Genomic DNA, 72,089 nt, shown 5'->3' with positions numbered 1-72,089 from the left:
CTCAGGACAGCATCTTTCTCAGTTTTGAGGGATAACTGCAATGTTGCCTTGTCTGGGCTGTCACCTAGATCCAACATATCCAGAACTTGACTCAAAGTGAATCTAAAAGAAAGAACAGAGTAGAAAGTTAGGTAAAACTAGAACTATGAATGTGTATCAGTATGTGTATACCAAGATGCACTGTGTTATCCCTCCGGTCACTATTGTTGCCGTCAACATGTTTACACATTCTATGACCACACTGAACAAAGTTGAGTAATTGCAAATGCATATATCAAAACTAGACACCTTAAAGATGATGTGTACCAAAAATCTTTGTCCTAACATTAGTTTACTAACCTTTTGTTTGGGAGCTTTGATGCAGCCATCCTCTTCTCATGGTGCAACCAGGAAGTAAACAGATCTGGTCATGTGACAATTTACACTAAACATGTGACACTGCACATCATTCATTGAGACCATTTATTGTTTCAATATTTGCTGGACATGCATTGATAGATCATTCAGTAACATTTTTAGAGCCTTATAACTGAAGACGTTTTTTACGGTCCCTATTGTGACTGATGGGATTAAATAGGTTAATGGTTAGTGGATTGCCACTTTAAAATAACATATAATTCTAGCAGTTCTAAATGTGGGTAAATCATTTTATAGATGATTTGGGAGTTCACTCAAAGCTTAGACATACTTATAGGCAGTGGTGGAAAAAGTACCCAATTGTCATACTTGAGTAAAAGTAAAGAAATCTACCTGAATAGAAATTGGCTTAAGTAAAAGTGAAAGTAATGCAGTAAAATCCTACTTGAGTAAAAGTCTACAAGTATTTGGTTTTAAATATACTTAAGTATTAAAGTAAATGTAATTGCTCGAATATATTTAAGTATCAAAAGTATACATAATATCAAATTCCTTATATTAAGCAAAACAGACGGCACCATTTTCTTGTTTTTTTAATTTACTGATAGCAAGGGCACGCGCCAACACTCGGACATCATTTACAAGCAAAGCAAGTGTTTAGTGAGTCCATTAGATCAGAGGAAGTAGAGATGACCAGGGATGTTCTCTTGAAAAGTGTGTGAACTAGACCACTAGACCAAAGTACATCATTGTCTTTAGGAATGTAGTGAAGTAAAAATAGTCAAAAATAATAAACAGTAAAGTACAGATACCCCCAAAAAATGACTTTAGTACTTTCAAGTATTTTTACTTAATTATTTTACACCCCTGCTTATAGGCAGTACTAGGTACTCATCACTACATACATGAGAGAAGGTTCAACACTGTTAAACATGTTCAGTCAATGAACGGTGTGTATGAAGACCTAAACATTCAACGTTGTGAGAGGATACCTCCTCCACTGCTTCAACAACCAAAGATTTTACAGTTACCATTTCACACCAGAGCATTTTACCATACTTGGACTATCACAGAGAAGTGGTAAATGTGTTGATATAATCTGGTAAGGGGTAAAATGTTAGGAATGATGATTGAATAATGTCCTGCATGGAAATTTGGCCAGGGCACCAGGGTTAGAAAGGTGGGTCAAGACACATCATGAAAACCAACCTCTACTGTTCCTGCGACAGGGCACCAACGCATCACACCCAAAAGTGAGAAAATAACTATTGCTCAACTGTGCAACTATTGAAAATAAGGTTATCCATAAAGGTTAATATTATAAGCATTTGTAAGTGCATTTATAAATGGTTAATAGCTGGATATTGGCTCACTATTTGGCAAACACTGGCAAGTTCTTGCACTATTTTGACCAATGCGATATAACCATTTATAAATGGTTTACAATGCATTTACAAATGATTAAATAATCATTATTAATGTAATTATAACCCCTTTATCAATACTTTACAAAAGTAACCTTATTGCAAAGTTTTACCCTTTTTTGTTATCAATCCATGACTATTGTTCCCTTCAATCACTTGAGCTGCAGTATCTTTGTAAGAAGTGTTGCATAGCAAAATAATCTCTTCAGGCAAGTCCATTTCTGTCATTGTCTGCCTCAACCATGGGAACATCTGGGTACTCATCTTCAAATCTTCAATGTGAGGATCTGGGCAGCCATGCTGTTTGAGGTCATTGACCTGGGCAGCCATGCTGTTTGAGGTCATTGACCTGGGCAGCCATGCTGTTTGAGGTAATTGATCTGGGCAGCCATGTTGTTTGAGGTCATTGATCTGGGCAGCCATGCTGTTTGAGGTCATTGACCTGGGCAGCCATGCTGTTTGAGGTCATTGACCTGGGCAGCCATGCTGTTTGAGGTCATTGATCTGGGCAGCCATGCTGTTTGAGGTCATTGACCTGGGCAGCCATGCTGTTTGAGGTCATTGATCTGGGCAGCCATGCTGTTTGAGGTCATTGATCTGGGCAGCCATGCTGTTTGAGGTCATTGATCTGGGCAGCCATGCTGTTTGAGGTCATTGATCTGGGCAGCCATGCTGTTTGAGGTCATTGATCTGGGCAGCCATGCTGTTTGAGGTCATTGTGAAGCACTACTGTTACAATTATTGCAATGCAGCATCTTCTTGGTTGAAAGCGCAATGTGTTTCTGAGACACTGGAAACGACTCTTCCATAAACCAAACATGCACTCCACTACACCTCTGGTGCGGATATGAGCTTGGTTGTACCGTTGTTGCGCAAGTCCTATTGCATGAAGATGGGGGGGGGGGGTAAACAGGAAGTTGGTCTGTGCATACCCACTGTCACCAGGTAAAATATTCCACTATGTTGTCCCCCTTGAATCTGAGCAGACAAAGAGGAGTTTTTGAAAAAATCCTTGAGTCTTGAGATGCATCTTTCCAACCTGCAACAATGTTAGAGTCTTGGAGAACTGAAAATTGGGAGTGCACTAACTTTGTACATTTATTGAAAGCCCTTTTTTAAGATTCCTATACTCCTTAGCATCTGCTGTACAGGGAGACTCAATGGGAATATGACATCCATCTATACAGCCAATGACTCCAGGGAAGCTCCCATATTTATAGAACTTGACCTTGTAGTTGGCTTGGGCAGCAGCATCAAGGAACTTGATGTACACTGAACACAAACATAAAACGCAACATGTAAAGCATTAAAAGATCCCAAAAATATTCCAGATGCACAAAAAGCTTATTTCTCTCAATTTTTTGGGGCACAAATTTGTTTAAATCCCTGTAAGTGGGAATTTCTCCTTTGCCAAGATAATCCACCCACAGGTGTGGAATATTAAGAAGCGAATTAAACAGCATGATCATTATACAGGTCCACCTAGTGCTGTGGGCAATAAAAGGCCACTAAAATATGCAGATTTATCACACAACACAATGCCGCAGATGTCTCAAGTTGAGGGAGCGTACATTCCTGCCGACTGCAGGAATGTCCACCAGAGCTGTTGCCAGAGAATTGAAAGTTCATTTCTATACCTTAAGCCACCTCCAACATTGTTTTAGAGAATTTGGCCATACTTTCAATTGGCCTCACAACAGCAGACCAGGTACAGTGCAGTTGGAAAGTATTCAGACCTCTTACATTTCAGCCATATTCTAAAATTAAATATTTTTTTCCCCCTCATCAATCTACACACAATACTCCATAATTACAAAGCAAAAACAGGTTTTTATAAAAAAAATTAAAAATTAATTAAACAAAAACTGAAATAATACATTTACATAACTATTCGGACCCTTTACTCAGTACTTTGTTGAAGCAACTTTGGCAGCGATTACAGCCTCGAGTCTTCTTGGCTATGACGCTACAAACACCTGTATTTGGGGAGTTTCTCCCCTTCTTCTCTGCAGATCCTCTCAAGTTCTGTCAGGTTGGATGTGGAGCATTGCTGCACAGCTATTTTCAGGTCTCGCCAGAGATGTTCGATCGGGTTCAAGTCCGGGCTCTGGCAGGGCCACTAAAGGACATTCAGAGACCTGTCCCAAAGCCACTCCTGCATTGTCCTTGCTGCATGCTTATGCTTTGATCACACCGACAGCGTCATTGCGCAAAATAATACGCAGCATCATCTGGATATGTGTGCAACAAAAGTTCAATGTTCACCTTCTGCTCCCATTTCTGTCAAGTCGTCTACTCATACAGTTTGATGTATAGGTTCTATAAATCCAACGTTCTATAAATCCAATGTATGCACCACACCGAACACACTGCAACTGCCTCAGCAACGCAATGCTGCAAGGAAAACACAGGGTTCCATTGGAAATGAATGTAATTCTGGTGTTTCAAAATGCAATGGCGCAGTCGGTGTGATAGAAGCGTCAGGGTTGTTGTCCTGTTGGAAGGTGAAACTTCTCCCCAGTCGGAGGTCCAGAGCGCTCTGGATCTCGCTGTACTCTGCTCTGTACATCTTTGCCTCGATCCAGACAAGTCTCAGAGTCTTTAGGTGCCTTTTGGCAAACTCATAGTCGCTACTGTCTGGCCACTCTACCATACAGGCCTGATTGGTGGAGTTCTGCAGAGATGGTTGTCCTTCTGGAAGGTTCTCCCATCTCCACAGAGGAACTGTAGAGCTCTGTCAGAGTGACCATGGGGTTCTTGGTCACCGCCCTGACCAAGGCCCTTCTCCCCCGATTGCTCAGTTTTGCCTGGGCGCCCAGCTCTACAGTCGTGGCCAAAGGTTTTGAGAATGACACAAATATACATTTTCACAAAGTCTGCTGCCTCAGTTAGTATGATGGCAATTTGCATTTTTCCAGAATGTTACGAAGAGTGATCAGATGAATTGCAAAGTCCCTCTTTGCCATGCAAATGAACTGAATCCCCCAAAAACATTTCCACTGCATTTCAGCCCTGCCATAAAAGGACCAGCTGACATCATGTCAGAAATTCTCATTAACACAGGTGTGAGTGATGACGAGTTCAGCAGACTTTGTGAAAGCAGACTTTGTGAAAATTAATATTTGTGTCATTCTCAAAACTTTTGGCCACGACTGTAGAAAGTCTTGGTGGTTCCAAACTTCTTCCATTTAAGAATGATGAGGCCACTGTGTTCTCGGGGACCTTCAATGCTGCAGAAATGTTTTGCTTTCCTTCCCCAGATCTGTGCCTCGACACAATTCTGTCTCGGCGCTCTACGGACAATTCCTTCGACCTCATGGCTTGGTTTTTGCTCTGACATGCACTGTCAAGTGTGGGACCTTATATAGACAGGTGTGTGCCTTTCCAAATCATGCCCAATCAATTGAATTTACCACAGGTGGACTCCAATCAAGTTGTAGGAACATCTCAAGGATGATCAATGGAAACAGGATGCACCTGAGCTCAGTTTCAAGTATCATAGCAAAGGGTCTGAATATTTATGTAAATAAGGTGTTTGTTTTTAAATTTACAAACATTTCCAAAAACATGTTTTCATTTTGTCATTATGGGGTAGTGTGTAGATTGCAGAGGAAATTGTTAATACATTTCATCAATTTTAGAATAAGGATTTAACATAACATGTGGAAAATGTCATGGGGTCTGAATATTTTCCGGTCGCTGTGTCTGCAGACATCACGTTTCTGTATGAAAATGCACTGCCCCATGTCACAACGATCTGTTCACAATTCCTGGAAGCTGAAAACGTCCGTTTTTTTTCCATGGCCTGTATACTCAGACATGTTACCCGTTGAGCATGTTTGGGACGCTCAGGATTGACTTGTACGACAGCATGTTCCAGTCAATACCCAGCAACTTCGTCGTGTGGGACATTACAGAGCCTGATCTACTCTATGTGAAGGTGGTGTTGCGCTGCATGAGCCAAACCGTAGACGCACCGGAAGATCAGAAAACCAGTCACGCCCCTACCTTAAGGTATCTGTGACCAACAGACCCATATCTGTATTACCAGTCAATTGACTGATGTCCTTATATGGACTGTAACTCAGTAAAATCCTTGAAATGGCACTTTTTTTTGTTCAGTATAACTCTCAGTACACATACAGCATTGCAGACTATTAGGCAATCGGCTCAAACACAAATTTCCTGTTTCACTAAGGTTCCAGATGCCAAAAACCTCAAGGTGATCAGTACATGTAGGGAAGGGCCATCCGCTAAGAGTCAGATGAAAGCCTTGGCTCGAGAAAAACAATTGTCAGCTCCATTTTCTTCGTAGTCACAGAAATTGATTTAATTTTTTAAAAAATCTGTGGGTTGCTCCTGTCTGGTCTTGGTGGTTCTCTTTGGTCATCATTGAAATAGTCCAGGTTATCAATTTGTCTAAGGTCAACATCCATTAATCTAGTTAAACCTGTCTTTGGCCAGGTTTTATTTAAAACGTCACTAGATTATCATCCTCCTGGAAATAACTTTAAAATGTAGACTAGGGCAAATCCAAGAAAATTTTAAACCTTGTCTGAGAATTTCCATTTCAGTAAAAAAAATAAAAGTTCAATTTAGTCTAGGATTAATCTGTGTCCATGAAACCTCCCCTTGGAGCCTAGTGCCAAATGGACGCCAAGTATTTTCACAGGCAGTTAACAGTAGGATGTTTTACAACTTTATTTGGTCATTTATGTTCCATTTTCATTCTCACATTGCCTAAGAATATCCAAGACGGGTTAAGGACTTCACAGCTCAAGATCATAACCTGAACTGTAAACTACAGTAGCAGCCATTTTATGCCACTATGCCCATACTCATCATATTGGTGTGATAACTACACGCTTTGAAGAGGAAATGGCACCAGTCAAATTCATGGTCAGCTTTGGTCCTTAATTCAGTACGCCAATACCGGATCTCCCCTTGGAACCATAGAGGGGGACCTGAAACTGTTTAACTTCAGAAACGACAATCTATATGCAGCAAACATTCTTTAATTGATTGGAGAGGCAAAATACACAGAAAACAAATGCAGTGCATTTAGTGCTGTAGTATAAACCACAAAATACTCTCCACCCATATAGAAACATCACTCCATCTAGCGATCTTGATAAAACAGGCGCAAAGTAAATAGATTCATCTGGTAAAGCTGGAAGGTGGTGGGGGAGGGGGGCATGCAAAATTGATGTTCCAAAACTGGTCGGTGGAGGCTTGTTTTGTTTCTAGATGGCGTCGATGTCAAGGTCGTCCTCTTCCTCAGCGGGCTTCTCTGGTGTCACAGTCTCCACTTTCAGCTCGCGGGCAGAGGACGAGTAGACCACCTGGGAAAGCGAAGTGGGGGGGGGAGGGGTTGAGGGAAATGTTAATTGGGTGTTAATCGAGACACTCTGGCACAACTCATTTCTCACCAGGATGCACAATAAACAAAACGGTTAGATAGAAATGTATTGAGTAGAAAAGACAAGTGCTCTGCCATGCAGAGTTGGGCATCATGTCAGCTCTACACCCATCTGAATAGATCCATGGACAGGGATCATTTGCATTTCAGTGCCGTAACACCAAACCTACGTCTTTGTGAATGACCGTCTTCAGGTAAATCAGCTGTAGCAATAAGTCATTACCTCCACGTTATCATCTTCCTCCTCATCCGCGCCGCTGCCCTCGCTCTCCTCTTCTGCCTCCTTAAGCCACTTGACGAAGGGTGCAGCCTTGGCGTGGATCTCTTTGGCCAGCTCTTTGGACACATACTTCTTGGACACCTGAGACACACAGGATTGATGTGTTAAGAGGTAGCATGTGAGATGACTTGTAAATCTCAGGTTCTAGTGTAGATTACCGGCTTTAAAAATATTGGTTTAATATGTAAAATATCTTGGATGAGGCGTGTCTAACAAAATACATTCTCTCAAATGACACCGACCTAGATGAATAACAAAATGTTCCATCCTATTATCTCAGTTAGCCCTGATGGTCATCCTAGTTACCTTCTCAGCCCAGGCCAGGATGACATCCTCCTCAAGCAGGTCGGCGTCGTACAGGTCTTTGAGGACGATGGGCACGCGGGGCAGAAGCTGGGTCTGGTGAAGCTTCACCAGACACTCAAAGCCCCCCAGGAGGTACTTCTGGGCCTTCTTGTTGTTGTGGGTAAACTAGACACCAGAGAGGAGATTGAGCAAAAATCTATTGCCACAATAATTTTGTTGAGGTTATGCCAAACAATTAGTGTGACAGAACTGACCAGTTTGAGTTACGGCACAGAGCTAAGAGATGAAGGAGCCAGAACAGACACAGTAAAGCGAAGTGGGACTCACTCTGAGGAAGTGTCGTTTGTACTTCTTGATCTGGTCACGGATGTTCTCGTCCATCAGCAGCTCTGTCAGGATCAGCGGGGCCGTGTCCTTCACGTCCAGACGCTCCGCCTCCGCCAGGATCTCTTTATCCGAGGAGTCGACGGCACCATCTTCCTTCTTTTGCTGTGGAGGGAGTGACAAGAGGTGAGAGCCACCCAGAGACGTCTCACACAAACAGTTACTTCATCTCTTTTATTTCATTCTTATACAACTGATAAGAGTCAAATGTATTTTTAAATCAACAGAGACCTGTCCAAAGGCAGTAACAATGGTGCATTTGCACTCTGCTTAGTGCATGTTTATTTCCCAGACAAAACAGCCATAATACCTAGGATGTAGCAAACAGTCTGGGATGAGAATAGTCTCGAGTTTATAGGCGGAACACAAGACTTGGATGAGCGAGGCACCCCGTCACCTCCGTAACACTCCTAAGGTCACTACTGTGACCGCAGTAAATAGAATTGGTACGACACGAGCAGAGGCAAATCTGAACTAAAGCCGTGGGGGGTTGTTTCCATGCAAGGCCCGGGGTCTTCAAATATGCAAGCGAGCAATAAGCAAGGCAGAGCGTGTTGAGTTGACAGGGCCCAGGTAAAACAGAAATGGGGTCGTTTCTGGACAGGGTCCTCCTGAGTCTGACCTTGACAAAGTTGTAGAAGAGGTTGACCCTCTCTTCCAGGGGTTTCTCCAGGTCCTCGCTGAGGGTCAGGTTCTTAGCATGCGCGCTGATCTCCTCCATCCGGCGCTGCTGGGCCTCCTCTGTCGTCTCTTCCCCCCAGTCCTGGTCATCATCGTCACCGTCCTACAGCAAATCCATCACATTTAATTTAAACAGTGCTTTTGAAAATAAGACAGTCAGCGCTACACAGTGGAAACTATTCCCATGAGGCTGAACGCTACAGAGAAACAAGAAGATAATGGAGACAGGTTGCATTTAATTCCAGAAAGCTGTCCATTCAATACCCTTCATGGATTGAAGACAACTAGATAAGAAAAAGCTCTACCTAGAGCCTAGAAAACAGCTCTACCTAGACCCTAGGACCCTGCTTTCACCTATCCAGTTCTATCAGAAGTGTGAAGGATGATACTGAAACTTCTCCAGGTCAAGGTAGATCAAGCACCCCTCAGGTTTCTGCCGATGCTTTGAGGTCTGGCTGGCCACTGAGGCAATGAAGTGCTGGTACTCACCACAGCATCAGGGGCGTCTATGTCATTGTGGTTGGAGGCTTCTCCATCACTGGAGCCGTTCTCCTTGTCCTTCTTCTTGCTCTTCTTCTCCTTCTTCTTGACAGACCCAGTGTCCTCTATTTGCAGAGCGAGAGAGAGAGAGAGAACGGCGGTAAGTCAGGACAGACAACGTATAATTTCTCGATGCCTTGTGTTTCTGACATTTACCCGACTGGAGAATGGTTCTTCAGTGTAATAAATTCAACAAACATACAGCTTTGGATGACTTGAGACAGTGCCAAGAAGTGCTGTGAGAACAGGTGCCACAGCACACACTGCCCTCTGAGGATACTGCAATGCTCACTGCTGTTCATCTTTGACTCATGACAATGACTCATGTTTAAAAAAAAAAAAGGTGCATTGCGTAAGATTTCAGCAGCAAAATACCACCCAACATGACTCATCTAGTGCCTTAAGTTTCTTGTGACCCATCAGACAAACTAATCCTGTGCCTAGTAGCAAAGCAATAGCCGTGTTCACATGTGGTTTAAAAATGAAGGACATAGCATATCTGGCATTGTTTTTAAACCAAGCCCACATTGAACAAGCCTCAGCCTGAACAACCCTGTACAGTACATTCTGAAATTTCCAGATTTTCAAAGAACAAATTAAATGAATGGAATTTCCAGAATGGCAATGCTGGGAAAGTATGCATGTCTGACAAAGCAGTGTTCCTGAAAGCGCTAAATAAGAATGAATATTTCTCCAAAGAGTCGTAGCTTCCGTCAGAAAGCATTGGAACACGTCTGGCTCACCTGGTGGGTTCCTGAGGATGAACGTGCAGAGCTTGTGTCGCGTGTCCAGCATACCCCTGTAGCCGCAGGCCTTGCAGGAGTTCCCGATGGTTTGTTTCTTGGCGTTGATGTGCTGAAGGACAGAGAAAGAATTCAATCTTCAGTATGGTCTTATTAGTACTCAAGAATCATATCCTAAGCGGTAGCCAAAGCAACAATTGGCTTTTTTTCCCTTCTTCTCGTAGCTAATCTTGTTAAGTTGGGTAGCAAAAAATATGCAGATGTGTGCATAACGTATGTAGGATGGCCATTTTGAGAAGCTAATTGTGTTCTTGCTGTTAACACCTTTATGACCCAATATTCTGTTTAATATCATCCCTGAAAAAGAATGGTGCTCAAGTACCATTGCTCTATGGGCCAGCTGCACAGACCTAGATCAAGCATGGCCTGGGACTTGATAATTGAGCAGACAGCTAACGGCATTGTTCTAGACAGTGTAATACAGTATGATGTCTCGGTCGGCAAACACTGTCCTCTACTATAGTGCTTGAGGGCAAGGCCTACTGTAGAAAACCAATGAATAATGCAAGTGGTTCGTTCCTGTTCTTAGAATAGACTGCATTCACTTCATTCCAAAGGGACGCGACCAGTCTGTGACAGGCGTATGAATAAGCCCAGTGTGGCCAGGAAAGATGTGCACGGATCCTGTGTCAGTTCATGATTGGTTTAGGGGGATGGAGACTTCGCTAGTAACATTATTCTCCACATCTGAACCTAATCGAGCATCTGATGCAAGATTTTAGTTCTCGGTTTTCGAGATGAATCAAAGTTCATCTGACCTATTCTATACATTGGGAATGTTTCAGGCCCTGATGAACAAGCACCTTGCCGCCTCCACAGATACGCAAGGTGTCAGCAGGCCCCAGACTGACTGCAGCATCCTGAGCCCCACGGAGAGATCATGCGACACCTCCAGGAAGTGCCTGGATCGCTGCAGTGCAGGGGACGGAAAAACACAACGCCACGTCGGGGAAACACTGATTTTTTTATCAAATTAGGGTCGTCCATTGACCAGTATAGCTTGTCTATCTAATTCTGTGCTAATCCTCTGTGAGGACAACTTTAAACATATTATAGGAGATATGCATCTATCAAACAGCAATACCCCTCATGCAAGGTTTAGAACCTGACAATTCAGTATCAATACATTGGATTTCTAGTCAGCTCTGACATAATAACCCCTGCCAACTAAACAGTGTCAGCCAGCCACAGTTAACCGCTGAAAGCTGTGGAATGAGTCACTGTGCACATTCCATCCGGTCATCTGTAACAGCACTGGAGTTCTCTCGGGAAAGCATCCGTGCATCGACTCGTGATGCAGGCCCTGCCTAGACATGCCCCACTGCAGAACAGAACCCCCATGGCTGCGCAGACCGGTGACAGTGCTGACCTAATTACAATAGAAACCTGTCCTGTCAGCGAAAACACAACACAGAGGGGTGTGGTGGGACCATCGAGTTCCCCCCTCCCTGCCTGTTGGGACAAGACAACAGAGGGGTGTGGTGGAACCATTGAGTTCCCCCCCTCCCTCCCGGTTGGGACAAGACAACACAGAGGGGTGTGGTGGGACCATCGAGTTCCCCCCTCCCTCCCTGTTGGGACAAGACAACAGAGGGGTGTGGTGGGACCATTGAGTTCCCCCCCTCCCTCCCGGTTGGGACAAGACAACACAGAGGGGTGTGGTGGGACCATCAAGTTCCCCCCCCCCCTCCCTGTTGGGACAAGACAACACAGAGGGGTGTGGTGGGACCATCGAGTTCCCCCCTCCCTCCCTGTTGGGACAACACAACACAGAGGGGTGTGGTGGGACCATTGAGTTCCCCCCTCCCTCCCTGTTGGAACAACACAACACAGAGGATACCAAGTCCAGCAGAAAGGGCTGTTTGGATAACGAAAAAAAAAAGCAAATACCAAAAAGGAAGCCCCAGCATGTCACACTGCACCTGCAAAACAGTGGATTTGGTATCTAAAAGGAAGGGAGCCCGGTCAGTCCTGGTTGGATCTAGGAAAAGAGTACGGCCAAAAGCTAAAATGGCGTGATAGTGCAGTGCGTGCCCCCCCCCCCCCCCTTAATTCATTCAATAGCAGAGGGCGGGTCAGTTTCAATGAGTTCTTTTCCAGGATCTGACAAATGCGAGGAAAATCTTTCCAGACTATTTACCAGGTCAGTTTCAGGATTGTCACATTCGGGACACAGCACAAACTTGCGGATGAATCCGTCCAGCATGTCCTGCAGCTTGTTCGCTTCGTGCGACCCATTGACGATGAAGCGGTCGTTCTTGGCGTCAAACTGGGTCTGGGCACCCAACTCACAACCAAAGAACTTGGTGGGATCTGGATAAGGAGAACAATAAATAAAATGTCTCGTCCAAATATGATCAGATTAAAGCTTTTACCTTCCTCATTAGGTTGGAGAGCTTGCCTTATTGTATTTTGTGCTGACGTTCATAGCCTCACTCTTTCCAACAGATGAAAGGGGTTCCAACATATTGCCATGTCAAAATGAGTCCACATCCCACAACATCAGTTGTGTAGATCGGCCACATCCCATTTAACTTCCAGATTTGCTGTGCTCATCTTTCCATTAATTTTGTGTTGATGCATAGGCCTATAGCCCAATCTACCACACAGCATATTGTGGGACCTGGACTCATCTTGATGTCAAGACTACATCCAAAAAAATTCCAATAAACTTTAAATGTGGAGTGCGATGTCCCCTTTTAACCTATCGTTAGATGACTGGGCACAATGTAGGGAACAGAGAGAGGCATTTACAAGTACTAAAAACTATTCCAAACTATTCACAACCTTGTAAAATAGATGTCAATCTAGTCGGTCAGACCATTGCCCAAAAAAGGGTGTGTTCAGCAGGACAATGTTGTGGAACATTCAGATAGAAAATGGCCTGTTATAAATAAACATGGCATTTCTACCTGCAAAGTTGGACAACATTTGGCTACTGAAGGTGTCCCTTGGAACGGAGGTGGTGGGGGGGTATACTTACAGGTGGGAGGCCTATTCAAAGACTTGGCAACGTCAGTCATGTTGACTATAACAGTCTTTATTCCATTCCCCTTGCCTTCCACCTGGAGGATGAGACATGAGAAACAACATTAGTTGAAGACATTTTTTATTTGACCTTTATTTAACTAGGCAAGTCAGTTAAGAACAAATTCTTATTTTTAATGATGGCCTAGGAACAGTGGGTTAACTGCCTTGTTCAGGGGCAGAACGACAGATTTCTACCTTATCAGCTCAGGGATTTGAAGTCGCAACTTTTCGGTTACTAGATCCAACGCTCTAACCACTAGGCTACCTGCCGCCCCTTCCAACTGGATCACATTCTGACAGCGTAAAATCCCTTTGAACGTGCACCACCAATCAAGATGCTCCTCACGTGTGAGGAGACATTTACGTAACATTTTGTAAACCATTTTGTAACCTTTTTATTTAACTAAGCAAGTCAGTTAAGAACAAATTCTTATTAACAATGACAGCCTACACTGGCCAAACCCAGACGACGCTGGGCCAATTAAGCGTCGCCCTATGGGACTCCCAATCATGGCCGAATGTGATGCAGCCTGAAATGCTGTCTTTCAGAGGAAATCTCCTTCTGTGTCTTAAGAACAAGTTAACCTGCAGTTAAGCTATGTGTGGCCTTATTCTCTTGCCTCGAGCACTGAAATGGATTGGTTAGGTTTCTATCATATTGATTTCCTTTATTTTATTGCGGGAAACATGGGAATGAAGCTTTGACTATTGGGACATCCCTAGGACACTGGACTAGTTGTGCTCTGGTCACTGACCAAACCCTCATGGGAACAACTAAATTGTTCCAAGGAAGACATTTCCCCTAACCACAGGTCTAGAATCAGATCCTGACCTCCAAACCATTAGGGATGACAGTGACTCCGGTCAACTATGACCCTGTACTCACCTTGGCGATTATACGGGGCATCTTGTATCGGTAAAACTGATCCAACACGCTGCGGTTGACGTTGACGGACATGATGGCTGGCCGCAGGCTTTATCAGTATGATAGAAAGATCTTGGACTGCAAATTTTTGGTATCCTCTGTCTGGCGAAGATGGGATGACATAAACGACTGGAAGAGGGTTCGGGCTCGGACATGAAAAAGGTCTTGCCAATGAGGCTGCAAGCTCCGCGCTTGTAGGTTAAGTTCACCCCACACAGGTTCCAACAGCTGCGCAACAGCTCTGAGAAGGGGGGGGGGGGGGGGGGGACATCACAGCAAAGAATGAATGTTAGTATAAATGTACTATCTTGTGAGACCGGTACAAGACATGATTCCCTATTGGCGTCCCACCCTTGCCCCAAGGTCACTTATCTGTGGTGAACACCTGCCAAAAGGCGTACCCTCAACTATGTTCTTGCGCGATATTCCAAATGACTATTGCGAGAATAATTGTATATATATATATGAGCGTTTAGGTCCGCTTGTTTCCATGTCTTTTTGGTCTCGTCTCCTTTGCGCCTTCCCATTTACACCAGAGATCTGTATATAATGACGAGATGCTCATGTCTCCGCCCTAACAATTGGGAGTTATTGTCCCAAAGACAAGCGACAATAGAAATACATTGGGGATTATTTAGGACAGACTTCAGCGAGTGAAACCTCATGCATCGCATCTTCTTCCACACACAAACTCAAAATAAAAAGATATCACTTCCACCTCACTATTTGCATGAGGTTTGGTCCAACAGACAAAAATATTAAGATTGGTCAAAATGGACACATTTTACTGTAAAAGAGAAGTTAACCTTCCTTCTAACAATACTCTTATTGTGTCTCAACTCTTCAATTAGCACACAGAGCAGACACTACAAAAATGAACATTGATTCTGGAAAATGCTCAGTTTGTCACACCTGGCATTGCAGTACCACATACTACTAGCTAGCTGTCTAGTCAGTGATTTATAAAAGATGTCCAACAAGCATTAAAAAAAAACAAGGAACTGGCACATTCTTATTCTGAGAAAGGTAGGCCACTTGATTTCAACATCTGAACAAAGTGAAGAGGCTGTTCAAACAGTTGGATACAGAAGGGTGTGTTTACAACAATTCCACAGTTCTTCCTTGTTAGCTAGCTAATAGATCCAACTTGGTTAAACTTGAAATATAAAAGATTAGCTGGCTACTTGCTAGCATGTAGGCTTGTGCTGAGAGTGTTTGAGACCTGTGCTCATTTTATATAAATGCACAATACAAGAAGTTATTCATTAGTTCTGGTTAAATTAACAAAATAGGCATTTTAATACAGACTTGAATGCCAGATCTGTTTTTTTGACATCAGTTTACACTTTGGATAAAATTATTAAATTAATGAGTCTTGTGGAAGGCTTATATTTATCCTTGGTATAATTTCACAAGCCCTGAATTCATTAGATTATTGCTGACTGTTTGTAATGAAGTTTAATAGTAGAACGTTTATTTAGAGAAATAAACACATTGTGAATCGCCCTGAAGAGTGAAAAAAAAAAAAGAGTAGATCTTTAGGCCATATCGCCCGTCGTAGGTTATATCCCATAATTTAGGATAGTACTGAAGTACCCATTACTTCTTTTTTTTTTACGTGAGAAGTACGAATATAGCTTATTTTTCGAATCTTCTTCCAAAAAAAACACAATGTACAAGTTAATTTGGAAAGGAATAACTGGCCTACAAACAGTAGTATCATGTGGTTAGCTATGCCATTGTAGCTTGCCAACACTAACTATAGGAAAATGCACACATATCTATTACTCAAACATATGGCATATGAATCATATAACGTACGTGCACTACAGTGAGTTGGTACCACTATTGGTACGAAAATATAAAATTGCCAATATAGCTAACATTATCACTATTAAATCATGGCACATGTAATAGGCAAGAATGGGGTTTGAGAAGCAAACCAGGCCTCGGTTGAGCAATGTGCTGCAGAGTGCGTCATTCAGAGGAACAGTACGCGAGGGGAGGAAGACGCCATCTTGGTCCACCTACGAGGCGCATTCACCGTAAGAACATGCTGTAAATAAATGCAGCACGAAATGCCACCCAGTAATTAAAGTATAATTGAGTTTAAAATACCTTTCCCATCCGTCGCTCCTGTCGTCCGGGTACTCACCGTTTTCGCAAAACAAAGACATAAACACACCGCTGGTCGCCCAGAGACGCAATAAAGTGTTGTGTGGATGAGCAGTAAGGTTAGGGTTGTGGAGAACAAGCGGCACTGCAACAGTGCCGAAAGAGCAGTCCGACCTTACGGTGGAGGGTACTAGAGCCCGCAGAGAAAACTCGAGACGCCCAAAAATGGGGTATCTGGAATAAACCAAAAAGGGACACTCAAATCAGTACAAAATGACAGGTGTCAGCTTATAGTAATAACTAGTTAACATTAGCCAATGACTATAACATATGGAAGCCACAGAAACGTTAACTAACCTAGTTATAGTTGGCCATTTTTTTTTTTTTTATACAAGTTGATTTGCTCTGTTACCCTTGAATATTTGCTGAATAATTAACATAAAATATATATATTTTTTAAAGGTCATCTAGCTTAGTCATCATTGCGCTTCAAACTTGCTTCGACTCACCTCCAGAACGTTCTCAGTCGGTTCTTGCAACGCCACTGTAATGTAGCTGTCAATCTACACCAGCTCCGTCACTACTTACGCCCATTTTGTACGACGTCACTTAAAATGGCAACTTCTTACTCGTTTATTTGGGTGCCAATCATTGTTGGCTGAGACGCAATCTCACGAGCTCGCGACAGTAAAATGGATGGGGGAAAAAATATGAATGAAAAATGAGGACACTTGTTCAATTGGATGAGATCCCTACATTTTGAGGACAGGTTCATTTATATTATGCGGTGGCTTTTCTGTCTCCAGGAAATATCAGTTAATATCAGTTATCAGTTCTTATTAAGTGTAAAATGTGGATTCCAACAGGCTTTACATATAATGTCAGGTGTCCTTTACCTTAAAAACATCGAAATATGCACACTGAAAAGGAATTTTATGCATTTTAAACACTTTTTTGTCACTGGATGTAGGCGTTTTCGCCATGTCCCCAGGTGTTATCAACTTCCACAAGAAATATACAATCAAATAATCAAAGTTAAAAAAATATTTTTTAATTGTTTTTAGTCCTATTTAAAGTATATTTCATAAATAAAGTTTTTTTTCCTCATCATTATTGTGTTTATTATTTTTATTTAAGATTTTCTGTGTGTCCCTGATATCCCTTTCCACCCTGTTGGCTTGTTGTAATTCTCCATGTAAGAAAACAACCCCTTGTGGCAATGACAGCACATTCAGGAAGTGTCATAATGTCTTTGGTGGGAAAGCTATGGTGCAAAGCTAAATACAAATGAACTCTCAGTTGTATCTATTTGTCATGTTGTTAGTCTGTATGTCCCACTCATAAATGTCCATCCTGTTAGGCAAAAAAAAATAAAAAATCTAGATGTTAAAATATGTTTGATAGAGAAGTTAAAATCCTGTTCAAGTGTTCACTGTTTTACTAGGTCAGTCTTGCTCACTCACAGAGCTATGGCTAATTTATGCTCAAAATGTCCACCCTGTTAGGTTCCACCCTGTTAGGGTTATGCACCTAACAAATTGGAAAATGCACCAAAAATGTGTTTATAGTGCCTGAGCTCGACCAATTATGTTTTTCTGAAAATCAAGCATGTCATTTTTCTGATAGTCTTTTTTTTAGTATTCTATCATTCATTCCTACAGAAATAATTTGGTAGAGAACTAGCCCTGATGCACTTAAGAGTTTTTACACTGTTTTTACATTGTGCTTGACTCTGTAAAAAAAAAAAAGAAACACTGTAAAAACTCTCTTGGTTGCTTTGAAGCTAGGAGAGAGCATGCACATGTATAACATATGAGAGAGTGCTTACGCGGTGGCTCAGTTACTTCTTTTAAACTGTATGTAAACTGCAATACATCTTTGTGGTGGCACGTATAATGGTCAGTCGGCCTGGGCAGAGAGGGCTGCATACAGGCCGAAGTCTCTGGACGTGTTTTCAGCCACTGTAGTAAAAAACAAATACAGCTCTAGCAGGGTGTGAGGCCAGGGGACAGATTGCTAAAGCATGTGGAATGCTGGTCTGAATAGAGTGGGCCACTGGCAACCTTTCTGGATTACCTGTGGAATTATTGTTGGGGGTGGAGAGTGGAGGTTGTTGTTGACCACTGAAATCTGGGGCAACCTAGTTCAACAGTGAGCGAAGCATTTAACCCTTACTGACCACCAAAATTAAGATTATAGCCTCCCTCATGTGTAGTGTATAAGAATAATATGCTATGCTTCATAGTTACAATTCGTCTTACTTCCTTTTCAGGGTACAGTATACCCACAGGCACAGTCCACACCACAGCTTTGTTGACAGGACCTGGTTCACTTTGAAAATATTAATTTACTGAGTGTGGTGCTCAGTTATGCCATTGTGCACTTTAACAAAAAAATATTGCCTGTTCAACAACATGTTGGCGGAATCGTCTGGCGAACACTCCACCAAGTCAAGCATTCACACCGTGCCATCATGTGAGCTTAATTGAAATTTCAAACTGTTCCACAATCCACAGTGGTTGGGTTCAGCAACTTCACTAAAAAGCAAACTGGGGTCATTCATTTGATTGCATGCTGCTGCTGGCTCTATGGAAAAAAAAGCTGACTTTACTACTTTTAAAACCTGCCTAATGTACAGTTCATCTACTCTATGCCAATCAGATCCTCCCTTCAGGGTTGGAATTGGTGTGACCTCAGTTTAACCTTTCACCTCACCTCATGTCAGAAATAGACTTGCAACCCAAAATGGAAACTCAAGAGTGTGAAGGCAAAGCGACACTCAAAAGATGAACAGATAGGACAATCAAATGAGATTTCAATTAACTTGACAAAATCAAACTGTGAATAGTAATAAACACGTTTTATTTGGCTAATGGATTGAAAACAATGAAGAAAGTCAGTCTTTCCAACAGATATCTATATAGGTACATGTCAAATCTGTCTGATTTACAAGAATACATTTGTCAGGCCACACCACTATGCACATTAATTGGTTCGTAATGGCCACATTCGAGCTAAAAATCTTATCATATTTATCTACTCCTTGGACTATAGATGCTGTATGCTATTGTCTACCATCTACAACAACATCTTCTTTCACTAAAATGAAAAATACTTTTACTAACATAGCTTACATAGATTTTACTTATATAGTCTACTAAAGAAATCAGACCTATCCATACTAGGCTATTATTAAACTGCTTCAGTTTCTGTTCATCTTAAATTCTACATCTAACACACCTCCTACTTCCATAACAAATATTTGTAGACGGCTGAAGCAAGCACACACATTTTCTTTAGGACATTTAACCTTTCTAGTAGTAAAGTATATATTTTTTCAGATCATTACATATGTAGGATCTTAATTTGATCCCTCTGTTGCAGGATAACTTTCCTGCAATGGAGGGAATTTAACTTGCGGTTTAAAAAGGCTTCTGAAGTTTGAAATTTCCAATTTGAAATTTCAGACTTGATTTTCCCTTACGAAAAATGTATCAACCCGAACAAAAATCTCCATTATTTAATCCACATGAAAATTATAATTTCCTGTTCCTGGAGTTTTTTTCTTCCTGATGTAGCAAACTGGGCTCAAATTAAGATCCTACATCTGTATGCAATTACTGTAATCATGTTAATATCAAAGTTCCTGGCCACCTTGGTTAGCGTACACTGCGCCCAGCCCGCCACAGGAGTCGCTGGTGCGCGATGAGACAAGGACACCCCTACCGACCAAGCCCTCCCTAACCCGGGCGACGCTAGGCCAATTGTGCGTCGCCCCACGGACCTCCCGGTCGCGGCCGGTTACGACAGAGCCTGGGCGCGAACCCAGGGACTCTGATGGCACAGCTGGCGCTGCAGTACAGCGCCCTTAACCACTGCGCCACCCGGGAGGCCCTTCAAAGTTCCTTTCTGTGTCAATGAAAGTATCTTAACAGATGGTCCAAAACCAAAATGGATCCCATGCTGAAATCCAAGCCCAGGATAGAGGGGCTGAGTGAATTTGGTCTGGACTCTGTGGAGGAGGGTCATTGTATCAGAGACGTTGTAAAAGGACAGAGTACCTGCCTTGTGGTCTAGGTACACTCCTACTCTGGAGGAGTAGGGGACACGTATGGCAGTCTTTTTATCATTGTGGTAGAAAGAACAGCCCGAGTGAGAGCAGGTTAAACACCAGGATTGATCATTCTGTCCAAACAAACACTCCTCTCTGCATTTGCTGCTGATGCCTTTATATGAGACAGCTATATAAACCCCAAACCCTCTCCACTCAACCTCCCAGTAGCAGGCTCCAGACAGACCCTTGCTACATAGGACCTGTGGGTGTGAGGTAAATCTGTCTGGATGGTCAGGATAGGACTGGAACCTAGAACTCCATGTCACCTTTCTATTCCCCTCAGATAGACACAGACGGTTATGTACTGTGTTGGGATCCAATGTAAGCTGATCCAGTCCAGGTACCTTGGTCATTTCCTTCTTAAATACATCTTCTAGTTGCTTTTTCAGCCCAGAGAGTAATGTCTTTACACCCTCAAAGGAGATGCTTTGGTTGACGGTGATGATCTCAGATCCAGGAGGGTCAGAAACTCTGGAGGAAATGGATATGATCCTCTGTGTTTGAGAGCTGCTCCAACTCAGCGTCTCTCCTCCTCAACTCAGCGACCTCCTGCTTCAATTGCTCCAGGAGTTCTTCAGCCAGAATCACTTCAATCTTCTCCTGGGCTCTGATCAACTCCTTCACCTTAGAGCAACTTCGTTCAATGGAGCGCATCAGCTCAGTAAATATCCTCTCAGTGTCCTCTATCGCTGCCTGAACAGAGAACTTGAGTGACTTCATAGACTGTCTCACCTCCTGCATCTCCTTCTCTCTCTTCTGGATTCTCTGCTGGGATTTCTGCCTTTTGTTCTCCAACTGCCTTTGTTTCTCAGTCCTTTCTGCTGCAACTGAGACTGTATCGTGGCCTTTATGTTCATCTATTAAACACTGATAACAGATAAACTGCTGATCGGTGCGGCAGTAAACCTCTAACAGTTTGTCATGACGAGAGCAGATCTTCTCTTGTAGTTGTGTGGAGGCTTTGATCAGCTTGTGCTTCTTGAAAGCAGGAGATTCATGGTGAGGCTGGAGGTGAGTCTCACAGTAAGAGGCCAGACACCCCAGGCAGGACATGACGGCTTTGAGTTTTCTCCCAGTGCAGAAGTCACACTCCACATCTCCAGATCCAGCATAATAGTGAACTGGAGAAGCAACTTCAAGTCTTTCCTTCAGTTTTTCCACTAATTCAGCCAGCAGTGTTTTTCCTCAGAACTGGTCGAGGAAAAAATCTTTCCTTGCACAGTGGGCAGCTGTAGACACCCTTCTGATTATCCTGATCCCAGTAACCCTTCATACAGCCCATGCAGTAGCTGTGCCCACAGGGAATAGTCACTGGATCCTTCTGTGTATCCAGACAAATAGAACAACTGATCGAGTCCATAGCTTCTGCCATTTTGCCGCACTCACTTCCTGGTTCTTTGTGTGAGCATGTGCACTCTGAACCTCTAGAGGGTGTGGTGTTGGATAGAGGCCAAGAAGAGATTAGCTCTGATTGGAGAAACAAAATTCCACACCCCTTATAATACATTCAAAATGTCTTCTTCTTATCTCTGGTAACAGAATAAATGTTTTATTATTTTAAGCAAATACGGTACATCTTAGTTAGGGTGCTGAGTCAAGGCCTCAGACCTAAGTCAACTAATGTCCCAGGTATGTGAGCTACTTTTGTAAGGGATCTCGTCCTCCTCTTCTGAGGAGGAGAAGCGAGAAGGATCGGAGGACCAAAACGCAGCGTGGTAAGTGTCCATAATGTTTATTTGAAAACAAACTGAACACTACGAAATACAAAACAATAAACGTGAAATGAACAAAACAGTCCCGTGTGGCGACAAACACTGACACGGAAGACAAACACCCACAACTCAAAAGTGAAACCCAGGCTACCTAAGTATGATTCTCAATCAGGGACAACAATTGACAGCTGCCTCTGATTGAGAACCATACTAGGCCGAACTCAAAAACCAACATAGAAAAACAAACAGACTGCCCACCCCAACTCATACTAAAACAAAGACAAAAACAAAGGAACTAAGGTCAGAACGTGACAACTTTTCAGCTGACTTGGGGATTAAGCTGAGGTCTAGAACTTAGGGAATAATTTGTACCGAATACAATGCTCTCAGTTTTAGAGATGTTTAGGACCAGTTTATTACTGGCCACCCATTCCAAAACAGACAGCAATTCTTTAGGGTTTCAGCGACTTCATTAGCTGTGGTTGCTGACACATATATGGTTGAATCATCAGCATTCATGGACACACAGGCTTTGTTTAATGCCAGTGGCAGGTCATGGGTAAAAATAGAAAAGAGTATGTATTTGTATACATAAAAGCCCCGAAAACAATTTGATGACATTCGGATGTTATAACATTATAATAGATAGACATTTTTATCATAGTTCCAATAAATGCCAAAAGAACAACAGAAAATACCGTACTATAACAGCCCAAATAACATTATGCAAATGGATTTAGTTATTGGTCAACATGGCATGTTCACAATAGAATTGAAGGCTATTTGTAGAATAATTTTACAAGAAATCAAAATGATTACACTCAAAATATAAGCCTACTCCTTTTCAAATTATAACCACTAGGGGGGAGCAGAGTTTAAAATATGAAATCTATGAATGTGTCTCGGAATGATCTGTTCACTGAGAACCTTTAAACAAAGCAATGTAAATGAAATTATAATTTGACATTTCTTTTTCATATAGTCATGTTCTATACATATCTGTCACAATCCATCATCTGCTGTTGCTAAATCCATCTATCAAGAAAAAGCCTTTAATGAACTTTAGCGAAATACTAATTTGACATGTTGTTATTCATTAGGGTTAGTCTGGAAATGCTTGAGCTGAGGTAATGGAAATGTCAGCATTGCTGTACAAAATCACATAAATAATTCTGCCAGTCCTTTCTCCTCTATAAGCAATCATCACAGTCATAAGAACGCATTTCCCTCAACATCATCAACAACAAGAACACATTTCCTTTTTCACAATATGTTAATTCCCCCCCCCCCCCCCCCCCCCCCCCCCCCCCCCCCCCCCCCCCCCCCCCAGAGTCTCATCTGAGAAACCATTCTGTTGAGTGAGATCTCTTTATAGGGCTATTGTCATTTCCATGCCCTAGTTTTAATTAAATCAAATAAGTAGACGAATACGTTTTATCCCCAGAATTTACCAACAACTTCACAGAGGAAGGAGATTTCTTCTATTGGTCTGTACTGTGTTTCCCATTATTCTAATGGTATGTATTGTATTGAAATGTTGTGATACAAAGTCACTAATGTAATTTTGGCTTGATCATTATCAAGGTTTCCCAAACTCAGTCCTGGGGCTCCACCTGGGTGCACAGTTTTGTTTTTGCCCTAGCACTACACAGCTGATTCAAATAATCAAAGCTTGATGATGAGTTATTTGAATCAGCTGTGTAGTGCTAGGGCAAAAACCAAAATGGGAGCCACAGGTCAGAGTTTAGGAAACCCCACCCTCTTCCTGAGGTGTGGCACGGTGAGAACAGATCATTGGCACCTGTTTGGAAATGTTGGTCTCATGTTAATCTACTGTTGGATTATGATCTAATGGTAATCAGTCACGTTGGAGGGAGAAATGTATATAATTGCAAAGATCTGGGGGGGGGGGGGGGTTAAGCCAGACGGACTCTCAACCCTAGCAAAATGTTTATGAAATGTAGTTTCAATTTGATTACAGCTTCGTCTGATTTTTTTTTCTAGAACACTCATGACATGTTATGACATTGGCTCCATAACCTTCATTGATTTTGATGGGTTTCATCATTCTACAGTAGTTGACCTCAACCCATAAAAAAATAAATAAGAATACAAGCGTTTTAAGTAAGAATACAAAATAAAATACTTTAGGCCAATGAATTCTAGTCCTGGACTAAACATTATTCTTAAAGCAGAATCTCCATTAAACATGTTTTCTAGTGCATGACTAGGCCTAATCTGTGTCTGAGGAAACTGGCCTTTTTTTGTCTGATCTGATAATACAAGCTAGTTATCTCAAAGCAACACTTCTCTCCGCACCCCTGCGCCATAATCAAATATAATCAAATCAAATCAAATAAAAGAGCAGCAGTAATATAACAATAGCGAGACTATATACAGGGGGGTACCGGTACAGGGTCAATGTGCGGGGGCACCGGTTAGTTGAGGTAATATGTACATGTGGGGAGAGTTATTAAAGTGACTATGCATAGATGATTACAACAGAGTGTAGCAGTGGTGTAAAAGGGGGGGGGGGGGCAATGCAAATAGTCTGGGAAGCCATTTGATTACCTGTTCAGGAGTCTCATGGCTTGGGGGTAGAAGCTGTTTAGAAGCCTCAAGAAACCTAGACTTGGTGCTCCAGTACTGCTTGCCATGCGGTAGTAGAGAGAAGAGCCTATAACTAGGGTGGCTGGAGTCTTTGACAATTTTTTGGGCCGTCCTCTGACACCGCCTGGTATAGAGGTCCTGGATGGCAGGAAGCTTGGCCCCTGTGATGTACTGGGCCGTACGGACTACCCTCAGCAGTGCCTTGCGGTCGGAGGCCGAGCAGTTGCCATACCAGGCAGTGATGCAACCCATCGGGATGCTCTCGATGGTGCAGCTGCAGAACCTTTTGAGGATCTGAGGACCCATGCCAAATCTTTTCAGTCTCCTGATGGCGAATAGGTTTTGTCGTGCCCTCTTCACAACTGTCTTGGTGTGCTTGGACCATGTTAGTTTGTTGGTGATGTGGACACCAAGGAACTTGAAGCTCTCAACCTGCCCCATTACAGCCCTGTCGATGAGAATGGGGGCGTGCTCGATCCTCCTTTTCCTGTAGTCCACAATCATCTCCATTGTCTTTAAAAAGTTGAGGGAGAGGTTGTTGTCCTGGCACCACACGGGCAGGTCTCGAGAAAGTGATATTCCTGGTCATAATGCTGGTGAATTACCACCGCTCTGATATCCAAAAGTTATTTCCAGCTGTATGTAATAACACAAAAAACTGGCCTAATAATGTAAGAAATAACACACACAAAAATGAATAAATGTATAGCTAGCTAAGATATGATTTATATTTTAGGGCACCATGTCTCATCTCACTAACAATTGCTAAGGCAAACCACAAATTCCACTATTGTGGCTAATCCGTATTGTGGCTAGCTTGACATAGGTGACGTATTCCATCATGACAACATGCTCCTTCTTATTTGACTATTGCTTGATAAGGGATCTATTTAACATGAGCTAGCCAAAATGCATAGCTTCTGACATGCCACGATCCTGCTTGCTTTACATCTGACAGATATTTACCTACCGTAGCTAGCTAGATAATAATGGTTTGTGATAATTGCAGTTGAGTTAATTATCTAACTAGCTAGGTAAGTGTAAAACTGAGAGTCTGACTGTAAAACGCAGCTAGCTGGCCAACTCAACTTTATCAGGTGTAGCCAAGCTAGCGAGTTTGACATTAGCTTACCATGATTTTCTGGCCAACTGGACATTCCTCTTGCCCATCCCAGTCAATGCCTTCTTGCCTACTCCCATCTCTTCGACTTTTCTAGGTTAAAAACTACGTTCTTCTTCGATGAGGTTCAAAACTGTGTGGCTGTAGTCTGGTGCATTATTATCAAAAGCAACCCAGTCGTAACACAGCCACCTGGTGCAGGCAGGCAGTCAATGGCTCAGTGTTCCAAAACTGTTCACCTGTTTCTACGTCAAGCAATGTTCCATTTGTTATTTTTGTATGTTTTTACGGTTCTGTTTTAATTTCACCTTTAGTCAGGTTAACCAGGTAGGCTAGTTGAGAACAAGTTCTCATTTGCAACTGCGACCTGGCCAAGATAAAGCATAGCAATTCGACACATACAACAACAGAGTTACACATGGAATAAACAAAACATAGTCAATAATACAGCAGAACAAAAGAAAACAAAAAGTCTATGTACAGTGAGTGCAAATTAGGTAAGATAAGGGAGTTAAGGCAATAAATAGGCCATGGTGCCGAAGTAATTACAATATAGCAATTTAACTGGAATGGTAGATGTGCAGAAGATGAATATGCAAGTAGAGATACTGGGGTGCAAAGGAGCAAGATAAATGAATAAATAAATACTGTATGGGGATGAGGTAGGTAGATAGATGGGCTGTTTACAGATGGGCTATGTACAGGTGCTGTGATCTGTGAGCTGCTCTGACAGCTGGTGCTTAAAGCTAGTGAGGGAGATATGAGTCTCCAGCTTCAGAGATTTTTGCAGTTTGTTCCAGTCATTGGCAGCAGAGAACTGGAAGGAAAGACGACCAAAGGAGGAATTGGCTTTGGGGGGATTGGAGATGTCCGAGCAGTCCAGAGTAGTGATGCTGGACGGGTTAGCAGGTACGGGCAGGGATCGGTTGAATAGCATGCATTTAGTTTTCGCTGCGTTTAAGAGCAGTTGGAGGCCACGGAACAATGTTCAAAGAGGGGTCAGAAGTATACAGAATGGTGTCGTCTGCGTAGAGGTGTACCAGAGAATCACCAGCAGCAAGAGCAACATTATTAATGTATACAGAGAAGAGAGTCGGCCCGAGGATTGAACCCTGTGGCACCCCCATAGAGACTGCCAGAGGTCCGGACAACAGGCCCTCCGATATGACACACTGAACTCTATCAGAGAAGTAGTTGGTAAACCAGGCGAGGCAATAATTTGAGAAACCAAGGCTGTCAAGTCTGCCAATAAGAATGTAGTCGAAAGCCTTGGCCAGGTCGATGAATACGGCTGCACAGTAACATCTCTTATTGATGGCAGTTATGATGTCGTTTAGGACCTTGAGCGTGGCTGAGGTGCACCCATGACCAGCTCTGAAACCAGATTGCATAGTAGAGAAGGTACGGTGGGATTCGAAGTGGTCGGTAATCTGTTTGTTAACTTGGCTTACGAAGACCTTAGAAAGACACGGTAGGATAGATATAGGTCTGTAACAGTTTGGGTCTAGAGTGTCACCCCCTTTGAAGAGGGGGATGACCATGGCAGCTTTCCAATCTTTGGGAATCTCAGACGATACGAAAGAGAGGTTGAACAGGCTAGTAATAGGGGTTGCAACAATTTCGGCAGATAATTTTAGAAAGAGAGGGTCCAGATTGTCTAGCCCGGCTGATTTGTAGGGGTCCAGATTTTTCTTTCAGAACATCAGTTATCTGGATTCGGGTAAAGGAGAAATGGTGGGGGCTTTGGCGGGTTGCTGTGGAGGGTGCCGGGCAGTTGACCGGAGTAGGGGTAGCCAGGTGGAAAGCATGGCCGGCCGTAGAGAACTGCTTCTTGAAATTCTGAATTATAGTGGATTTATCGGTGGTGACAGTGTTTCCTAGCCTCAGAGCAGTGGGCAGATGGGAGGAGGTGCTCTTATTCTCCATGGACTTTACAGTGTCCCAGAACATTTGAGTTAGTACTTCAGGATGCAAATTTCTGTTTGAAAAAGCTAGCCTTAGCTTTCCTAACTGCCTGCATATATTTGTTCCTAACTTCCCTGAAAAGTTGCATATCACGGGGGCTATTCGATGCTAATGCAGAACGCCACAGGATGTTTTTGTGCTGGTCAAGGGCAGACAGGTCTGGAGTGAACCAAGGACTATATCTATTCCTAGATCTACATTTTTTGAACGGGGCATGCTTATTTAAGATGGTGAGGAAGGCACTTTTAAAGAATAGCCAGGCATCATCTACTGACAGGATGAGGTCATTGTAATTCCAGGATCCCCCGGCAAGGTCAATTAGAAAGGCCTGCTCGCAGAAGTGTTTTAAGGAGCGTTTGACAGTGATGAGGGGTGGTCGTTTGGTCGCAGACCCATTACGGATGCAGGCAATGAGGCAGTGATTGCTGAGATCTTGATTGAAAACAGCGGAGGTGTATTTGGAGGGCGAGTTAGTTAGGATGACATCTATGAGGGCGCCCGTGTTTACGGATTTGGAGTTGTACCCGGTAGGTTCATTGATAATTTGTGTGAGATTGAGGACAATCAAGCTTGGATTGTAGGATGGCCGGGGTGTTAAGCATGTCCCAGTTTAGGTCACCTAGTAGCATGAGCTCAGAAGATAGATGGGGGGCAATCAATTCACACATGGTATCGAGGGCACAGCTGAGGGCAGAGGGAGGGCAACAGTGAGATACTTGTTTCTGGAAAGGTGAATTTTTAGAAGTAGAAGCTCTAATTGTTTGGGTACAGACTTGGATAGTAATACAGAACTCAACAGGCTATCTTTGCAGTAGATTGCAACACCGCCCCCTTTGGTAGTTCTATCTTGGTGGAAAATGTTATAGTTAGCAATGGAGATTAAGGTTTTTGGTGGTTTTCCTAAGCCAGGATTCAGACACGGCTAAGACATCCGGGTTAGCAGAGTGTGCTAAAGCAGTGAGTAAAACAAACTTAGGGAGTAGGCTTTTAATGTTAACATGCATGAAACCAAGGCTTTTACGGCTACAGAAGTCAACAAATTAGAGTACCTGGGGAGTGGGAGTGGAGCTAGGCACTGCAGGATCTGGATTAACCTCTACATCACCAGAGGAACAGAGGAGAAGTAGGATAAGGGTACGGTTAAAGGCTATACGGACTGGCCGTCTAGCACGTTCGGAACAGAGCGTAAAAGGAGCAGGTTTCTGGGCACGATAGCATAGATTCAAGGCATAGTGTACAGACAAAGGTAAGGTAGGATGTGAGTACATTGGAGGTAAACCTAGGCATTGAGTAATGATGAGAGAGATATAGTCTCTAGAGACGTTTAAACCAGGTGATGTCATCGCATATGTAGGAGGTGGGATAACATGGTTGGTTAAGGCATATTGAGCAGGGCTAGAGGCTCTACAGTGAAATAAGACAGTAATCACTAACCAGGACAGTAATGGACGAGGCATATTGATATTAGAGAGAGGCATGCGTAGCCAAGTGAACATGTGGGTCCACGGCGATTCAGACAGTTAGCAGGCCGATGCTAACACGCTAACAGACCGGGTTAGCAAGCAAGCAGTTACCAGGGGCTAGCAGTTAGCAGACCAGGGCAGGCAAGCTTGCAGATAGTAGATCGGGGCTAGCAAGTTAGCCTTTGGTGGACGTCGCGATGGGGGTAAGTCTGTTTTTGCCTCTTCTTGCGGTGACGTCGATAGACCAGTCGTGGAGTTAGTGGGGTTCCAAGTAGCTCTAGGTAGCCGGTCTAGCAGGTTAGCAGAATGGGCCTTCAGCGGGAGTCGCGCCGGAATCCTCGGGCAGGTTATGTCTGTATTCCAGTCGTAGAGGATTGGTGGGGTTCCGTGCCCCGTACTGGCAGTAGAAAGGGTCCGGATATTGTAGCCCAGGAGTGAGCCGGGAGATGGGTCTAGCATGGGCTAGCCCCAGGCTAAGTGGTGCTAGCTCCGGGACGGAAACGTTAGCCAGGAGTAGTCAACCCGGGTTGCAGTTAGCTAGTTGTGATGATCCAGATGAGAAGGTTCAGAGTTTGTGGTAGGAATTAGGGGATATGGAGAGAAAAATAGGTCCACTATGCTCTGATTTGAAACACGTTGTACAAACTGACGAGAGCTTTCCGAGCTAAATGTTAGCTGATGACCGCTAGCAGTGGTTAGCTGACTGATAGCTGGTATTCCAGTTCAGAGGTAAATAGAAATACTTTAGGAAAAAAAAAATAATAATAATAATTGATCCACACCACATTGGGTGAGGCGAGTTGCAGGATAATATTTTGAAGTTGATGTTTAGGAAAAATATTAAAAAGAACGCGAAGAAAAATATATATACACACGGGACGAGACAAGACAAAGACGTCTGACTGCTACGCCATCTTGGAATGTATACTGTGTAGCACAGCAGCATATAATAGATTTTATCTCCAATTTCCCCACAATAAAGTGACATATACATAGCTACAGTATATGTGCTCTACACGTTATTGTTTGGGGGGCAGTAATGTGGAACATGACCTTTAAACTGCGCCTTGGCATTGATCAACCAATGGTGTTAGATACCACCCACATACGTTTGTTTGACACCCCCTCATTATCATATTGGTGGAAGAAATACATAAAAAGAAATGAAGAAAATGAAACGGTAGGATTAATTATTTATCTATTAATGTGTGCAATCATTCATCTATGTATGTTTGCATTTATTTATATGTGCATTTATCTATTTATGTGTGCATTTGTTGATTCATTTAATTCTAATTTCAGCAGCATTGGTACCCTATGCTAGTCTACCGGTTTGCTGAAATGGGTGCATGTAAAGGTATTCATCGTCTGAAGAAGAAGAATCATCGGACCAAAGCGCAACGTGGTAATTGTTCATGCTTGTTTTATTAAAACTGAACACTATAACAAGAGAATAACCCGAAACAGTCCTGTAAGGTGAAAACACTAAACAGAAATTAACTACCCACAAAAAAAATGTGGGGAAAAGCTACCTAAGTATGGTTCCCAATCAGAGACAACGATAGACAGCTGTCCCTGATTGAGAACCATACCAGGCCAAAAAACAAAGAAATACAAAATATAGAAAAAGGGTACATAGAATGCCCACCCAAATCACACCCTGACCAAACCAAAATAGAGACATAAAAAGCGCTAAGCTGTTTTAAAAGCACTGCGTGACAGTGCAAGAGGGAAGTGTGGGTGGTTATCTGCGGCAAAAAAAACAGACTGTCAAAAAATAAACAAAATAGACTACCTATCACTCTTGTAATTGCTTTGGCCCGGTCAGAATCAGTTGCCAAGGACTGCTTGAATGCAGAGGGGAGATGATGTTGTGTTTCTTTGCGTTTCCTTTTTCTAGTATATTGGGGGTGATGTCGGCATGAATGTCTCGACATAACTGAAGAGTTGGAAGCTGCATAGCCTATTCCGTTGAGCGTGGCGACATATAAAACTGTTAACGTTTTATACACAACTCTGTCCCTCGCTGTTGTAATCTACTGGCAAGCCAAAATGTTCCCAACCTGGAGATTTAAACGATGATGGAGAATCCTCCTGTAATACCCTGCTGAATCATGTATTTAGAACTATGGTTAAATAATAATATGTGGATGTATATTTTGTCAACATTTAATCAGATTAGTTTTATTTTCATAAACTCTACTACTACAGGCTTTGCTGTTGGGCCTATGTTGGTTAAATTATTATGTACTATTGAATGATTGGAACAGTTTCTGTTCACTTGAAGGGATTGGGCCAATAAAGGTGGACGATGGGTGGTGTGCAGAGGGCAGGTTTTTCCGGTGTGGCGGAGGAGAAAAAGAAAGGGGGAGGGATGCTCTTTTGGAGGGAAAATAACATTTTGTGTACTAAAAATGTTTTTTTCCTGAATTGGTTTTACTTGCACTCTACTTTACTTATTGTAACAAACGAAGATTTATAGTCTAATATTTTAGCAAGTGAGTCATCTCAATTCTCTTGGTGCTTGGCTGGATTAACAAAGGTTCCAGTCACTTTGTGAGCTAGTTTGCCTTGAATTGGTTGGATCGGGAGCTGGAGAGTACGGTTTGGTCTGACATGCTGACCACACCGCTCCCGTCGTGGGTGCGAGCGTTGCAAAAGAAATGTACACATACATGTTCTTCAATCATTGTACCCACACTGATCGCGCGCGTCAACGACTGTCTGCGCAGCCAGGCGCTAAAATAGAACTTGGTTGTATTTGTGATGCTTGACACGCTGCAAGTTCTGCCTCTCGCATCTCCTCATTGGTTTTAAGGAGCATATACCCACGTGCGTGATTGAAAGATGAACTGAGGTCCACACTCCAGTCCAGTTGGTGGTGGTAATGCACCTTATAGTTGGTTGCCAACTGTCAAATAAAAGTCCAAAGAAGAAGAAGAAGCCTGAAGGAGGAGAGATTACTAGAAACAAACTTGGGGATTAATTGTCGGGTTAGAGGACCTTGTGCATTTCAGGTAAACTAACAACCCAATTTTTATATCCCAGGACAAATGAACAAACACCAGCAAGCTAGCTAAATTTCCATTAATATTTAATGATTTTCAACCTGTCCCCAAATTAATATAATTAGCTCAGAGTTTGCTTTGATATTTCAACCTGCGTGTCCTGATCGCATCTGGTGTGGGTGGACAAAATCAACATGCACACAATGGCGCAAGCGGTGCGGTCTGGTCAACATGTGAGTCAGTAAGCTGGACAATAGAACTAGTCCAAATTCACCGAAGGCTGAAAAACTGGAATTATCCTTAGAATTAAATTTTCCTTAAATGGCAGCCAAAAAATTATACTTTTTTTATTGTACCAATGCAATCTGTTCTTAGGACGAAACTGAAAAATAACTTATGTAGAAAGTAAACATTTGCACTTCGATAGTGCCAAGTGTGGTTATGTCTGCATAATGAGGAAGTATGAAAAAAATGACTATTTCTGGTCTAGCGATCGATGACAGCAAAGTACACTGCCCAACCGTATGTCATTGGAAAGTGGAGATTATCCTGATTAAAATGGTGTCCGACTTTATATAGGAAAACAAATGGGGGGAGCTCAGCGTTCCAAGGGCAAAAAGTATTTTGGGGCTATCGTTTGATGACAACGGAGTACGCTGCCCAGCTTTACATGATTAGAAAGAGGAGATTGAAAAAAATCTAAATATACACATTGAGAGATCTTTTGTGTAATAAACAGACATACCTATATTTCCCCTATAGGAAACAATGGGACGAACTCAGAGTTCCATGACTATTATTACAATGTTTTTACATTTTAACTACCAGCAATTGGTAACAGTGCCCAAATTTACATCATTAGAAATAATAGGTTATCCTGATTAAAATGGTGTAGAACTTCAAACCATTAAAATACATACATTTTGAGATATTTGTCGAAATAGACAGACATGTCCCCATTTCCCCAAAACAATGGCAGTCTGGAAGTTCTAACAGCTGTCTTTTATTTAACCAGTTTACCATTTATAAACTACCAGTTGCTTTTTTGTGTTTAACTTTTTGTGGTTTGTAATCTAGCGGTTAAGAGCGTTGGGCAATAACTGAAAGGTGACTGGTTCGAATCCCCGAACCGACTAGGTGAAAAATCTGATGATGTGCCCTTGAGCAAGGCATTTCCTCTAGTCGATCTGGATAAGAGTGTCTGCTAAATTACTCAAATGTAAACTAGGCCTCTTTGTGAAAGAGTGGCAATAACGTATTAACTTTTCATTATTCAAATATCTACCTCTGATGACAGGCAGGCAGCACACTCCTGAAAACAAACTGCTCAGCAAAGTAAAGGCTCTTTTGAGAGCTACCAGATTTATTTATATTTTTTAAAAGCTACTTTTCAGTGTCCATGTTATTATGTTTAAGGGGGTGTTACTTTGACAGATAATATTGCCCATCTAAATAAATATTTTTTTATTAACTAAATATATGTCAGATTCATTGTTATGCTATAAATTGTTATTTTATTGTTGTAAGTGATAAAATTAACTAGACAAATTTTAAATTCTGCAATTCTGAGTAATTACTACTTTAGTAAGGATATACACTTTATTCAGTACTACTGCAGTTGCTAAACAATTCCAATATATGGCAGTATATGACCACGAATGGCATTTCAGAAGATTAGTTTTCTCCCTGGATACACCACTCCCCCTCAAAGGAAAACTCCTGTGTGAGATTTCTGTCCCTTTTCACACTGCTAATGCAAGACGAAGGACTGAAAAGGCATTTAACATATTACTGTGAAGTAATATAATGAGGATTCATGTTTATTACCTGTTTTTATGCTGATGTTTTGAAATTATTCTTCCTTACTATAACGATTATCCATTTTTTTTTAAATAATGCATGTCTACTGTGGTTGAGGTTGAGTGCATCTGATTAGTGATGCTTTTGCCGGGGTTCAATACCTACTCACTATTTTTTTGCTCTCCCAAAAGCAACACAGGCCTAAAAAGAGTTAACTGTAAAGTAATGAATGACCATTTTAGAAAATTGTGGGACATATACTCTTTGGTTGCATGCTATTTTATGTCAATCATATTGCTGCTATAGCCTATAACTGATACTTCATGGTCTTATGCTGCCGTCTATTGGAAATATTAATATTGAAATATTAATTCATTAATTCACATTAAAACATTGGTGAGGCAGCTGAGATATAAAGTGTATTTTTCTTACTAATTCTTGAGATCAGTCTCAATCACACCTATCGCAGCCAATTGCTGGACTTTCACAGAGGTTATTAGGGATGCGTTTGTAAATTCACTCTGGCTATCTACTCCGATTTCAGAGCACTCTAGTCTGAGTGTTCTGGCTATCTACTCTGATTTCAGAGCACTCTAGTCTGAGTGTGCCAGAGCGCAGAATAACTCTAATGTTTTACACTCAACACCCGTTGAATATGGCTGGTGTCAGTAAACGTCAGCAAAAAAAGTGTAATTAAATTGTTGCCAGCAGCACAGTCAGTCACCAATGCTCTGGATAACATACAAACAGGCTAACCAGCTCTGCTTGGTGGGAGTAAAATGGTTAGAGTGAGGTGTTCTCTCATTTGTGTCTGAAAGTAGTGTAAGGGATGTCGTCTGGAGATAGAGAGAAGGACCAAGGTGCAGCGTGGTAAGTGTTCATGATGTAATATTTAATGAAACAAACTGAACACTGAAATACTAAACATTAAAGTGAACGAACGAAAACCGAAACAGTACCGTGTGGCCCAAACACTCACACGGCAACAAACACCCACAAACCAACAGTGAAACCCAGGCTACCCAAGTATGATTCTCAATCAGGGACAACAATTGACAGCTGCCTCTGATTGAGAACCGGACTAGGCCGAACTCAAAAACCAACATAGAAAAACAAACAGACTGCCCACCCCAACTCACGCCCTGACCATACTAAAACAAAGACAAAAACAAAGGAACTAAGGTCAGAACGTGACAAGTAGCTAGCAAACTAGCCAATGTTAGCCAGTTAGCTTGGGTGCTTGACTGCAGTTGTGAGGTCAGAACGCTCTGGTCAACCCTACTCCTCTTCCAGAGCATCCAGTGTGCGCTCTGAACCTGACTTGTTCACCGGATGTGCTACCTGTGCAAACCTGCTGTTTTCAACTCTCTAGAGACAGCAGGAGAGGCTATAAAAAGCCAACTGACATTTACTCCTGAAGTGCTGACCTGTTGCACCCTCTACAACCACTGTGATTATTATTATTTGACCCTGCTGGTCATCTATGAACATTTGAACATCTTGGCCATGTTCTGTTATAATCTCCACCCGGCACAGCCAGAAGAGGACTGGCCACCCCCTCATAGCCTGGTTCCTCTCTAGGTTTTTTCCTAGGTTCTGGCCTTTCTAGGGAGTTTTTCCTAGCCACCGTGCTTCTACACCTGCATTGCTTGCTGCTTGGGGTTTTTGGCTGGGTTTCTGTACAGAACTTTGTGCCATCAGCTGATGTTAAGAAGGGCTTTATAAATACATTTGATTGATTGAACGCTCCAAGAGCAAAACGCTCTGAATTTAAGAATGGACAATCTGACAAAGCTCAGAGTTTACGATTTTTGAATATATTTTTTTATCAATTCATTCGTTCACAGTGAGGACCAAACCGAGGTCTCTGAACCGTTCTGTACGAATATGTGTACCGTTACACCCCTACACGGTACAGTATAGCACAGTAAAGTAACATACGGTACATACAGGACAGCAGAGTTTTATTCAGTAGAATACAGTAGACTACAGTATGGCATGCTACAGTATAGTAGAGGTTAATACAGTAGAGTACAGTACAGAACAGTCAAGTTTAATTCAGCAGCGTAGAGTACAGTTTAATTAATCTGAACACTGACATTGAGTCACCAACCACTCCTGGACATGATTCCAAAACCAAGCCACTGAAGGAGAGTACCAAAGGAGATTATCTATTGATTCTGTTTCTTTGTTGCAGTCCGCACATGCAGGGCTGACTGTTCAACACCCCATATATTTAGGATTCTTTTTTTATTGGCAATAATTTTATATAATAGTTCAAACTGAAAATAACAGAATGATGTGTCTTGTTGATTTGCATATCAGTTCATAATCCCGATGCCATGATATTGGGACATCAAAAATCTGTTTCGAAATGATCTTAAATTTTATGCTGTAGGGTTCTCAAAGCTCTCAACCTTTAATACAAGTTATTTTAAGCTATGCATGGTTTTGGATTGGCTGCAGACAAACTAATTCATTCCTTTCTCTTTTGAGTAATTGCCTCTTCCATTTTTGTGGCAGAGTTGTGATTGAGTTGGTTATATTGTTGTATTGAGCATACATCTCCATACACCTTTGTCAATTGCTTGGGGGACAACATTTTGGTGTCCTTGTTTACAATGTCATTCATAAACATGATACCGTCCTTATATACTTGATATTTTATTAATTTTCATTGAACCTTTATTTAACTAGAAAAGTCAGTTAAGAACAGGTTCTTGTTTACAATGAGGGCCTAGATGTGCCACATCGATTCATCATCAAGTAGTATATTCAAGGCAATCCAGCTTCCTTGAGGATCAATTTTAACAGATTGCACCTACATATCTAGATTGTTTTTCAGTAGGATCATAAGTCGGTTATGACATCTACTTTGCGGACGACACAAGTCATTTTTCCATTGCTTACAGAGATTATTTCACTGTATCACAATCCCAGTGAGTCAGAAGTTTACATACACTAAGTTGACTGTGCCTTTAAAGAGCTTGGAAATTCCAGAAAAATATGTGATGGCTTTAGAAGCTTCTGATAGGCTAATTGACATCCTTTGAGGTGTACCTGTGGATGTATTTCAAGGCCTACCTTCAAACTCAGTGCCTCTTTGCCTGACATCATGGGAAAATTGAAAGAAATCCACAAAGACCTCAGAAAAAGAATTGTAGACCACAAGTCTGGTTCATCTTTGGGAGCAATTTCCAAACGCCTGAAGATACCACGTTCATCTGTAGAAACAATAGTACTCAAGTATAAACACCATGGGACCACGCAGCCATCATACTGCTCATGAAGGAGTCGCGTTGTCTCCTAGAGGTTAATGCACTTTGTTTCGAAACGTGCAAATCAATCCCAGAACAACAGCAAAGGACCTTGTGAAGATGCTGGAGGAAACCGGTACAAAAGTATCTATATCCACTGTAAAACGACTATATCGACATAACCTGAAAGGCCGCTCAGCATTGAAAAAGCCACTGCTCCAAAACCGCCATAAAAAAAGCCAGACTACGGTTTGCAACTGCACATGGGGACAAAGATCGTACTTTTTGCAGAAATGTCTTCTGGTCTGATGAAACAAAAATATAACTGTTTGGCCATAATGACCATCGTTATGTTTGGAGGCTAGCAAGCCGAAGAACACCATCCCAACCGTGAAGCAAGGGGGTGGCAGCATCATGTTGTGGGGGTGCTTTGCCGCAGGAGGGACTGGTGCACTTCACAAAATAGATGGCATCATGAGGGAGAAAAATGAGGTGGATATATTGAAGCAACATCTCAAGACATCAGCCAGGAAGTTAAAGCTTGGTCGCAAATGGGTCTTCCAAATGGACAATGACCCCAAGCATACTTCCAAAGTTGTGGCAAAATGTCTTAAGGACATACATTTTAGCAAATGTATAAAAAAACTAAACGGAAATATCACATTTACATAAGTATTAAGACCCTAACTAAGTACTTTGTTGAAGCACCTTTGGCAGTGATTACAGCCTCAGGTCCTTTTTTGGTTCTTGAATTCAATCTGGTTTCTCTTGGTCTGAGAGTCTTTAGGTGCCTTTTGGCAAACTCCAAGCGGGCTGTCATGTGTCTTTTACTGAGGATTGAATTTTGTCTGGCCACTCTACCATAAAGGCCTGATTGGTAGAGTGCTACAGAGATGGTTGTCCTTCTTGAAGGTTCTCCCATCACCACAGAGGAACTCTAGAGCTCTGACAGAGTGACCATCGGGTTCTTGGTCACCTCCCAGACCAAGGCCCTTCTCCCCTGATTGCTCAGTTTGGCAGGGGGCAGCTCTAGGAAGTCTTGGTGGTTTCAAACTTCTTCAATTTAAGAATCATGGCCACTGTGTTGTTGGGGACCTTCAATGCTGCAGAATGTTTTTGGTACCCTTCCCCAGATCTGTGCCTCGACACAGTCTCGGAGCTCTACCAACAATTGCTTGGACCTCATGGCTTGGTTTTTGCCCTGACATGCACTGTCAACTGTGGCACCTTTATATAGACAAGTGTGTGCCTTTCCAAATCATGTCAAATCAATTGAATTTACCACAGGTGGACTCCAATCAAGTTGTAGAAACATCTCAAAGATGATCAATGGAAAAAGGATGCACCTGAGCTCAATTTTGAGTCTCATAGCAAAGGGTCTCAATACTTATGTAAATAAGCTATTTCTGTTTTTTTATTTTTAATACATTTGCAAAAATGTCTGAACCTGTTTTCATTTTGTCATTATAGGGTATTGTGTGTGATGAGGAAAAAATGTCTGAACCTATTTCCGTTTTGTCATTATAGGGTATTGTGTGTGATGAGGAAAAAATGTAATGTAACTTAACAAAATGTAGAAAAAGTCAAGGGGTCTGAATACTTTCCGAAGGCGCTGTATATATATTTTATCTAATGCCTTAATTCCTTTCACATTAGATTGATAGAACTTCCTCCAAAAAGATAGCGACCTTTGACAAAGGAACCGCTAATAGAGAATCAACATTTAGGCAAGCAGATATTATTTAATCACAATTGTGGGATGCACATGTCCCCACCCACACATAGACATCTATCCCCTTCCACTTGTACACTCACCTACACAAGAGTAGACTTGCAAAGTGAATGTGCATACAGTATCATTGTAGCCATTCGAGAGGAGCGACAAAATGGGTAGATAGCCCAATGTCTAATCCTGGCTTCTTCCATAACAGATGCACGCTGGTCTGCACATGTTCCAAGTTCTGCCCGCTGGGACCTTGGAGAAGAATGGTGGGATGGTATTGCAGGTGGTGACCGTGGGCCGGTTCTCTACCAGGCTCTCTTTGATGCTGCGGACATCAGCAGTGGATAGGTTGGCTTTGAGGGAAAGCAGAGCCGAAATATGTCTCCAACTGAGAAAGGTGGAAGAGCAAAAAAAAAAAAAAACACAGTCATCAACAAAGTTCAAAGCACTCAATTTTAGTTCATCAACATGCATGTGAAACAGCAAGCACAACCCCTGGAAAGTGGTCTTTTTTTGTAAATATTTGGACAGATGAATATGTAATCTTCACTTCAACACTGTTGACAAATGAAGGTAACCTAATTTAACAAATTAAACTTTAAGATTATACTTTGTAATAATTTATTGATCAAAAAGTAAAAAAATAAAAAAATTAAAAATGCTATTCCGTAGTGCACCCCTAGCTTCAATAGCTGGTGTTGCCCCCTTTGGCTGAAATAACTTAATGCAGTCGTTTCTTGTAACAGTCTATCAGTCTCTTATACTGACTGGGAGGAATTTTTTCCCACTCTTCTTTACAGTACTGCTTCAACTATGTCATGTTCAAGGGATTTCTTGCATTCACGGCCCGCTTCAAGTCCCCCAACAGCATTTCGACAGGATTGAGATCTTGGCTTTGACTCGGCCATTCCATAACCCTCCACTTCTTCTTTTTGAGCCATTCTGTTATAGCTTTGCTTGTGTGTTTTGGATCATTGTCCTGTTGCAAGATCCATGTTCGGCCTAAATTCCATTGCTCTCAGGAAACCGGGCCCTGGTCAATCTGATAGGAGACAATTTCATCTAGAGACCATTCATCCTGACTTGCCTAGTTAAATAAAGGTTAAATCCCCTGAAAACATCATGATTGATTTGACATAACTATTGGAACATTTATATAAAAAAAATAAAATATGTGTGAGCCTGTGTATGAATTACCTTGTTTCATAGGCTACTGTATATTGCAAGAAATTATGACCATTGGGCAACAGGAGGAAAATCTTTGCGTTACTTCAACGCTCACATGAAAATCTTTCTGCAAACCCGCCACTAGTTGTAGCTGGGCAGATCTAATCTACCATGTCCCGAGCCAAATCAATAGTGGCGCCAATCTAGCAATAGACAAGCACAGAGCCAGCAAGCCAGCAGTACGAGCAAGCAAAATACTTCAGCTACCAAGATATCAAATATGTCTAAACAAACCCTGAATCATTTGTTTTGCTTTCAAACGTTTATTTCAGCAGATGGTGCAAAGTGCATCAGAAATATAGAGGAGAAGACCAGAACCATGTCAAATATGTTTCAGAAATATAGAGAAGACCAGAACCATGTCAAATATGTATCAGAAATATAGAGGAGAAGACCAGAACCATGTCAAATATGTATCAGAAATATAGAGGAGAAGACCAGAACCATGTCAAATATGTATCAGAAATATAGAGAAGACCAGAACCATGTCGAACTTCAAAACTCCGACCCAGTGACTCAGACTTGAGCACTGGGAGTCGGATTTCAGCCATAGACCATTGGTGACTCGGACTTGGACTCGACTCAGATTTAGCCATAGGTACTCGAGCACAGGGGACTTGGGACTTGACCTTGAGATTTAGTGACTCGACTACAACACTGGTACCAGGTCATGTGACTGGGGTTCTGTGATTATGTGAATGTAAACTCTCCATCTATGTCTTCAGCCTGTGGAGGGTGTGTCTGTCTGTCTCACCTAAGGTCTGGGAAGTCCCTAGCCAGGGTGACGATCTCCAGCTGGATGCTTCCTGGGTCCTGCAGTCTGACCACCTCTGCCATTTTAGGGAGGACCTCACTCAGCCAGCATATTTTGGACCCCTGTGGACAGTGGATAGGTAAGATTATGCATACTTTCAAATGTAATGTCTTTCATTTACTGTATTATGGCATTAAAATGTCTAATTTACTGCATTGAGATGTTTACATTCACTTTAAATAAAGTTGCATTTGATTTGATACTCCACTGAACAAAAATATGAACGCAACATGTAAAGTGAAATGAAAGATCCCTGAAATGTTCCAAACATACAATAAAAGCTTATTTCTCTGAAAAGTTGACAGATCTCCATCTTTACAACCACTGAATCTATATGTTTTGACCAAAACAGTTTACAATCTAAGGTAACGCCAAGTAAATTAGTATCCTCAACTTGTTCAACAGCCACATCACTCATTACCAGATTCAGCTGAGGTCTATAGGGAATGATTTGTACCAAATACAACACTCTTAGTTGTGGAGATGTTCAGGACCAGTTTATTACTGGCCACCTATTTCCAAAAACGACTGCAACTCTTTGTTAAGGGTTTCAGTGACTTCATTAGCTGTGGTTGCTGATGCGTTTATGGTTGAATCATCAGCATTAAAATAATTACAGTTGTAACATCAAATGGTTTGTGATGACTAAGCCATCTGATTCAATGAAAGATCGGAGTTTAATTTATCATTCTGCCCATCATTTCATTTAAAGTACTCCAAAGTTTTTCTGAAAGAAGTTGAATGCATTTGTTATCATCTTGTGTTAGAAATACACAGGCTTGCTAACATTCATATTCTTTATTTTATAGATAGCCTATATCTTACAGAACATTCATTATGGAGGGATGGAGTAACGAGGTTGGCCTGCTACAGAGCAGCGAGAGAGAAAGCTTGAGGAAGGTGCTGACAGACAGGTGATGAGGGAAGTGTAGCTCAAGATCAAGCTCCTCGTGAAAGGCATGAAGAGGGAAGGAGAGAAAGGTTGAGAAAAGGGGAATGAGAGACTGGGGAAAGAAAGAAAACAGAAACATGAGCGAGCAGAGCGATGGAGACCGAATGAGAGGAGAAAAGAGAAGGCTGGAGGACATAGTGGAAAAAAAGAGACGGAATGAAAAAGAACGGAAGGTTTGGAGGGTAAGAAAAATATTGGAGGGCGAGAGAGCAAGTGCATATTTCCGGAGGAGAGAAAAAGAGAGATGGAAAGACATGAGAAGAGAATGGAAGAGGACAGAGAATGAGAAGAGAAATAAAGAGAAAGAGAAACAGGCAGAGGACATGCAAATTAGAAAGGAGGAGAAGAAATAGAGCAGACACACTGCAGAGCAGGAGGAAGACCTTAGAAAGGAATGCAGAATGGCCAGAGACTAAAGGAAGTGAAAGTGATGATGAAGAACAATACAGTACATAGAAAGTCAAAGCTTGGAAGTGTTTGAGTAGTTTGTGGGTCAGAGCAAGAACAATGCTATTACTTTCATATGTTTGTGTAGACACACGCTCAAGCTATATTAATTGCAATATGAGGTGTGTGTGTGTGTGTGCGTCTTCGGTGCTTACCGCTTCAGTAAAGTAGGTGCTCAGTTTGCTGCTGTCTTCAGCCAGTAATTTGGCTGCTGCCTCCTGCTGCTCCTTGTCCTTCAGCCTCAACTTCCTCTTCATCATCCTCTTCACATACTCCACCATCATCTCCATGTGGAGCCGGCCCAGCAGCTCCTACACACACACAAATGTCCATATGTGTGTAATGTTACTATGTGTGTAAGGTCAATGTGTGTGTGAGTGTAAACGTACCTCCACACAGATGGGTTTGAGGTCTGTGAATTGCTGCATGTGTCTTTCCAGTGTCCCCAGAATTTCATCCAGTACCATCTGACCCCCAGTAAACCAGGCCTGCGTCCACAGCCTATGGTACTGCACCTGAGGATACAGGAAGTCATGGAGAGGTCAATATCTGACCTTGAAGCAGTTGATACCAGTGGTCAGAAAATGCTGCAGAGGCAGACTCATTAGCATTTTTTTTCTTTCTGTTATTTCATAAAATCGTAGGAATGAGCATCACTTGGTTTCTGCCTGGAAATGAACCAGAGGATCTTTGACCCATTTTGATAGAAATTTAGGGGAGTCCATTGACAGGATATTGGACCGGTTTGAATGGCGATGTCCACTGCTCTCAGGGAGTGACTCGACACAGGGCAAGACCACCACCCAGCTGCCTGCTCCAAGGTCTCCACCCTTAACACCGGGGCAGAGTCGACACCCCTCTGCTGTTACACGGGGCCTCGATGAAAGCACCACCAGACTTGTTTCGGGTGCAGAGAAGAATCAGCCCTCACTGAACCTCCTGTGTGCCTACTGTAGACACCCTGACATCTCAGGCACTGCAGTGGAGCCCATTGTGGCAGAAAAGCGCAGACCAGCTACAAGCCGTCTGCTGACAGTACTTTTTTTATTCCACCTGTAGTTAGTGAAGTTAGCTAGCTAGCTAGCTAGTGCTAACAGATCGCTAGCATCAACTATCTAGCTTCTTAGTACCTGATTATCTAGCCATTTTTAAATACTATAGCTGTCATTGTTACTGTAGCCTGTACATCTTGCCTTTTTTCACAGCCTTCACAAATCCTGTTGTTCCCCAGCAGTGTTGATTTTGTTGTCAAATTCTAAGTGCTTCCATTTCGTTTCAATGTTGTTGTTTTTTTTGGCAAGTTGTTGGTATTATAATGGGTCCTTTTTAAAATAAATAAAAAATTACATCTGTGCTCCCATTTGACCATGTTTCTTGGAGATCCTTTTGAATGGTAAAGTTTCGTGATACTCTCAACTCATCCTGTGGTATAAGCACTTTCATAACAGTTTAATAACACTTCAAATGAAGGTCACTTTACTTAAGGCATCTATGCACACTCTATAGGGGCTGTTAGGTTCTAATTCTCAGAGAAAATAACTCTACGGACACTATGAAAAGCTGAACCAAGACACTATGAAAAGCTGAACCAAGACACTATGAAAAGCTTAACCAAGACACTATGAAAAGCTTAACCAAGACACTATAAAAAGCTTAACCACGACACTATAAAAAGCTTAACCAAGACACTATAAAAAGCTGAACCAAGACACTATGAAAAGCTTAACCAAGACACTATGAAAAGCTGAACCAAGACACTATGAAAAGCTGAACCAAGACACTATGAAAAGCTTAACCAAAACACTATGAAAAGCTTAACCAAGACACTATGAAAAGCTTAACCAAGACACTATGAAAAGCTTAACCAAAACACTATGAAAAGCTGAACCAAAACACTATGAAAAGCTGAACCAAGACACTATGAAAAGCTTAACCAAGACACTATGAAAAGCTTAACCAAGACACTATGAAAAGCTTAACCAAGACACTATGAAAAGCTTAACCAAGACACTATGAAAAGCTTAACCAAGACACTATGAAAAGCTTAACCAAGACACTATGAAAAGCTTAACCAAGACACTATGAAAAGCTTAACCAAGACACTATGAAAAGCTTAACCAAGACACTATGAAAAGCTTAACCAAGACACTATGAAAAGCTTAACCAAGACACTATGAAAAGCTTAACCAAGAAACTATGAAAAGCTTAACCAAGACACTATGAAAAGCTTAACCAAGACACTATGAAAAGCTTAACCAAGACACTATGAAAAGCTTAACCAAGACACTATGAAAAGCTTAACCAAGACACTATGAAAAGCTTAACCAAGACACTATGAAAAGCTTAACCAAGACACTATGAAAAGCTTAACCACGACACTATGAAAAGCTTAACCAAGACACTATGAAAAGCTTAACCACGTTTATTCTGCCCAGAGGACCAATACAGCTGCATTCAGACAAAACATGTTTCCACCACCACTAGTATATATACTCCAGTTTAGACACAACTCCTTCTCTCCAACCCTTACGTCTTTTATGGTTCGACAGGAAGACGAAGTGATTGGGAAATAAACCATTGTTTCTCCCTTAAGGGGATCTGACCTCAACCCCCTTGATGCCTAATCCAAAGACCGCCACCTGTATCCCCTATAGCAATCCTGTGACTTCCTCCCGTCCACCCAACACATTCCAAAGCCATCTGGCTCCTACAGATAACCATTAACTTCTGATGTAAAAAACAGTCTCTATCACTCCTCAGATACTATACTTCTGAGTATTACAATGTTCCAAGTTTAACCCAGAATCTAACAGGGTATATGACATTCTATATACACAGAGGGTGGTAAATTACACAACATCCTGTTATTACATCTGGTATGTAGAATCTAATGTAGCATGTAATAACATATGACATAAGTTGTCAAGAAGACTGTATAATAGTAGTTGTTATTAACAGTTGACATTAGAGCATGACAACAGGATGAACAGTCATTTATAAACACCCATTATAATCGGTTTCATAACATCTCATGCCGTGACTCATAAGTCTTGAACATTACTTACGACAGCTTATGACAAATGTTATGTGTTATATAGCTGTTATAATGGCATATGAATGCATGCATAAGGACAGTAAACTGTTTTTAAGATTTATTTTATTTTAACTATGGTGCTATCCAGAGGCTGTTTAACTCGTTGGTGAGGCAAAATCATCTAATTTGAGAAAGGCTGTCTGGGATTTTGAACTAGATGCCAAAAGTCAACCAAATTAACAGTGCAGATGTAACGTTGTACATTGGAGTATTGCTAGACTATTATGCTTGGTGTCTCTGCTGTCACATGTAGCCTACCCTGAGCTCCTCATGTATGGGGCCGGTGAAGTATCCGTAGCCACAGTCTCTCAGGTCTGCCAATGTGGACATACAGCTTGTCCTGATCTCTTCTGGGATTGACTCCTCTCTTCCCACTATGAAGTCTCTGTAAAGGAGGATCCAATGTCATGACATCAATGTTGGATTTATGAAGTTGAATAAGAGGTTGGGAGGATTGGAGGGATAGAATGACAATGGACAGTTCAAAGGTACTTTCAATCACCAAGCTGACAAGGTCAAAATCTGTCGTTCTGCCCCTGAGCAAGGCACTGTTCCCAAGGGGGCTGATGACGTGGATGTCGATTAAGGCAGCCCCTCACAGGGGTTGGGTTAAGTGTAGTGGTGTAAAGTACTTAAGTAAAAATACTTTAAAGTACTACTTAAGTAGTTTTTGGAGATATCTGTACCCAAAAGGAGCACCAGGGGACAAGCTGGCCCCACAGATAGTAGCCCAGCCCAGCACGTGAGTAAAGGTGATCAGAGGCAGTCAGCACAGCTGACGGTACTAATCACCTATTTTCTTCCACCTACAAGAACCGGAGGAACTGGAGGAAAAACAGGGTGGTTGATTCTCCAAAGGGGAGGATTTATCTGATGAAAAGGGAGAAGAAGAGGACAAACTACCTCTTGGGAATGGCAACCAGGGATCTGCAACACCAACCGAAAGGAGCTCTCCACGAACGGATAGTTAATAAGGCAGAGACACACCCGTGATTTATGTTATAGTTAAAAGTTACTCACCTTGTGTTCGTTATTCCTGTAAAGAAGAAGATTTGTGATATCCTTGTGAGATCATCCTTGATTGTGTGGGAGTGTTTGAGAAGAGAAAATACCTCAATAGAGAACTTTGTTCAATGTGAGAAAACCTGCTCGTTTATTCCACCTTTCCACTTTAGAGCAACCTAAGTCCACTCACAGTACTTTACTATACATACTTTTAACAACTTTTACTTCACTACATTCCCAAAGAGAATACTGTACTTTTTACTCCATACATTTACTCCTGGCATCCAAAAGTACTCGTTATATTTTTTAATGCTTAGCAGGACAGGACAATGGTCCAATTCACGCATTTATCACTTGAACATCCCTGGTAATCTCTACTGCCTCTGATCTGGTGGACTCACTAAACACAAATGCTTCGGATGTAAATAATGTATGAGTGTTGGAGTGTGTCCCTGGCTATCTGTAAAAATATATATATATATGAAAATTGTGCGGTCTGGTTTGCTTAACATAAAGAATTTGAAATTATTTATACTTTTTCTTTTGATACTTAAGTATATTTTAGCAATTCAATTTACTGTTGATACTTAAGTATATTTAAAACCAAATACTTCTAGACTTTTACTAAAGTAATATTTTACTGGGTTACTTTTACTTGAGTCATTTTATATTAAGGTATCTTTACTTTTACTCAAGTATGATAATTGGGTACTTTTTCCACCACTGGTTAAATGAGGAAGACACATTTCCAGTTGAATGCATTCAGTTCTACAACTGACCTTTCCCTTTCCTGGAGTGTCTACAAGTAGCTAGATAAGTAGAACAAATGATACAACTTCAGATTGTGAGACAGCATGCATATAGATCAAGACTGTTTCATGAGATTGGGGATTTGTAGAAACAAAAAACATTCACGAAATGCCTACTTAGTGCTTATGAATGCTTTATGTAAGGGTTAGACATGTGTAATGAAGCTCGTGTGTAGCTAGCTACCCTTCAAATACCAAGCAAATTCATGAAACAAATGACTTGGCGAAATGGACAACGGTCGTTAGCCTACCTGAATTGTTCGATGCTAACCAGGTTAGCTTTCACGACTGCCTGAGTGTTCTCCCCTGTTCTCTTCACAAATTCTTCAAGAGAGCTCTTATAGCTGCAAATATACATTGTACAAAATATCAACAGGCATCTATCTCCAGGTTCTTCTTTATCATGACAGTAAAATGTTGAATAGTAACAATGCAGTGCATATTACTCATTTGTAGCATACATATCCATTATAAACTAAACCAGGTCAAAGACAGTCTGCAACAAGACAGTGTAGATAGAACACCAAGGTTGACTTACCAACTCCCAGGAAAAAAGGCCATGTAGAATTACGCAATTTGTCTGTGTGGCTTTGAAACCAGAACATAGTAAGCTAATTGAATGACTTTGAGCATGATGCTGGATATCAACGTGCATGTTCATCAGCAAAATATTATTTCGCTCAGTGTGGACAGGCCTAAGCCAAACCATTCAAACTTAATGCAAAAACTAATTTGGTTTTCAATAGAAACTTGGTGAATAAGTTAAGAAGCACAATGGAAAAGCAAATGTTCAACTACGACAGGATGTGTTCATTAAGGCACACAACCAAAATGTTTTGCAATGGAAAAGGAAAATCAGTGTTACTTATTGGACAAGTCCAGAGAGAGACTCTCTGTTTCAGTCCATTTGGTGCCTAAGGAACACGACCCAGTGGCCAGGGCTATAAGGAATGGGTACACTACCTTATCAAGAAGCTGTCCAGCTGACGCAGGATTCTCTGGGCTTTAGCCTCACTGCCCAGAATAGTCCTGGCCTCTCTCATGGCCCCATCAACAGCCTAGTAAACAGAACAACATACAGTATTAGCACATAAAACCTGACCCTGTACAGTCAAAATAGCTTAGAGCAGGGATGGGATTTATTCCATGAAAACTCAATTCAGTGTAGAAACGTATGAAATTCAGTGTAGTGTTAGGTTCTAATTCTCAGAGTAAAAAAAGTCTACGGACACTATGAAAAGCTTAACCAAGACTCTATGAAAAGCTTAACCAAGACACTATGAAAAGCTTAACCAAGACACTATGAAAAGCTTAACCAAGACACTATGAAAAGCTTAACCAAGACACTATGAAAAGCTTAACCAAGACACTATGAAAAGCTTAACCAAGACACTATGAAAAGCTTAACCAAGACACTATGAAAAGCTTAACCAAGACTCTATGAAAAGCTTAACCAAGACACTATGAAAAGCTTAACCAAGGCTCTATGAAAAGCTTAACCAAGACACTATGAAAAGCTTAACCAAGACACTATGAAAAGCTTAACCAAGACACTATGAAAAGCTTAACCAAGACACTATGAAAAGCTTAACCAAGACACTATGAAAAGCTTAACCAAGATTATTCTGCCTAGAGGACCAATACAGCTGCATTCAGACAAAACATGTTTCCACCAAATCTTTATTTTATTTCTCCGTTATTTTACCAGGTAAGTTGACTGAGAACACGTTCTCATTTACAGCAACCGTGATGGTTTGAGGGCCAGATTGGGAATTTAGCCAGGACACTGTGGTTAACACCACTACTCTTACGATAAGTGCCATGGGATCTTTTATGACCTCAGAGAGTCAGGACACCCGTTTTAACATCCCATACGAAAGACGGCACCCTACACAGGGCCCCCAATCACTGTCCTGGGGCATTGGGATATTTTTTAGACCAGAGGAAAGAGTGCCTCCTACCGGCCCTCCAACACCACTTCCAGCAGCATCTGGTCTCCCATCCAGGGACTGACCAGGACCAACCCTGCTTAGCTTCAGAAGCAAGCCAGCAGTGGTATGCAGGGTGGTATGCTGCTGGTAAGCTGCTGGCACCACAAGTATATATACTCCAATTTAGGCACAACTCCTTCTCTCCAATCCTTACATCTATTATGGTTTGACAGGAAGACAAAGTAATAGGGTAATAAACCATCATTTCTTCTTTAAGGGCATCTGACCTGACCTCAACCTCTCATTTGCCTAATCCACAGATGTCCACCCGTCTCCCCTATAGCAATCGTGTGACTTCCTCCCATCCAACCAGCACATTCCAAAGCCATCTGGCTCCTACGGATAACCATTAACTTCTGATGTAAAACCCCTCTAAACCTCAGCACTCCATCAGTGACATGAATAATTATATTTTCATATTCGCAGAACCCAACAGTAGAAATTTATGAAATTCAGTGCATTTATTAAATATTTCTGATTTATGGTGCTCATTGTTTTGAGGTGTGAAAATATCAGACAAACTTTGGTTTTGGAGGGTAATGTCAGTTTAAATATAATTATGTCAAGGTTGACATGTTAATATGAAGCTTATATAAAACCATGCGGGAGATAAAAGCTACATATATGTAGTATGAAAACGAAGAAGAACATGTTCAGGTCAAAGAAAGAGTAGGGCTGAACACAGACAAGTACTAGAAGAAGTAGTAGTAATCTAATAGGTTCCAACCTGTATGATGTCAATGGCCAGAGGACAGAAGCAGTACCCATCAATGAGTTCTGGACTCTTTCCACTGAGCCAACCCCCCTCCTCCTTACTGAGAGCCTTGGAGAACCAGGTCCTGACTTTACTCTGAAATCGACATAGCACAGGTCTGTAAGTTTGACACTATAGTTCTGAAAGACATTGTATACAACATTGTAAAATAATACATTATTTCCAATTCTAAAGCACTCTGAAAGTAGCCTGGTCCCAGATATGTTTGTATTAGCTTGCCAAGCCCTATGGTCATTAACACACCATAGCAGTTGGCAAGACAGCACAAACAGATCTGGGACCAGGCTACTCTGAAAGTACACACTCTTAGAAAAAAGGGTTCGGAAAGGGTTCTTTGGCTGTTCTCATAGGAGAACCCTTTTTGGTTCCAGGTAGAACTCTTTTGAGTTACATGTAGAACCCTCTGTGGAAAGGGTTCTACCTGGAGCCATTGTCACGTTCTGACCTTTATTTCCTTTGTTTTGTCTTTATTTAGTATGGTCAGGGCGTGAAGTCTATGTTTTGTGTTTCCATGTTTTTCTATTTCTGTGTTTGGCCTGATATGGTCCTCAATCAGAGGCAGCTGTTTATCGTTGTCCCTGATTGAGAACCATATTTAGGTAGCCTGGTTTTCATTGTTGTTTTGTGGGTGTTTGTTTCCTGTGTCAGTGTTTGTGCCACACGGGACTGTTTTGTTTAATTTCACTTTGTTATTTTGTATTCTGTCGTGTTCAGTTTTTCTATTAAAACATGGACACTTACCACGCTGCGTTTTGGTCCGATCCTTGCTACACCTCTTCAGATGAAGAAGAGAAAATCTGTCGTTACAGCCATAAAGGTTTATTCAAGGGTTATCCTATGGGGAGAGCTGAAAAACCCTTTTGGAATTTTTTTTCTTTCTAAGAGTGTAGGGATTGGAAAGATAGCGCAAATATCTTGGACCAGGCTACTTTCAGAGTGCTTAAGAATTTGATGATTCTTTTTTTTTCTAAGAGTGTATGTTCGTTAACACACCATAGGAGTTGGCAAGACAGCACAAACAGATCTGGGACCAGGCTACTTTCAGAGTGCTTAAGAATTTGATGATTCTTTTTTTTTCTAAGAGTGTATGTTCGTTAACACACCATAGGAGTTGGCAAGACAGCACAAACAGATCTGGGACCAGGTTACTCTGAAAGGATGGTCTAGACGTATACACATGGATTTAGCCTGTTCATTAGATTTAGCTGTTTCTGGCATCCTGTTTACCTCTTTTTGTAGTAGATACTGCTCCTCCAATGTTGTGAGATCCTTCTCAGATAAAAGAGTTCCCAAAGACTCCATGTTGATGTGCCCCTCAAGGTCTTTGTGTTTTAAGATGTCACTGAAACAGATAAACATGGTATAACATGTTGTAAATGACATCAAGTCATTGATAGAAACCATACGAGACATCTCAGAAACACTCAAAGACTGTACAAGGAAGGAGGATAATGTAGAAAACTTCAGCTATCAGCTACGCAAAATATGCAGCATTTATGTTAGCAGACTTTCTAAAAAGGGGAACTAGCCTTTTTTAAAAGGGGAAGGTCAGGATTTTACAACTTTGTTAAATGATTCATCATAATGTAAATAGTCTATGGGTCTGGAGAAACTATAATCCATGGTTCAGTTCTTTAAACAGCCACTACAAACTTCAGCTAACTTTAGCCACTGCTAGCTAACAATCAATGGCAGTGATAGGGGAAATTGTGCAATTTTCTAAATGTAATGGACCAAACAACTCAAATCAACTATATATGCGGTTTGACCTCACTTAAATGTGATTTGGACATTTTAAAAATAAAATTGCCCCCATCACTTCCACTGATTGTTAACAAACCCTTTAAGAATCCAGGGCAACTGCCCTCCCATTTCCCACTTACTTTGGATAGTAATTGTTCACCCAGCAGAGGAGGTAGTTACAGTCATCCACATCGAGCCCAGAGCGGGCCAGTTCTGTTAACCTTGCTGAGAACTTCTGATGGTAAAGTCTCACATACAAGTTGCACACGTCAAAGTCTGGGGGGTAGCAGTCCCTTATGTCCCTGGCCACCCTGAGAACGTCCTCCTTCAGACGCTTGCCCATCCTACATACCTCCCTTTTCATGGACGTTGACAGGTTGTCCACACTGCTAACGCTAATATTGTCCTCCTCCACTGTCGCATTCCTCATTTGAGAATCCACCATTTTTTCAAGCAGGGTGTCGTGGATGTGCCGGCACTGGTGTGGCCGCCACACGGGGGCCTCGCTGCTGCCATCGGGCCGCCCTTCCCATTGCTGGTCCTTCTCTTCCAGCAGCGTTATGGTTTCCACCGCACTCCGAAGTATCTCTAGGTGTTCTCCTGAGGGTGTGGAACTAAAGGTGGTGTGAACTGCCATCCATAAGTGGAGCAGCAGGGTTTCATAGTCTTTTTGGAGCGTGTCTTTATCATCCTCATTGCAAACCTGAACCAACCCCTCTACCGTCATGGTTTCTTGGCCAAAGAGCTTGTCCTCTCGCAAGAGCAACTGCTGGCAAGCCTCCACCAAGCGATTTTCCTTCAAGTTCTCCAAAAAGTCCATAATCACCTCTGAAAAAAAAAATGTTTTTTTCACAGACCACCAAGTACAATGATTGAATAGTTATTTTAGTGCAGTCTGTACGTGACAATGAATGGTGACACGCATACATATATATATATATATATATATATACACACACACTGCTCAAAAAAATAAAGGGAACACTTAAACAAAACAATTTAACTCCAAGTCAATCACACTTCTGTGAAATCAAACTGTCCACTTAAGAAGCAACACTGATTGACAATCAATTTCACATGCTGTTGTGCAAATGGTATAGACAACAGGTGGAAATTATAGGCAATTAGCAAGACACCCCCAATAAAGGAGTGGTTCTGCAGGTGGGGACCACAGACCAGTTCTCAGTTCCTATGCTTCCTTGCTGATGTTTTGGTCACTTTTGAATGCTGGCGGTGCTTTCACTCTAGTGGTAGCATGAGACGGAGTCTACAACCCACACAAGTGGCTCAGGTAGTGCAGCTCATCCAGGATGGCACATCAATGCGAGCTGTGGCAAGAAGGTTTGCTGTGTCTGCCAGCGTAGTGTCTAGACCATGGAGGCGCTACCAGGAGACAGGCCAGTACATCAGGAGACGTGGAGGAGGCCGTAGGAGGACAACAACCCAGCAGCAGGACCGCTACCTCCGCCTTTGTGCAAGGAGGAGCAGGAGGAGCACTGCCAGAGCCCTGTAAAAGGACCTCCAGCAGGCCACAAATGTGCATGTGTCTGCTCAAACGGTCAGAAACAGACTCCATGAGGGTGGTTTGAGGGCCCGACGTCCACAGGTGGGGGTTGTGCTTACAGTTTTTCATTTGCCAGAGAACACCAAGATTGGCAAATTCGCCACTGGCGCCCTGTGCTCTTCACAGATGAAAGCAGGTTCACACTGAGCACATGTGACAGTCTGGAGACGCGGTGGAGAACGTTCTGCTGCCTGCAACATCCTCCAGCATGACCGGTTTGGCGGTGGTTCAGTCATGGTGTGGGGTGGCATTTCTTTGGGGGGCTGCACAGCCCTCCATGTGCTCGCCAGAGGTAGCCTGACTGCCATTAGGTACCGAGATGAGATCCTCAGACCCCTTGTGAGACCATATGCTGGTGCGGTTGGCCCAGGGTTCCTCCTAATGCAAGACAATGCTAGACCTCATGTGGCTGGAGTGTGTCAGCAGTTCCTGCAAGAGGAAGGCATTGATGCTCTGGACTGGCCCGCCCATTCCCCAGACCTGAATCCAATTGAGCACTTCTGGGACATCATGTCTCGCTCCATCCACCAACGCCACGTTGCACCACAGACTGTCCAGGAGTTGGCGGATGCTTTAGTCCAGGTCTGGGAGGAGATCCCTCAGGAGACCATCCGCCACCTCATCAGGAGCATGCCCAGGCATTGTAGGAAGGTCATACAGGCACGTGGAGGCCACACACACTACTGAGCCTCATTTTGACTTGTTTTGGATCAGCCTGTAGTGTAGTTTTCCACTTTCATTTTGAGTGTGACTCCAAATCCAGACCTCCATGGGTTGATAAATTTGATTTCCATTCAACATTTGTGTGATTTTGTTGTCAGCACATTCAACTATGTAAAGAAAAATGTATTTAATAAGAATATTTCATTCATTCTGATCTAGCATGTGTTATTTTAGTGTTCCCTTTATTTTTTTGAGCAGTGTATATATAGTGCAAATAATTTCTCATGGTGAACGAAAATATAATGACACTTAATTTTTTCATTTAGAATTCCTCTGTAAGGATGATAAATATGACAAATCAATATACTGAGCTAGTAGGCTAGTACTTCATACAGGCTACTTCATAGTATAGTACATTGGAGTTAACCTTAAAGTAGACAGCTTAGTCTATATACTTCGCACCCTTGTCTTTTTCCACATTTTGTTGTGCCTGAATATTAAATGGATTAAATAGAGATGGTAGTCACTGGCCTACACACAATACCGCATAATGTCAAAGTGGAATTATGTTTTCAGACATTAACTATTTATGTTATGGGTATGCTTATAATTGTTAAGGACTGGGGAGCTTTTCAGTATAACAAACTAACAGAATGGAACTAAGCACAGGCAAAATCCTAGAGGAAAACCTGGTTCAGTCTGCTTTCCACCAGGCTAGGAGATGAATTCCATCAGGACAATAACCTAAAACCTAGCCTCTCTACACTGGCTTCCTGTCAAAGCAAGGGCTGATTTCAAGGTTTTACTGCTAACCTACAAAGCATTACATGGGCTTGCTCCTACCTATCTCTCTGATTTGGTCCTGCCGTACATACCTACACGTACGCTACGGTCACAAGACGCAGGCCTCCTAATTGTCCCTAGAATTTTTAAGCAAACAGCTGGAGGCAGGGCTTTCTCCTATAGAGCTCCATTTTTATGGAACGGTCTGCCTACCCATGTCAGAGACGCAAACTCGGTCTCAACCTTTAAGTCTCTACTGAAGACTCATCTCTTCAGTGGGTCATATGATTGAGTGTAGTCTGGCCCAGGAGTGGGAGGGTGAACGGAAAGGCTCTGGAGCAACGAACCGCCCTTGCTGTCTCTGCCTGGCCGGTTCCCCTCTTTCCACTGGGATTCTCTGCCTCTAACCCTATTACAGGGGCTGAGTCACTGGCTTTACTGGGGCTCTCTCATGCCGTCCCTGGAGGGGGTGCGTCACCTGAGTGGGTTGAGTCACTGATGTGGTCATCCTGTCTGGGTTGGCGCCCCCCCCCCTTGGGTTGTGCCGTGGCGGAGGTCTTTGTGGGCTATACTCAGCCTTGTCTCAGGATGGTAAGTTGGTGGTTGAAGATATCCCTCTAGTGTTGTGGGGGCTGTGCTTTGGCAAAGTGGGTGGGGTTATATCCTTCCTGTTTGGCCCTGTCCGGGGGTGTCCTCGGATGGGGCCACAGTGTCTCCTGACCCCTCCTGTCTCAGCCTCCAGTATTTATGCTGCAGTAGTTTATGTGTCGGGGGGCTAGGGTCAGTTTGTTATATCTGGAGTACTTCTCCTGTCCTATTCGGTGTCCTGTGTGAATCTAAGTGTGCGTTCTCTAATTCTCTCCTTCTCTCTTTCTCTCTCTCGGAGGACCTGAGCCCTAGGACCATGCCCCAGGACTACCTGACATGATGACTCCTTGCTGTCCCCAGTCCACCTGGCTGTGCTGCTGCTCCAGTTTCAACTGACCTGAGCCATAGGACCATGCCCCAGGAATACCTGACATGATGACTCCTTGCTGTCCCCAGTCCACCTGACTGTGCTGCTGCTCCAGTTTCAACTATTCTGCCTTATTATAATTCGACCATGCTGGTCATTTATGAACATTTGAACATCTTGACCATGTTTTGTTATAATCTCCACCCGGCACAGCCAGAAGAGGACTGGCCACCCCACATAGCCTGGTTCCTCTCTAGGTTTCTTCCTAGGTTTTGGCCTTTCTAGGGAGTTTTTCCTAGCCACCGTGCTTCTACACCTGCATTGCTTGCTGTTTGGGGTTTTAGGCTGGGTTTCTGTACAGCACTTTGAGATATCAGCTGATGTACGAAGGGCTATATAAATAAATTTGATTTGATTTGATTTGAAAACACAAGGCCAAATCTACATTGGAGTTGCTTCCCAAGTAGACAGTGAATATTCCTGAGTGGCCGAGTTACAGTTTTGACTTAAATCTACTTGAAAATCTATGGCAAGACCTGAAAATGGTTGTCTAGTAATGATCAACAACCAATTTGACAGAGCTTGAAGAATTTTGAAAAAGATAAATGGGGAAATGTTGCACAGTCCAGGAGTGGAAAGCGCTTAGAGATTTACCCAGAAAGACTCAAAGATTGAATTGCTGCCAATGTGTCACGACTTCTGCCGAAGTTGGCCCCTCTCCTTGTCCGGGCGGCATTCGGCGGTCGACGTCACCGGCTTTCTAGTCACCACCGATCCACGTTTCATTTTCCATTTGTTTTGTCTTCATTATACACACCTGGTTTCCATTCCATAATCAGTGTTCCTTATTTAACCCTCTGGCTTCCCTTTCTGTTTTGTGAGTGATTGTCATTGTCATGTGGGTTCGTTCTTTGTGATCTGGATATTTGTATTTTTCCTTGTCGGAACATTACTTACATTTGGAGTAAATTCAGATGATTACTCATACCTGTGTCCTGCGCCTGACTCCGCTTATCCATTCACCTAATCGCTGACACAATGGTGCTTCTACAAACTATTGACTCAGGGGTTTGAATACTAATGTAAATTAGATATTTATGTATTTCGTTTTCAATAAATGTGTGGGTTTTTTTCTTCAAAAAACAAGATTCCATTTTGTAATTATGGGGTAATGTGTGAGAAATAAATACATATTTAGGCCATTTTGAATTCAGGCAGTAACACAACAAAATGTGGAATAAGTCAAGGAGTGTGAATAGTTTCTGAAAACGCTGTAAATTATACACACATCAGATAGAATGCTGAAGACAAATTCTGACCAATTAATACTGTAGTTAAATGTACCTGTTTGAGGAGGATTGCTCCGTGTACGTCGCACAAAGCCTGGCATTTTAGGTATTTTCAGTTTCTGCCTAAACTTCCCATGTACAGTTTTGGGACTGCCCTGCATTGCAGGCGATAGATTAACCATTGCTGCCACCAGGTCGGGTCCAAGCACAACCACTTCCTCTGTAAAAAACAACAAAAAAAAAACATTTTGTACAGTCGTCCATATTCTATCTTTATAAAAACCTATCATGGCATTGCACCATTTTTTTCTATCGCCTATTATCAATCCGCAACCTCTTACCATTACCATACCATCTTACCATTCATTGTTGCACGGGTAAAGGTCGATATACAAACTGGATATGAAGTTATAGGCTACAATAGTGGGTTAAACATAATAACAAAAGGCAACACTATTAACACACAGCGTGGGAATGATATGACCGCAGGTGCGCAAGAGAGCCAGTGTTATGTCATAAGGCTGATATCTGAGTGAGAGTGACTAACAAAATCAATGGGGGCCCCCCGGAGGTCAGGGTCCCTGGAAACCAACCCTGTGTGCCCGATCGCTATTCGGCCATGATTACTACAAGTTTAGATTGCTGGCTAGATTAATTTACCAATTAAAAAATTGTTAGGCGACATGCTAATCAAATCAAATAAAATAGTATTTGTCACATGCTCCAAATACAACCGGTGTAAACCTTACCGTGAAATGCTGACTTACAAGCCCTTAACCAACAATACAGTTCAAGAAATAGTGAACAAAATATGTACTAAATAAACTAAAGTTCAAATAAAATAACAATAACGAGGCTATATACAGGGGGTACCGGTACCGAGTCAATGTGGAGGCTATATACACAGGGTACAGAGTCAATGTGGAGGCTATATACACGGGGTACCGAGTCAATGTGGAGGCTATATACACAGGGTACAGAGTCAATGTGGAGGCTATATACACGGGGTACCGAGTCAATGTGGAGGCTATATACACGGGGTACAGAGTCAATGTGGAGGCTATATACACGGGGTACCGAGTCAATGTGGAGGCTATATACACGGGGTACAGAGTCAATGTGGAGGCTATATACACGGGGTACCGAGTCAATGTGGAGGCTATATACACGGGGTACAGAGTCAATGTGGAGGCTATATACACGGGGTACCGAGTCAATGTGGAGGCTATATACACGGGGTACCGGTACCGAGTCAATGTGGAGGCTATATACAGGGGGTACCGGTACGGAGTCAATGTGGAGGCTATATACAGGAGGTACCGGTACCGAGTCAATGTGGAGGCTATATACAGGGGGTACCGGTACGGAGTCAATGTGGAGGCTATATACAGGGGGTACCGGTACCGAGTCAATGTGGAGGCTATATACAGGGGGTACCGGTACAGAGTCAATGTGGAGGCTATATACAGGGGGTACCGGTACGGAGTCAATGTGGAGGCTATATACAGGAGGTACCGGTACCGAGTCAATGTGGAGGCTATATACAGGGGGTACCGGTACCGAGTCAATGTGGAGGCTATATACAGGGGGTACCGGTACCGAGTCAATGTGGAGGCTATATACAGGGGGTACCGGTACAGAGTCAATGTGGAGGCTATATACACGGGGTACCGGTACCGAGTCAATGTGGAGGCTATATACAGAGGGTACCGGTACGGAGTCAATGTGGAGGCTATATACAGGAGGTACCGGTACGGAGTCAATGTGGAGGCTATATACACGGGGTACTGGTACCGAGTCAATGTGGAGGCTATATACACGGGGTACCGGTACCGAGTCAATGTGGAGGCTATATACAGGGGGTACCGGTACGGTGTCAATGTGGAGGCTATATACACGGGGTACCGGTACCGAGTCAATGTGGAGGCTATATACAGGGGGTACCGGTACCGAGTCAATGTGGAGGCTATATACAGGGGGTACCGGTACAGAGTCAATGTGGAGGCTATATACAGGGGGTACCGGTACGGAGTCAATGTGGAGGCTATATACAGGAGGTACCGGTACCGAGTCAATGTGGAGGCTATTTACAGGGGGTACCGGTACCGAGTCAATGTGGAGGCTATATACAGGGGGTACCGGTACGGAGTCAATGTGGAGGCTATATACACGGGGTACCGGTACCGAGTCAATGTGGAGGCTATATACAGGGGGTACCGGTACGGAGTCAATGTGGAGGCTATATACAGGAGGTACCGGTACGGAGTCAATGTGGAGGCTATATACACGGGGTACTGGTACCGAGTCAATGTGGAGGAGATATATACACGGGGTACCGGTACCGAGTCAATGTGGAGGCTATATACAGGGGGTACCGGTACAGAGTCAATGTGGAGGCTATATACAGGGGGGTACCGGTACCGAGTCAATGTGGAGGCTATATACAGGGGGTACCGGTACGGAGTCAATGTGGAGGCTATATACAGGAGGTACCGGTACGGTGTCAATGTGGAGGCTATATACACGGGGTACCGGTACCGAGTCAATGTGGAGGCTATATACACGGGGTACCGGTACCGAGTCAATGTGGAGGCTATATACAGGGGGTACCGGTACCGAGTCAATGTGGAGGCTATATACACGGGGTACCGGTACCGAGTCAATGTGGAGGCTATATACACGGGGTACCGGTACCGAGTCAATGTGGAGGCTATATACACGGGGTACCGGTACCGAGTCAATGTGGAGGCTATATACAGGGGGTACCGGTACCGAGTCAATGTGGAGGCTATATACACGGGGTACCGGTACCGAGTCAATGTGGAGGCTATATACACGGGGTACCGGTACCGAGTCAATGTGGAGGCTATATACACGGGGTACCGGTACCGAGTCAATGTGGAGGCTATATACACGGGGTACCGGTACCGAGTCAATGTGGAGGCTATATACAGGGGGTACCGGTACCGAGTCAATGTGGAGGCTATATACACGGGGTACCGGTACCGAGTCAATGTGGAGGCTATATACACGGGGTACCGGTACCGAGTCAATGTGGAGGCTATATACAGGAGGTACCGGTACGGAGTCAATGTGGAGGCTATATACAGGGGGTACCGGTACCGAGTCAATGTGGAGGCTATATACAGGAGGTACCGGTACCGAGTCAATGTGGAGGCTATATACACGGGGTACCGGTACCGAGTCAATGTGGAGGCTATATACAGGAGGTACCGGTACCGAGTCAATGTGGAGGCTATATACACGGGGTACCGGTACCGAGTCAATGTGGAGGCTATATACAGGGGGTACCGGTACCGAGTCAATGTGAACGGGGGAAAAGGTTAGTCTAGTTAATTTGTACATGTAGGTAGGGGTAAAGTGACTATGCATAGATAATAAACAGTGAGTAGCAGCAGTGTAAAAACAAAGGGAGGGGAGGCGTGTCAACGTAAATAGTCCAGGTGGTCATTTGATTCATTGTTCAGTAGTCTTATGGCTTGGGGGTAGAATCTGTTAAAGAGCCTTTTGGTCCTAGATTTGGCACTCCAGTGCCGCTTGCCGTGCGGTAGCAGAGAGAACAGTCTATGACTTGGGTGACTGGAGTCTTTGACATCTTTTGGGGCCTTGCTCTGACACCGCCTAGCATATACAGATGAAGTTAGAGGTTTACATACACCTTAGCCAAATACATTTAAACTTAGTTCTTCACAATTCCTGACATTTAATCCTAGTAAAAATTCACTGTCTTAGGTCAGTTAGGATCACCACTTTATTTTAAGAATATGAAATGTCAGAATAATAGTAGAGAGAATGATTTATTTCAGCTTCTATTCCTTTCATCACATTCCCAGTGCATCAGAAGTTTACATACACTCAATTAGTATTTGGTAGCATTGCCTTTAAATTGTTTAACTTGGGTCAAACATTTCAGGTAGCCTTCCACAAGCTTCCCATAATAAGTTGGGGGAATTTTGGCCCATTCCTCCTGACAGAGCTGGTGTAACTGAGTGAGGCCTCCTTGCTCGTACACGCTTTTTCAGTTCTGCACACAAATTGTCTATGGGATTGAGGTCAGGGCTTTGTGATGGCCACTCCAATACCTTGACTTTGTTGTACTTAAGCCATTTTGCCACAACTTTGGAAGTATGCTTGGGGTCATTGTCCGTTTGGAAGATCCATTTTCAACCAAGCTTTAAATTCCTGACTGATGTCTTGAGATGTTGCTTCAATATATCCACATAATTTTCCTCCCTCAAGGTGCCATCTATTTTGTGAAGTGCACCAGTCCCTCCTGCAGCAAAGCAACCCCACAACATAATGCTGCTACCCCCATGCTTGGGATGGTGTTCTACGGCTTGCAAGCCTCCCCTTTATCCTCCAAACATAACGATGGTCATAATGGCCAAACAGTTCTATTTTTTGTTTCATCAGACCAGAGGACATTTCTCCAAAAAGTACGATCTTTGTCCCCATGTGCAGTTGCAAATCGTAGTTTGGCTTTTTATGTCGGTTTTGGAGTAGTGGCTTCTTCCTTGCTGAGCGGCCTTTCAGGTTATGTCGATATAGGACTCGTTTTCCTGTGGATTTAGATACTTTTGTACCCTTTTCCTCCACCATCTTCACAAGGTCCTTTGCTGTTGTTCTGGGATTGATTTGCACTTTTCGCTCGAAAGTACGTTCATCTCTAGGAGACAGAATGCGTCTCCTTCCTGAGCGGTATGACGGCTGCATGGTCCCATGGTGTTTATACTTGCGTACTTGTGGAGGTCCACATTTTTTTTCGGAGGTCTTGGCTGATTTCTTTTGATTTTCCCATGATGTCAAGCAAAGAGGCACTGAGTTTGAAGGTAGGCCTTGAAATACATCCACAGGTACACCTCCAATTGACTCAAATGGTGTCAATTAGCCTATCAGAAGCTTCTAAAGCCAAGACATCATTTTCTGACATTTTAAAGGCACAGTCAACTTAGTGTATGTAAACTTCTGACCCACTGGAATTGTGATACAGTGAATTATAAGGGAAATAATCTGTTTGTAAACAATTGATGGAAAAATTACTTGTGTCATGCACAAAGTAGATGTCCTAACGGACTTGGCAAAACTATAATTTGTTAACAAGAAATTTGTGGAGTGGTTGAAAAATGAGTTTTAATGACTCCAACCTAAGTGTATGTAAACCTCCGACTTCAACTGTAGGTCCTGGATGTCAGGAAGCTTGGCCCCAATGATGTACTGGGCCATACGCACCACCCTCTGTAGCACCTTATGGTTAGATGCCGAGCAGTTGCCATACCAGGTATTGATGCAACCGGTCAGTATGCTCTTGATGGTGCAGCTGCAGAACTTTTTGAGGATCTGGGGACCATGCCAAATCTTTTCAGTCTCCTGAATGGGGAAAGGTGTTGTTTTTTGCGACTGTCTTGGTGATGTGTACACCAAGGAACTTGAAACTTTTTACCCGCTCCACTACAGCCCTGTCGATGTGAATGGGACTTCTTCAGGATCGGTGTCCCGTCCGTGGGATGGTTGAGCTAGCGTAGGCTAATGTGATTCGACTGAGGTTGTAAGAAACAAAAGAAAATCCCAGAACATAGACATACATGTCTGACATGGGCAGATATCTTAAATTCTTGTCATCTAACTGCACTGTCCAATTTACAGTAGCTATTACAGTGAAAGGATAACATGCTATTGTTTGAGGAGAGTGCACAATTATGAACCTGAAATGTATGAATAAACCAATTAGGCATATTTGGGCAGTCTTGATACAACATTTTGAATAGATATGCAATGGTTCATTGGATCACCAAAACTTTGCACATACACATCTAAATTGCGCATGGGCTAGAATAAATAATTTTGGCCTTTCTCTTGCATTTCTAAGATAATAGTTCACATTTTTTTTTTAAGTTGTTTTTTTCTTTGTATTATCTTTTATCAGATCTAATGTGTTATATTCTCCTACATTCCTTTCACATTTCCACAAACTTCAAAAAGTGTTTCCTTTCAAATGGTGTCAAGAATATGCAAATCCTTGCTTCAGGTCCTGAGCTACAGGCAGTTAGATTTGGGTATTTCATTTTCGTTAGTCTATTCTTGTTCTGAGAAATGAAGGCTATTCCATTAGAGAAATTGCCAAGAAACTGAAGATCTCGTAAAATGCTGTGTACTACTCCCTTCACAGACCAGCGCAAACTGGCTCTAACCAGAATAGAAAGCCTTCAATCGCAAGGAGCGCTGCGATACCACTCCGTTGCAAGGGTCCCCATTGAAATGACATCCGGTGAAACGTAACAGACTGCTCAGATGTCATGTGAATAAGGCATAATGTGAATGAAGTATAAGGCTATTTACCTGGGTTATCATCCCCAGTTTGAATGACATCATTCACTGTTTCCTTGTCCCGCAGGTTGTTATGCTGGCTCAGGTCGGGGTACTCCTGCTCCGCGGAGTAGTTCATCTTCAACTTTTTGTGGGTGTTACCGAAAGGCATGATTTCATTCACCTGTGAGCAAGGATGAAACAATGTAATGTTAGTGGACGAAATACAGCAAATCAAATACCTTACACAGTTTAATAAGAAAAGGTTTAAATACTTTTTTATACTGCATGAAATGTGACGCAGTGGTAGGCTATTTAGGTGTCACAGTATTGCTTCCGCCCCTCTCCTCGCCCCTACCTGGGCTCGAACCAGGGACTCTCTGCACACATCAACAACAGCCACCCACGAAGCATTGTTACCCATCGCTCCACAAAAGACACGACCCTTGCAGATTAAGGGGAACAACTACTTCAAGGTCTCAGAGCGAGTGAAGTCGCCGATTGAAACGCTATTAGCGCGCACCACCGCTAACCAGCTAGCCATTTCGCATCGGTTACATAGGCACCCCAGTTTAAAGAAATAGTACAAATGTCAGCATTTGCATCCCCATTCCTCAAGCCTCATGTCCACCAGATGCATCAAACTCAGCCATTCGTTGTCATTGGAGCAGTCTGAAATGGTACGCTGGGGATGCTGCGTTCTGTGTACCGCACATTTTCAACTTGTGCGTTGCTTTACCTTGTGGTGATACAAACAGTAGTACACACACAGACTCCAACTAGCTAGATTTGAGCTAGTTGAAAAGCGAAGCAAACGTGCGTTGGGTGTGGAAAATGCAGGCTAGACATCCCTTCCCGAAAAACAAAACTCCTATGCATCTGGTGGACATCAGCGTCAGGTCCTCAAAACAGACATGCTACTTTCCCTTATGGTATTATTTACAAAGTGTGCAACCAATGTGCCACAGATCAATCAAAACCTATGGGTTTGATGCTTTGTGTGTCAAGAGTATACAGCAATTCTTGACACTTCTGCTGCCTGGAGAAAGGTTGGTGTAATGGTTTCTAATGTTTGTTTGCTTTTTTCTCTCTGTGTGTGTGTGTAATACTAGTTAATCATTTGAATATTTATTTCACAGTTTGCAGAGAATGATTGTAGAGGAAGTGGCGCAAACTGAGAGACAACCACATCAAGGGGCAGAGAAGGAGAGCAGTATGAGTGAGGCAGCAGCTGCAAACCATAGGCCATAGCGGTTTAGCCATATCGTTTATTTCAATAAGCCATTCGTTAAGGTGATGCCAAGAGGCTTTCTCAGTTTCGGTCTCATTGTAGAATGAAAGATAACTTGTCATCCACCAGCAGCGGTGGGTAGGTTACTTTCTAAATGTAATCCGTTAGTTACTAGTTAACGGTCCAAAATTGTAAGTTACTTTTAGATTACTTTCCGCTTAAGAGGCATTGGAAGAATACTAAAATGTATGTTACCAATTGTGGTTAGTGGTTAGAGCGTTGGACTAGTAACCGGAAGGTTGCGAGTTCAAACCCCCGAGCTGACAAGGTACAAAATCTGTCGTTCTGCCCCTGAACAGGCAGTTAACCCACTGTTCCCAGGCCGTCATTGAAAATAAGAATTTGTTCTTAACTGACTTGCCTGGTTAAATAAAGGTAAAATTATGCTCGTTATGGCTCACACCGGTCACCATCGTTACGCGCACCTGCGCGTCATCAGACTCATTTGGATTCCATCACCACCCGTATGTCATTCCCTTTGGTTCCTTATAGCTTGCCTGTGTGCTGTTAGTGTTTCTTGCTTTGTATTATGTTCCGCTTATTTCATTAAAACACTCACTCCCTGAACTTGCTGACTTGCTCACTCGTTACAGAATAACGCCTCACCTAGGAGAAGCATCAGGGAGTGTTTATTTTTTCGGTGGGAATGAGGTCCGGTCCGGGAGCCGCTACAGGCTCTCATGCCTTCGCTGGATCGCCAGGCTCCCGTGCCTCAATCGGTCTGTCAGGTTCTTGCGCATCAGCAGGAGTGTCCGCTCCTGATCCCCGGGATCCTCCTTTTGGTTGGTGTCCTGCGGCTGGAGCCGAACGTGCCGGGTAGGGGGTACCATTATGTATGCTCTCTCTCTGCGGCGCTCTAGGTCGCCGTGCTCCTGCGTCTCAGCCGGCTTGACAGGTTTTCTGCGCCTCAGCAGAGGTGACCGGTCCGCTCCTGATCTCCGGGATCGTCATTTTGGTCGCGTCCTGCGGTTGAAGCCGTGCGTCGGGAGGGGAGACTGTCACGTGTGCTCCCTCACTGGCCTCAAGGTCACCAGGCTGCTCGTTATGGCGCACCCCTGTCACCATCGTTACACACAACTGCGGTCATCAGACTCACCTGGACTACATCAACTCCCTGATTACCTTCCTTAAAAATGTCCCTCCCTTTGGTTCCATCCACAGGCGTTATTGTTTGTTTCATGTCTGTGTGCTGTTAGTGTTTTTTGTTTTATGTTCCGTTTTATCTTATTAAAACACTCCCTGAACTTGCTTCCTGATTCTCCGTGCACTCGTTAAACCTATTGTTGACCTTTTTGTTGGTGACACTTTGATATCTTGATAATATGCAGCTGTTTAAAGGGCAAATCCACAGACGAAACAATAACAAAACGACGCCCCGCCTCTTTTGGTAAAAAGCTGAGGGATGGGAATGGAGAAATGTAAACACTATCAGATTAATAGATAAAGCTATGGATGCAAGTGTAGCGTGGTTCATTCTGCGTTGTGTACTGTTAATTAGGACGCTGCCACAACTGAAGGTCTGCTAGTTGAATTATTTTTATTTACCCTGCACACAAAGAGGCAACACACATTATTTTAACCCTTGGCGGAGTCCTAGCTCTCAGGCACCTTGCTAGCCGAAATTCAGGCAAAAGAGAACAATAAGGGGGTATGGAAATACAGATAACCCGCGATGGGCCAAACCAAAATATACAAACCTTTTACAATCACATGTATGTACAATATTGATATGAAAAAGTGTTTGTACACCAAATAAAAACAATAGCTATGCAGCTGTAATTTAAAAAATACACTGAATTATTATAAAATTATTAACATCCCCTTTTGACCTGGCCTATTTGAATTGGTCCTTGTTTGCAACTTGGTGCATAATCTAGGGGAACAACATCACACTGCTACACAAGGACTGACCATGATATCAACATTTTTGTTTTAACCATGTTATGACGCTATACAGCGTTTGTTTACATTTACAAAATGTACAAACATTTGACAAAAACAAGGTTATATTTTGGGTTCTCATTGATTGTGACAGTTGAAGTATGCTCATCAGGCATTTCTAAGTTATATTCAATGGATATATATATATATATATATATATATATATACACAGAACCAGTCAAAAGTTTGGACACACCTACTCAGTTTTTAATTTAAAAAAAAACTATTTTCTACATTGGTGAATAATAGTGAAGACAACTAACACATGGAATCATGTAGTAACCAAGAAGGTGTTAACGAAATCTAAATATATTTTAGATATTCAAAGTAGCCACCCTTTGCCTTGATGACAGCTTTGCACACGCTTGGCATTCTCTCAACCAGTTTCACCTGGAATGATTTTCCAACAGTCTTGAAGGAGTTCCCACATAAGCTGAGCACCTGTTGGCTGCTTTTCCTTCATACTGTGGTCCAACTCATCCCAAACCATCTCAATTGGGTTGAGGTCAGGTGGTTGTGGAGGTCAGGTGGTTGTGGAGGTCAGGTGATCTGATGCAGCACTCCATAACTCTAGGTCAAATAGCCCTTACACAGCCTGGAGGTGTGTTGAGGCATTGTTCTGTTAAAAAACAAATGATACTCCCACTAAGTGCAAACCAGAAGAGACGGTGTATCACTGCATAATGCTGTGGTAGGCATGCTGGTTAAGTGTTCCTTGAATTCTAAATATATCACTGACAGTGACACCAGCAAAGAACACCCACACCATCACACCTCATCCTCCATGCTTCACGGTGGGAACCACACATACGGATATCATCCATTCACCTACTCTGCGTCTCACAGACACGACAGTTTGTACCAAAAATCTCAAATTTGGACTCATCAGGCCAAAGGACATATTTTCACCGGTCTAATGTCCATTGCTCGTGGTCCTTGGCCCAAGCAAGTCTCTTATTATTGGTGTCCTTTAGTTGTGGTTTCTTTGCAGCAATTCAACCATGAAGGCCTGATTCACACAGTCTCCTCTGAACAATTGATGATAAGATGTGTCTGTTACATGAACTCTGTGAAGCATTTATTTGGGCTGCAATCTGAGATGCAGTTAACTCAAATGAATTTATCCTCTGCAGCAGAGGTAAATCTGGGTTTTCCATTCCTGTGGAGGTCCTCATGAGGGCCAGTTTCATCATAGCGCTTGATAGTTTTTGCGACTGGACTTGAAGAAACTTTCAAAGTTCTTGAAAATTTCGCATTGACTGACCTTCATGTCTTAAAGTAATGGACTGTCATTTCTCTTTGCTTATTTAACCTGTTCTTGCTATAACATGGATTTAGCCCTATTTGGCAAAAGACCATCTTCGTATACCACCCCTGGCTTGTCACAACACAACTGATTGGCTCAAACACATTAAGGAGGAAATAAATTCCACAAATTGACGTTTAACAAGGCGCACCGTTTAATTGAAATGCTTTCCAGGTGACTACCCCATGAGGCTGGTTGAGAGAATGCCAAGAGTGTGCAAAGCTGTCATCAAGGCAAAGGGTGGCTACTTTGAAGAATCTAAAATATATTTTGATTTCTTTAACACTTTGTTACTACATGATTCCATATGTGTTATTTCATAGTTTTGATGGCTTCACTATTATTCTACAATGTAGAAAATAGTAAAAAAAAAGAAAAAACCTGGAATGAGTAGGTGTGTCCAAACTTTTGACTGGTACTGTATATATATAATTTATATGTCCTAAAATGGAAGCAGCAACTACAGGTTGCCCCTTTTAAGTCTATCAAAAGTGTGTGAGTTTGAGCATGTGTCCATTAGGCCTATGGATTTATATATATTTTTCAGCATATATTAGATTGAGCAATAAAAGCCCCACTTCTATTCCATAGGCTGGGATCTGCACTTTGCAACTATTGCTAGAGCCCATTTTTCAATTGCTGTCCATTGGTTTAAAAAAACAATGATTGACAGGCAGCTTACACTTCTTGAATTCAACCATTATTGGGTTCAAATACACATTGATTTGTGAACAGCCATCCACAACCACAAACAGTAAGGCACAAATAGCTAAATGAGAGAGCAGCAGTGTGAATCACACCAATGCGCTATGTAGATATCAATAATAATTGATATCCGTATCACCGTAGACTACACCACTGCTGTCATCCTTACCTCGAAGCGTTAATTAAAATTGGATAATCTTTGGATGATGACAGTAGTCGCACGATTGGAAGACATGGCTTGGACTTTAGTCTACAAAAGCCTATTCCTGCTCTTTCCCCGCGATCCATCAAACACATTTGGTGTGTCATCATAGTGGTCTCTGACTTGTGGTCAGACTCCCTCAGGTGGAACAAATTTAAATTTGCGCATTTTTTCAATGCTGTTTTGAATATCATTGCGAAACAGAAAAGTGTCAAAGATTTTCTTTCGCAAACATCGTTTCTGAATTGAAAAGTAATCCTCGAAGTAATCATCTAGTTTTCAAAAGTATATGTAATCTGATTACTCAAAAATTTCGGGTAACGTAACAGATTACAATTACATTTTTTTTGTAACGTTACTACCAAACCCTGTCCACCAGTTGATCCAACAGTATTTATAGAAACAGCACCATTTTCTTTGTGAAGAACCATTGCAATCGACTATAGTGGATTATATATGACTAATATATAGATTACAATATATAGACTATATAACATTGATATAATAATGAGAATAATAAGCATAATCATAATCATCAAGTTCAGCTTAATATTAACTTTAATGTAGAATTAAAAGTGTAGGCCTTGTAGTAGACAGATGAAAAAGCCATACAATGGTAGAAAACAATGAACAATATGACTTTTCAAATATTCCTTTAAATGTATGTATTGGCTAGTCAAAAAGGTATATTGTAGCCATCCCATGAACATATGTCGAAAGCTACACATATTCATCTTCTTTGATGGTTCATCAACTTCCGTTTCTGTGACTGCGCAGAAAACTAGCTCACGAGTTGGATTCGTTCAACGCATGCAACGCAAACCAGCCTGGTCCCAGCAACTTGTTGCAACTGCGCTTAGCGTCACATTGAAATTAATGGACTTTCGCCGGATCGCAAACAATTGGTGGGAGTCTGTATGTACGAGGCTTCATCACCGAGATAGGACACACCCAACCTACCCTCGGTGTCCACACGCATCCGAAATAGGATACAACCAACCTACCCTCGGTGTCCAAATCTAGCAACTGTTATTTTCTCTTGAATGTCAAAAATATACAAAATGAATTCGTTCAACGCATGCAACGCAAACCAGCCTGGTCCCAGCAACTTGTTGCAACTGCGCTTATTGCGTCACATTGAAATTAATGGACTTCCGCGGTATCGCAAACAATTGGTGGGAGTCTGTCTGTACTAGGCTTCATCACCGAGATAGGACACACCCAACCTACCCTCGGTGTCCACACGCATCCGAGATAGGATACACCCAACCTACCCTCGGTGTCCAAATCTAGCAACTGTCATTTTCTCTTGAATGTCAAAAATCTACAACATATAAATGGAATGCTTTATTTAAAATGCATGCATTCAAATGTAGGCTAAAGTGCGAGTATATACTGTGCACCTTTGGTTGAAACCCTCGACTACGTAGTACTCACCTCCATACAATACCTTGCAAATTGGACAGACTGCATGGTCATTGTCGATGTAAACTGCTATGGCAAACGTTAAATACAACCATTGTTCACACTAGATTGAGTCAGTTTTAACCAGGATAAAAGATGACATGTCAGTTCGATTTAATCATCCAACATTTTGAAACCAAATCACTGACGCTTTCCCGAGATAGTCTAAAATATTTATTTCAACCTAAATTCCGAATGTTTAGCCATTGTCATCATATATGTGTTAAATACAAAGCACATTCGAGGCATTAAAACGATGACACAAATTATGCATTTACCTATTTCTACAAGTAAAAAATATATATATATCCTACCTATGACGTTTTTCTTTGGGAAAAACACAAACAATTTATTTCGACCAGGAACGAACACACCGAAGCTAATTCTGGTGTTCAGCTTTTTTTTCTATTCTATCGGAGAGGGAAGATGCAATTCCATATAGCGACAGCGCAATTTAACAGCCGAGACCTCTGAGCACGCACTGTTCTTGACAGTGCGTGATGGCCTCTCCCGAGTCCGTACGAGAGTTGTAGCGATGTGACAAGACTAACTACTAATTGGATACCACGAAATTGGGGAGAAACAGAGGAAATAAAAAATAAATAAAACATGGTGCTCTTCTTGAACGCTCTCATGATTGACAGTAGTTGGAGAGAATTGTATGGTATCAGTGACGACAGTACATTTATCAGCCCTGGAATGGATAGTGATATGCTCCTAGTAAGCCTGAATGTCTCCACACACAACAAAAACCGTGGTAAAGACAGATTCAGGTTGGATATTCGCCTGTCGTTTTCCTTACGACCATCAGGCTAGTTGAGAACAAGTTCTCATTTACAACTGCGACCTGGCCAAGATAAAGCAAAGCAGTGTGACACAGACAACAACACAGAGTTACACATGGAGTAAACTATAAACAAGCCAATAACACAATAAACAAATCAATGACGCAGTAGAAAAAATAAAGTCTATATACAGTGTGTGCAAAAGGCATGAGGAGGTAGGCAATAAATAGGCCATAGGAGCGACTTAAACTTTCTTTACCTTAGTGAACAACCAACACAGCCTTGCTCAGGTAGCAATGCCAAACGTGTTCATAATGGTCAAATCTGCTTCAGGTAGCCTATACGTACCTAGGCTAAAATGTCAGGTTATTTCAGGGGAGATGTTGTTCTTGATGATGACATTAAGTATCTTATTGATTTCATATTCCAGTTAGTGATTTTGTGTGGCTCGTTTGAGATTTTAAAGGGGCAGTGAAGTCAAAAAAGTGATTTCCCTATGTTTTATATATATCCACACGATTGGAATAATACTGTGAAATTATGATAATGCACTTTTGGTTTAAGAGCTGTTTTAAAAGGCCGCCTGACATTTCAGCTTGTTTGGCTGGGTGGGTTTTTTGTAAAAAGTGAATAAGCCAATAACAAAGACAGTTTGTCCCCCTCTCTACCAATAACAGCTAGTTTTCAGGTTACACATCCCTTCCATAGATAACCACAGAATCATAGTATCGGTATGAGAGTCATAATACCCATAACACCTAGCAGTCAAACAAGGAAATGGTTCCAATCGTTTTTCCACCATTCATTTTTTTCATAGGGGATTTTAGAAACACTTAAAACAAGGACTGTGTTTTGTGTAGGCTTGATAACTGTGTGAATCACTCAAGGACAGGGTGAAAAAAATTATTGCAAGAGAAATTGCAT

The 72,089-nt window shown here is 42.3% G+C and overlaps 2 protein-coding genes and 1 pseudogene across 5 annotated transcripts; all 3 read right to left on the bottom strand.

The window, feature by feature from the left end:
- Positions 1-6,467: 6,467 nt before the first annotated feature.
- Positions 6,468-16,865, bottom strand: LOC139414925 (eukaryotic translation initiation factor 5-like). Of its 4 annotated transcripts, none has more exons than XM_071162557.1 (12): positions 16,774-16,865; positions 16,305-16,498; positions 14,111-14,390; positions 13,178-13,259; positions 12,335-12,507; positions 10,135-10,246; positions 9,341-9,456; positions 8,793-8,954; positions 8,114-8,275; positions 7,787-7,951; positions 7,424-7,561; positions 6,468-7,123 (listed from the first exon to the last, which is right to left on the bottom strand). In XM_071162557.1, the coding sequence occupies exons 3-12, from the start codon at positions 14,180-14,182 to the stop codon at positions 7,025-7,027; spliced, it is 1,281 nt and encodes a 426-aa protein (XP_071018658.1). In that variant the 5' UTR covers positions 14,183-14,390; positions 16,305-16,498; positions 16,774-16,865; the 3' UTR covers positions 6,468-7,024. The 4 variants fall into 4 exon arrangements, with proteins under 4 accessions (XP_071018658.1, XP_071018656.1, XP_071018657.1 ...); XM_071162555.1 differs by having other exon boundaries at positions 16,268-16,498; positions 16,774-16,830; XM_071162556.1 differs by having other exon boundaries at positions 16,268-16,498; positions 16,622-16,788.
- Positions 16,866-20,840: 3,975 nt separating this feature from the next.
- On the bottom strand, positions 20,841-22,034 carry LOC139414924 (E3 ubiquitin/ISG15 ligase TRIM25-like; annotated as a pseudogene).
- A 13,819-nt stretch (positions 22,035-35,853) lies between these two features.
- On the bottom strand, positions 35,854-71,019 carry LOC139414937 (tumor necrosis factor alpha-induced protein 2-like). Its single transcript, XM_071162583.1, has 13 exons — positions 70,695-71,019; positions 63,505-63,655; positions 57,203-57,367; positions 52,034-52,721; positions 51,378-51,492; positions 50,103-50,225; positions 48,348-48,442; positions 47,636-47,728; positions 45,829-45,955; positions 42,866-42,991; positions 42,632-42,787; positions 41,018-41,139; positions 35,854-39,424 (listed from the first exon to the last, which is right to left on the bottom strand). Exons 2-13 carry the CDS (start codon positions 63,641-63,643, stop codon positions 39,220-39,222), a joined length of 2,154 nt encoding a protein of 717 aa, XP_071018684.1. The 5' UTR covers positions 63,644-63,655; positions 70,695-71,019; the 3' UTR covers positions 35,854-39,219.
- Positions 71,020-72,089: the final 1,070 nt, after the last annotated feature.

This window comes from Oncorhynchus clarkii, chromosome 8, assembly GCF_045791955.1.
Source record: "Oncorhynchus clarkii lewisi isolate Uvic-CL-2024 chromosome 8, UVic_Ocla_1.0, whole genome shotgun sequence".
NCBI classification, from domain to species: Eukaryota; Metazoa; Chordata; class Actinopteri; order Salmoniformes; family Salmonidae; genus Oncorhynchus; species Oncorhynchus clarkii.
This window is presented reverse-complemented; position numbering and strand designations above follow the sequence as displayed.

Bases quoted from the DNA above. Each gene is read 5' to 3' on its own strand.
- LOC139414937 (XM_071162583.1), bottom strand. From the start codon at position 63,643: ATGCCTTTCGGTAACACCCACAAAAAGTTGAAGATGAACTACTCCGCG. The intron at 57,368-63,504 runs GTAAATAGCCTT...TGTTTTTTACAG, and splicing joins AACTGGGGATGATAACCCAG to AGGAAGTGGTTGTGCTTGGA. The intron at 39,425-41,017 runs GTGAGACAGACA...CACCTTTCTCAG, and splicing joins AGGGACTTCCCAGACCTTAG to TTGGAGACATATTTCGGCTC.
- LOC139414925 (XM_071162557.1), bottom strand. From the start codon at position 14,182: ATGTCCGTCAACGTCAACCGCAGCGTGTTGGATCAGTTTTACCGATAC. The intron at 13,260-14,110 runs GTGAGTACAGGG...CTCATCCTCCAG, and splicing joins TGCCCCGTATAATCGCCAAG to GTGGAAGGCAAGGGGAATGG. The intron at 9,457-10,134 runs GTGAGCCAGACG...CTCTGCAAATAG, and splicing joins CATCCTCAGGAACCCACCAG to AGGACACTGGGTCTGTCAAG.